We start from the raw sequence: 70,284 nt of genomic DNA, 5'->3' as shown, positions 1-70,284 counted from the left end.
TTGATGGAAACAGTGCCAGATGAAAGAAAAGAGGTAACGTCTTTTTGTGCTAAAGTCAGGGTGTTCTTAAAGTCGACATTTACTGCAAATTACTCGTGCATTCATGATGAATTTATGCAAAAAAAGCTGTTTGTTCAGCCCCCACCTCGGAGTTGGGATAAGGGTCAAACAGTTTTAACCATTCTTACTTATCTTCACTAAAAGAAGCATAACAAAATACAAACAAAGTATGCTTAGTACATAGCAAGGAACGCAGAAAGCCCCTCGATGAATTATCAACAAGATCATAGATAATATCAAACACAATAGTTACTTATGGACCTTATTCCATCGTTCCATTTTTATATTGTTCTTCCATTAATTGTGTGTTACTTGCTGATTACTTGGCACTTAAATAATTGTTGTGGTTCAATTTTACCCTCGGTATAATCTGGTATTTTCCTTTGATTTATAGCCATTATTATTATGTTACCATACACCAGAACAAAAGAGTGGTGGGGGGACAGGGGGTGGGAGCCCCGGAGAAAAGGGGTGGGAAGCGGGAGAAGGGAGGGCAGGAAGGGGGATTCCTAAGGTGGCAGGAACCGGGAGTAAACGAGTAAAATTTTGCAACATTTTGTTATATTTTGCAATAGATATCGGATAAATAGAAGAGAACGGCTGCGGAAATAGGTGGGATGCAGGAGTAAAAGGCATGGGAGTAGGGAGATTCAGACCCCCCTGTCCCCCTCCACAAAGGAAAATACCAAACTGTACCAAGGGTAAAATTAAACCACAACATAACCTTATAGAATGTTACTGTTGCTGATATACTTACAAAGAGCCTAAGAACATACAAACACAGAAGGTTGAATTGTAAAATTTAATCTTCTATGTTTGATGACGGATTGATCATCATCATCATCGCCATTGTCATCATTTGTTAGGAAAGTCATGACAATGGCGTCAACTATGAACCCTTAAAACAGACTCTGCTTTACTTCAAAATTCCACAAACAATACAATGTGGTCAAAGATTTTGTGAACTCAAGTTGTTGTAGTTTGAAACAAATTTCAGGTCAAAATGATTTTGACTAACTAGTGTGTTTTATATTTTCCCTTGTTTCAGATTTATTACAATAATCCTTAAACAAAGAAAAATACAAACCAAACTAGATAAATATCATTTTGACCTAAAATGCATTTTAAACTACAGCATAGGTCAGGGGCATCCAACGAGAAAATTTTACTGGAGCTGTCAGAACACCATTTTTACGTTATAAGTACCTTTTTGTGCAATTTAAAGCCTAATTTTAAACATTAACAAAAATGTATGTTTTCGGAAACGCTAGCTTTCAAACTTCAGAAAATTTAAGGGAACGAAATATTTATATATCCCGGAGTTTACGAGCCGCTGTTGCCTTCTCGAAAAAATCGCAGCTGGCCTTTTTTTGTACCCAAAACAAAAGGCCTTATTAATTTCTCCATGTTACGAAAGTCTGAGCTGAAGAAATCTCCTATTTTTTTATCACACTTTTATCCAAAAATCGTAGGCAATGAAAGGTCTTCTGAACAGATATTCAGCGAAACGGTTGATTGGGTGCCCCTGATAGGTACAAAAGACTTATGGAGGACTTATAAGGCATTTTAAGTTGGCAAGGTTCTACTGTATCTTTTATTCCCGCAAATTCCTTGGTTTTAAGTTTTCTACTTCATGTATAGTGATAACATTTATGCTTTATTTTGGTTCAGGAAGCATTGAAGAATGTGAAAGGTTTCAAAGAGTTATTTGGTAGGTTTCTTGAAGAAACAGGTCCATCCGTACATTGGGACAAAATCAAACCTCCTCCTGAAGGATCTGTAAGTAATGTATACATGAAGTACTTAGTGTAGTTTACTCTGTTGCTTCTTTTTAAGTTGTCCAGTTGTTTCTTTTTGTCTTCTTAACATTTCTTTCATTTTTAACAGTTTTTCATTATGCTAGTTTATGTAATTTCAGACAAGTGGAGTCCAATTCAGTCTGTAGTCATACATTCATTATAGACAAGTAACTGACAAAATCAGACAACTGTAAAGACTGAAAAGGTCTGATTGGTTAATGACAAATTTGATTACAGATGACATGGCAGATTTTGGGGGCCATATGGGTGCCACCCCCTTTCGCTCAGATTTGTCTGGGTAATTTAACTGTCGTTTGAAGTCTTAACCTTGACTTGTTTGTCACATGACAAATGCTTACAGAATGCTTCTAATAGGATCTCAAAGATTCCAGATTTTTAAATTATATGCACTGGTAGAGAGGTGGGGGAGAGGAGGGGTAACCTGAATTGTCACCGGCGGCCACTCTCCTGTCCACCCCTGAGAGCATAAAAAGAACTTTAAATTATATGAAATATATAGAGAAAAGGGAGTCACCATTGGACGAAAGTCGGGATGACGAGATAAACCCATTCAGGTGGCTGTCCTATAGCTAAAGATTTAGGGGCTGTTCAACATACAATCAGGGTAATGCTGTCTCTGGGATACTTTTCCCAACCCTGGGCCTAGTTTTTCAAGTGTATCATACCCACTGGATAATCGCTATCTAGTGGATAACTGTCACACAAACCTACTTCACTTCCACCAGGTTATAGTGAACGGGTGGATAGCATTATCCACCCTTTGAACAACTGGGACCTGGATTTCAATTTATGCTATTTTGTTGCCTTCATTACTCTATTGTTGTCTTTAGATTGTTATGTACAATGACATACCTGAAGTCTCACCTAGCAGTATCAAGGATGTTCTCAATAAAGTTGTGGTGATTAAGCTAAATGGGGGTCTGGGGACAAGCATGGGTTGCACTGGACCCAAGAGTCTAATCTCATTACGTCGCGACATGACCTTCCTGGACATGAATGTTCAGCAAATTGAGGTGAGACTGATTAAGTTTCAAGTTAGAGTGATCAACCAATTATCTCTTATTTCAATGCATTGTATACAGCCATTTCAATTAACGATGTCAATTAAAGATGGCTCCACTAGGCAGGTCACGTGATCACACGTAGTTTTAAGCTCTAAGAGCTTCTTGTTTGAAGATGTGCGGAAACAACTTGAAAACGTTAGCCTCACTTTTTCAGGTTGCAATCCATTTCCGTCTGAGCCATCCCCAGCCAAACGCACTTGTAAACAGTTTCAATGCTCTGATACTCGCTACATTTATAAAAATGAACCATTATTTTTAGGTTTTCCTTTGGCTGTTCAAAAATCTGTGACATAGCCCTTCAAGTTTGTTAACCTCTCTAACTTTTTACACTTTTTCTTCACAGCATTTGAACAACAAGTATGGATGCAAGGTGCCTCTTGTCCTTATGAACTCCTTCAACACACATGAAGAGACTCTGAAGACACTGCGAAAGTACAAAGCATATAACGTTGAGATTGAATGTTTCAATCAGAGCTGTCATCCACGTATTGTAAAGGAATCTTTGCTTCCTTTGCCCAGGGTTATGGGTATGAAAAAAGATGAATTTAATGTTGAATGGTAAGTGATCTGAGAAGCTGAAGGAACAGAGACAGAAAGGTAGCCTTCCTCCCACCCACCCTCATTTCCTGTTACCTGCAGTTGTACTTACCATTACTTGACAGTAGCTTCTCAAACTCATTAATAACTCATCAACTTTACACAAAACCATATAACAAAACAAAACTTTAAACAGTTTGACATTATTAGTAGAGCTAGTTTGACAATTGTACCAAGTTAATTATGTAGTAAACTGACAGCAACGTTGATTAATCATAACAAATTATATAGAAGGTATTAAAGTTCACGTCGTTATTTTTTGCAAGAACCTTTTTGAGGTCTTTAATTTTGGGACTTTTGGAAAATTGTGAAAATCGTGAAAATTAAGTCCCGTGAAAATATGTAACAATAAGGTACTAGAAAGATAAATATATTCATCACGTCGTGAGTGTGGGACAAAAAATCATCGTCCTTTTGTAAGGCAGTCCATGGACATGGAAGCCTTCAGTCTTGATATTTTACAGTACATGTTTTTCTATTATTTTTCTAGTTTCAATCCGCCAGGCCATGGCGATATTTACCGTTCTTTCTACAATTCTGGTCTTCTTCAAAAGTTCATTGATGATGGTAAAGAGTATGTTTTTGTGTCCAACATCGACAACCTGGGAGCCACTGTTGATGTAAATATCCTTTTATGCTGCCAAAAATTTGCAGTAAAACATTTCCCTGTTGGCATATTAAGTATGTGATCTGTAAGTTGTTTTTTAGACCATACTGTGAGAATATTGGCCACGCTTAGTAGTGACAGTAAAGTTCAAGCACAGTTTTGTTTTGAATCTGTTTCCCTGTCTTGCTCAGAAAACAGAAATTATTGCGGTTTTCAGTGAAATGCGAACTCTGATATTCAAAATCCAACTAACGATTGCGTTTTTCGCTGCCATCAATCATAATTATGGCGACAGCCAACAAACCATGAAAAACGGAAACAAACAAAATGGATCGAAATCTACCAATCACAACTGACAGACGTGACCTTTTGACCTGGTTTAAGTGAGCTCCTCTTTCCTGAGAGGTCCGCTAAGATGATTGACCGTAGCAAAAAGCGTAAACCGTTGTCAAGGATTGAATTTCAGAGTTCGCATTTCACTGAAAACGGCAATAAAAATAATCTACGAGGTGTGTAGAAAAATAGACTAGATTCCTTAACCAAGTTCAGATATTTTGAATTACCTGGAAAATCCTGCAAGATCCCCAGCACCAGAATTCCTCATGGAAGTCACAGATAAAACAAGGGCTGATGTAAAGGTACTGAAAAATATAAAATTTGTATCATTTACTAGTTAATTTTGCATTTTAGTTTTGCTATAAGTTGTGCCATACTGTCCACTGTTGGGTAAAAATCTAGGCGACGCAAGTGCCTTGTTTGCCTCTTGGTAGTTAAGGCCCTGCACTAGAATTGATGACAATTTTTTTTTCTCACAGGGAGGAACACTCATAGAATATGAAGGAAAACAAAGACTGCTGGAGATTGCACAAGTTCCTAAAGAACATGTAAGTTGTGAAATTGAAAAGACTTTTTGATGATGTGTTTGTCATGATAATATTATATCATTGTACTGCATTTATTTAATTAAGTGACACTCTTTCCAAAAGTGTTTCTTGCAAGTGACTTTGTTATTATGACAGATTGTGATCTTAGACTTTCCTGCTTATTCACTTCATAATATTTGTACTAGAAATTGAAAGTTTGGAAATCTTAACCTTGGTATAAAATTTCAATTCTCTTGCAGGTTGATGAGTTTAAGTCAGTTAATAAGTTTAGGTAAGGTATAACTGCAAGGTAGTACTTAGTATTGGTCGTGTGTTTTGATTAAGTCAGGCATGTTTCTATATCAGAAAACTATTATTTTGAGGTTTCATTCAGTTTGAAAATAATCTGACAAGGTGTGACGAGTTGCTGCAGGAACCTGACCGGCAAGATTCTGTGGTGATGGGGGAGGGGGGGAATGGACTAGCAATCCATCCAAGGGGAGTAGCCCCGGGGGGGGGGGACTCCCATATTAAAGGGGCGGGGATGCTCGTCGGAAATTTTGAAAAGAACCCCTAAAAGAGACCAATCTGGGCGTGGCTCAACTATTTTAGCCCCCTAAAAGATACCAAAATTCTAAAAAGAGGATTTATATTTGTATATTTCTTCTTGTGTAACCCTAAACGAGACCATTATGGCTAAAAATATTGGCGTTTTGCCAGGAACACAGACCAAAAATCTGAAATTTATACCCCTAAGCGAGATGACGAGCATCCCCGTCACTTTCAAAAATGAGTACCCCCCTGGGGGAGTAGCAATGTTTCAAGTTACTTCAGGTTATGTGAGAGACTGCTAGTGCCATCAGAGTGGGCAATATGAACTTTGCCACAGAGCATATTTCCCCCCTTCCTCCCAATACTCAGTTGGGGCTATCTGTAATCTGTAACACTATTTAATATATATTAATCAATTTTACGTGTTCAGGATCTTCAACACAAACAACTTGTGGATGAAGTTGACTGCAATTAAGAGGCTAGTTGAAGAGAAAAAGATGCACATGGAAGTTATTGTTAACAATAAGGTGAGCTGACCTCTAGCAGATCATACCATGTGAACAAAGAATAAATTAAAACAGCTGATATGTTAATGGGATAGCTTGTAGTGGTAGAAGAAATAAAATCGAAGGACGTGAACATCACTTTCAAAACACTGCAGTTTTGTTCATAATTACTCTGAAAAACCACATTTTTTTTTTTTCAAACACTTAACTGACAGAATACAAGAACTAAAAGGTAAAGCCTGCTCAGTGAAGACACAATGTATCTCCATTTCTTATCTTACAATCTCTTTGGTTATTGACAGTGCAACTTTTAAATCTTTTCAAAAGATTCTTTCCATAGTGCATGGTGATTCTTTTGATTCTCCAGATCCTTCACCCATGAAGAGTTTTTTGAAGATGTTTTACAACTAAATAAAAATTTCTTTATTTGTTTTCACATTTTTTGTGCTTTTTTAGACTCTTGATAATGGCATGCGCATCATTCAACTGGAGACAGCTGTAGGTGCCGCCATGAAGAACTTTGAAGGAGCACATGGTAAGAAACAAGCTTTCAGTCCAAAGATCGAAAAAGGAATTCTCCTTACTGTTTTCCATACAGGTCATTTAATGCCGGTTATGAGAATTTCTAGGTAAATCAACACGATATATCTAGTCTCCTTAGGAGCCGTTTATTTTGGTTGTCATGCAATGCTTCTCCCCACTGTAGCTCTAGAGTGTTGTGTGACTAACTAAAGTCCAGGAAGGGAAATGCACTAGATGATATCTCCTAGTTGATAATTTTCTTTATTTCCATTACCAATAAAAACTGTTATCTTTGAAAAATATTCCCCAAGTAAGCCCCTACCCCTCTCCATGAAATTAATCCAATTATACCCCCTTACCCCAATGAAGACTTTATATGTTCATTTGATGACTGGAACTAAATTTGTGTTTCCATTTGATCTCTAACTATATTTCAGGGGATTAATATGCACCTGCACCTGAGGTGCAAATTAAATGCATTTAAAATACAAAATTCCTAAAAATAAACGTGCACCCTCTCTCCTCCCCTCCATTGCTCTATGCTTCCCCTCCTTACCAAATAAGCAGATATAATCCCATTGGTTTATTGACAGAATTGTACCACTTTCTTCCTTACCCTACCCATGTAGGTATAAATGTGCCTCGCAGACGCTTCCTTCCAGTCAAGACTTGTTCAGATCTGCTACTGGTCATGTCAAACCTATATGACATGCATCATGGTCGGCTTGAGATGAGTCCACTGAGACAATTTCCGGCGGTGCCCATAGTACAGCTCAGCGGTGGATGTTTTAAAAAGGTGCGTGAAAAGAGCTTCTTGACATTCATTTAAAACCAAAGTAATCACTCTGGCCAATCACAAAGGACACAGAAAATCCAGTGAACCAATCAAAACTCGCAGCAAATACATGTAGCTGGTGCAAAGCGCGGGAAAACGTGTGTGAACGAATCATGATTAGTTTTGGTTTTACTTCTGGTTGGTCGAAAAACGTACTATTGCGAAACCAAAGTAAACGCGAACTACTTCTCGGCAATCAAGTAAAATTGCTACTATGATCGACTCCGAGCGTTATTTGACCATTTCCCTTCATTGTATTGGTCAACAGGTAAAAGACTTCTTGAACCGTTTTGAGACCATCCCAGATCTGTTAGAACTGGATCATTTGACAGTGTCTGGTGACGTCACGTTTGGCAAAGGAGTGTCTTTGAAGGTACGTCTGCTATTATAAATTTTGTAGGAGAAGCGCTAGGCACAGAAATTTATCACAAGTCGTTTCTTGTGAGAAAATTGCTTGCCGCAAGACCGGTCGAGCAGCAATTCTCGCAAGGTCTCACACGAATGGCTCGCTTCCCTTCGAGAGAACAATAGAACAAACAACAGAAACAATACCCCTAGCCCCAGAAACAATAACAACTGCTACACTAGAGGACCAGTAGAATTACACTACAGCTATACTTCTGCGCAAGACGCGTCTAAAGCCCTGGCCAAACGGTAACGCAAGTGGACGCAAGTAATCGCAAGTTTCTTGCGTACAGACTTGCGTTGGCTGGCCAAACGGACTCGCAAGTTTACTCCCAAGCGCACGCAAGTTGTCAAAAAAGCCATGCAATGGTACTGCGCGCGCTGCAATTCAGTGTTTGAAGTAAACAGCAAGACTTACGCTGACTTCCGTTGGGTGGCCAAACGGTGAAAAACTTAGGTTCACTTGCGTGCAAATTTGATCTCGACCCCGACCAAAGTGAACGCAAGTCATCGCAAGTGCACGCAAGTTGAAAACTTGCGTCTCCGTTTGTACTTGTCACTCGTACCTTTCCGTGAAAACGTTCCTTTTGTGATTTTGTTTCTCTGTTCTTACAGGGCACTGTCATAATAATTGCCAACCACGGTGACAGGATCGACATCCCTTCAGGGGCTATTCTTGAAAACAAGATCGTTTCTGGAAATCTCAGAATCCTACAACACTAAAAGAAACGCACGACGAGTGATTCTGTTACCGATAATCCCCCTTTGTCCTGTCTGTGAAACGTGCGCGATTACCGTGCGTGACGTGCGTGATTGGGTGTTAATGTTTTATAAGATATTACCCTGTGCGTAGAGCGTCCTTTACTCTAAACTCTTCTGTGTGCCAAACAGTGAAGACGGCATTACTCACAGGGTATTAGGGTAATAAGTTAAGTATTTGTTATTAAGGGAAAAATTAGCGATAGTTTTATAATACCTATAAAAATATTTTAAGGGCAATCAGATTTTTCAATATTGTTAGTTCTTGTTTCTCTGGTCAAAATCAAAAGCTAAGGATAACTTGCCTTATTAAGCTGTTTACTTTTAATTTTTAAGGATATATTGAGAATTTAACGTCAAGGATTTGGTCATGTAGACCTGAAGAAAATAACTTGTCTTATGACAAAATTTCTAACAATGCTCTTCTCTTTATATCAGCATATAAGTTGTGAGAATTTACGAAATTGTGATACTAAATATATCCTCCTTGCTAATGCTACAAGAAATGTATGTAGGCCAGTAAAGAGAATTCGTGTTTTGACAGTTGAGATTTATTATTTATAGGTTAACAAACTCTATGGAAATTTACTATGACTTCCAGTTGTGTCAAAAATATAATTCAACCAATTCCTTTAAAAGTTTCTTATGATTTTTACTCCTTTAAGCATAACATAAAAAATAATGATGTAGTATGGGTATTTAAAGAATCATAAAGGGATTGTAAAGCTCTGTTATTCATTTACTTTTGAATGAGAAGCTATAAGGATATAGTTAGCTCTGTATATCGCAAATCAAATAAAGTTCATATATGTTTATGTATGTATGTGTGCCGTTTATAACATGAATGCGATTCTCACACTTGACCAGGACCCATTCTGTCCTTTCCCAGTGTCTCATGTCTAACCGCCGACCGGTTAGCTCAGTTGGTAGAGCGCCGAACTACCGTGCGGGAGGTCTCGGGTTCGAGTCCCAGACCGGACCAACACTCAGGGTCTTAAAATAACTGAAGAGAATAATAATAATAATAATAATAATACATAATATTTTAAGAGGAGGCCTCCAATCACCTAGGGGTGGTTTTCAGGAGGGTCCTCTGAAAAAATAAATGTTTAACCTTAAAATACATTAAAATCTAAAATATAATAAAAAGATGAAACCTATGCGGTACGCTAACTAAGATTAAAAATTAGAGCAAGAATTAAAATACTACTAACTAAGGTTAAAAATGATTTAATAAAAACTGTTTCAGTTTGTATTTAAAAATAGTTTTCGGCATCAGTTTCTTTAAAACACTAGGTAGTGTGGCCCAGTCATTAATGGCTTTATAAAATGTTTTGCATTTTCCCCATTCCGTTCTTGGCCTACTGACTTTGGGCATGTAGCCATTTCGGGTATTATAACCGTGTTGTTGGTTCATGGTGGATCTGAAAACACCGAAATGTTCGGGGATGCTACCTTTCATTGCATCTTGCACAACACAACACCGATGACCGAACCGCCTCGCATTTAAAGACACCCACCGCAACGACGTCAGGGCCTCTGCTGATGACATTTTCGACTTAACGATCTTCTTCGCAAAACGATTTTGAAAAGACTGTAATTGTGTCATCTGTGTTGCAAGACCAGGCTGGTCACCCCAGACAATATCTGCGTAATCTAGGTGTGGTAGGACAAGGCCATTAAAATATGCCATGAGACTTTTCTGATCCAGCATATGATAGATTCGATTAAAGACTGACAGGCGATGTCCTAATTTTTGTAAGAGGCTATTGACGTGCATTTTCCATTTCCATCTCTCATCCAATAATACGCCTAGATACTTGAAAGACGAAACACGATTTATTTGCCCTTCATCAGTAGAAAACTGGAAGTCGTTAAACCGAGACAACATTGTCTTGCTACCCGAAAGCATCAGTTTAGTCTTCTTCACGTTAAGCGTTAACTTGTTGTTGGTGTACCAGTCGGAGATTAGGGTGAAGTCATGTCGAAGGGCATCATTAAGCTCTTGGGGTGTCGACGCAGCAGCTATTAAAACAGCATCATCCGCATACAGTAGGAGTTCACTCTTCGTTACAGCAGCTGACAAGCTGTTAATGTAAACATTAAATAGAAGCGGGCCTAGGATACTTCCTTGTGGCACACCTAGGTCAATAGGGCAAGTCTCTGATACCTCCCCGTTTATACACACGCATTGCCATCTGTCTGCAAGATACGATTTAAACCATCTCAGACTCCTTGCTGCTAGTCCTATGTGTTCAAGCTTTCCCAGGAGTATCTTGTGATTTATAGAGTCGAATGCCTTGGATATATCGAGAAATAGCATACCAGCGACTTTTCCTCCATCCATGGCATCAAGCACAGAGTTGTTCAGTTGACCCACAGCTTGTGTCGTACTACGCCCGCGTCTAAATCCATACTGATGTTTGTATAACCAGCCCAGGTGATCTAGATAAGCACTCATTTGTGTGTGTATCACTCTTTCCAAAACTTTACTTAGAACCGGCAGCACAGAAATAGGCCTATAGTTTTCAACCAAAAGTTTGTCTTCAGCTTTATACAGAGGGGTTACACGTGCGACCTTCCATAAGGCAGGAACAGTTGCGTCTGTGATCGATTTATTAATGAGATATGTTATTGAGGGAGCAAGCTCCTCTTCGGCATCTCTCACCAATCTTGCCGGTATTTTGTCTAGTCCAGCTGCCTTGTTGACCTTCAATGAGTGCAAAATCTTAGAAACAACTTTAGAACTGACACAATGAAGTTCGCATAGATTTTCATCATCAGTTTGGACAGCAGATTCGTATTTCTTCCAGGCATCCTTTGATACGAAGAACAATTTTTTGGCAATGCGACATCCAATGGTTGCAAAGAACTTGTTGAATTTAGAGGCGACAGCTTTAGGTTCTGATATAATACGTACACCTTCCTGCAGTTGAAATGTCAAATTTTCAACTTTCTTTTTTCCCAAAGCTGAATTCAATGTGCGCCACATCTCTTTAGGGCCTTGGGCGGATTCAATTAATTTTTTGTAATACAAAGCCTCAGCCGCCTTCATTTTCCTGTTAGTTAAGTTCTTTAACTTGCGATAATTGTCCCACAGTTCTTGTTTACCTCCCATTCTCCGAGAATGTACTGCCTTCGCAATGACATCTGCAAATATCGGATAAGGACGATAAACCGTAGGCCTCGTCTCCTGCATCTTCAGTGTTGTGGTCAGCAGGGGACATAAAAGAACCCACACACTTATCGTAAAGAGTAGGGCATGGAGTTCCCGGTGTTGTGGTCTGGTCTTTGCCCGCCGTGCTGTGTACTGTTGAAATGCTCGGAGATGGTAAAAAAAATCATCAAATCAAATCATGTCACGAACTTAGAGGTTTTTTGCAATGGGGTTTTCAAACCTCGTTAAAATATTTCGCTTATTTGTCTGATAAAGCTCAAGTAGGGCTTGCTAATCAAAAAAAATCGTCTTCGAGAATTTCGCTATAGTTACGATTAATAACAAAAACCTGTAACAGGACCGAGTGGAGTAGCGCGTTTCTAACCTATTTATAGAGCTCAAATCAGGCCCGCTGATAGCCAATCAGATTATTAAAAAGAAATCTGTCGGCGATACAATACAAACTGATTTGTTTATTTCCGTAAACTCAATGTGTTTTTCAATGGTCGACGGTCAAGTATCACTTCTTATCTACAAATCTGAAACTTGCAAATTGAAAATAAAACTCGAGTTTCAGTCACTTTGTCTTCTTTTAGTATATCTGCAATTCAATTCGCACTGGAAGAACGGGGTCAGTGCTCGTGCCCGGCATCACGCATAATTTATATCTCGTGCATGCCCCGCATCACACATTGCACCAAAAAAACAACAGAACCGTGACAAAGTGTGGACTACGCGTTTTATCTCGTTTCATCCACTTAGCCTTCTTCCGTCCTGTGTCCTAAGTATGTTATTTTTTAAAAAATAACACACCTAAAAACTGTTGAAGTAGACTGTTCACAGCCCTCTATTTTGTCGCATTTCTTTTTCGTTGAAGGGGAACGCGGGAAAAAATCGCGAGAGAAAAACTGGTAGGCGCAAAGGAGTGGAGAAATACCTCCACCCCCACCCCCTCGTGCTTTGTGCTCGCTCCGCTGATTGTTTCTTGAACTTTCTTACGCGTTCTTTTGCGTTGAAACTAGAGAGGCTATGAACAGTCTACAGTTGGAGAGGCCTGAGATCAAAAAACGCCAAAAAAGGGAATAATTTTGCCTGAACAAATGAATCAAGAACTTGAAAACAAATCAGACTGGAAGGAAGTCAAAATCCTCCCAGTTTTATATGGACTTCCCAGAAAGGGGCATTACGTCATGGCCTCAAAGTGACCAATGAAAACGCTCCTTCTATTGTATATAACCGGACGCCATCTTGAAAATAATGCGGACAGGTGAAATAATGGCGAAATTTTGACAACTGAGAATAATCAGAAAACATTTGATGGGAGATGAGCTTCGGCGAAATCATTACCCTCAATGTTGGTGGAAGAAAGTAAGTACCATTCAACATAATTCTCATAATTCTGCACTTTAGCGAGAAAGCCTTTCGCAAGGCTGTAGAAATCTGGCAGAAAGTGTTTTCGTTCTAGCTGGATATCTAGCTGTTGCATGATGCTATACGTCAAATGTAAACTCAAGCTTATACTACAGTAGTAAAGTTGCTCTTTTTTCTCAAGAAAGGAAAACCATTATTTTCTCCGATTTCTTGCAATCGAAAACTAAACTTGTAGTTACGTTACTTTTAATATTCCAACTTACAAGAATGCCGAAGTGAACACTGAGTTGGAACTTGTAAGCTCTAATCACGTTTATAAGCTTACAATTTCTTAGTTTTAGGGTTTTTTTTAATGAGGACGAATTGAAAGTAGGAAATTTTAAGTGTTATCACTTGGGTCACTTGCTACATGTATGGTGACAGACAATCAAAATGCTGGTCAAACAATGTAATCAGTTGTACGGTAATAAGTATTCAGTGAAAGCTGAAATAGCTAGTGTGTACATCTAAACAAAAATTTATAAAATTTTAATTTTGGAGAAGAATTGTTCAACATGACACAAGAGTGGGACAAAGAAAAATTCTGAGTCCCTGAAGGAAATACAACCCCATGGCCTCCCAGATACCGCAGCTGAGCTACGAGAGACTTGTGGTGAGCTGGGCCATTTGCTAGGTTGATATGTGACACACGTCCTGTATACTGCTAGGATCAGCAATTACGAAATCATCAAGTGTGTAGTAAATAATAAAGATGATAAATTTTAAACTCAGTAATAAACATTTTATACAGTGTGACTTGTTGAATGTTTGCAGGTTTTCAACCTCCAAGCAGACTCTAACATGGATTCCAGACTCATTTTTTTCAAGGTAAGTTATTAAAGCCTGCTTTCAAGCCTAGCTAATGGCTCATCAGGCCAGAGCTTATCCCGGTTTCTGTCGCATAAAGCAGCTAGGAGTATTTCTACCCCTCCCCTGGATGAGATGCTAGTCCATCACAAGGTTACCCGTAGCAGTAAATTCACCGGTACCCTTTTATACACCTGGGTAGAGAGAGACACTATAAGAGTAAAGTGTCTTGCCCAAAAACAAACAGTGCCCCACCCCCCTCCCACCAAAAAACACAGTGCCCCCCCTGGCCAGGGCTCAAACCTGGACCACTTGATCCAGAGTCCAGCGCACTAATCGTTAGGCCACCACGCTTTCCAATTTTTCAAAGTAAACACACAGGCAGCCCAGGCTCTGGCTTCGTTAATAATTTGCAACATCGCTGTCGGTTCGACTCAGCGATCGAAAAATATGCTCATAAATCGATAAATTTGAGATCTTTCGTTCCTTAATTTCAATAAACTGTAAGCCAGATAAATAAGATACTTACCTATTGTCGATTGTGTGTTATTGTGTGATTTTGTGGGGTTTTGGGACGATTAATTCCTCACTTGCCGCTGACGCCCCCTACTAATACCAAAGAAAGAGACAAGGCATGCAGCTTCCAACGCCGCCAAATCCAGACACGGCCCCGAATTTTTCCAATTTCTCATATTTCCACGCGTCGCTTCGCCATCCAGCTTTGGGCAATTATAGTTCGATAAATTACCAAGCTTTCGGCCAAAAACCGTTGCAATCGCTCGGTTCTAACAACCCAAACAGCCACCGCAAAATTTTCACATTCGACAAGAATACGCCATCGTCAGAGGATGTGGCGCAACGTCGGCGATCATATAAGCGTGCAAGCGACAAATAAACATTCTACCCCTCCCCACAGCGCGGCGTGTGCGGGAAAGAACTTCCAATGTGGACTCCCATTCAACGTTGCCAGTCCCAGCTTGGTATTTATCGATTATTTGCCGATGTTGCAATGGGAGTCAGATAGAAATTCTTTTTATCGCACCGCTCCGTGGAGGGGGGGTTTATTTTCGTTCCTGGTCTGACCTTGATATGATCGGCGACGTTGCGCCACTCCTTTGACGATGGCGTATTCTTGTCTGTGAATCGCGGCGGCTGTTTGGGTCGTTACGGAGCGATTGCTGGTTTTCGCCGAACTGTTCTATTCCCGCTGGTGGCGTGCGTGGAAATATGAGAAATTGGAGAAATTTGGGGCTGTGTCGGGATTTGGCGGCGTTGGAGCTGTATGCCTTGTCTTTTTCTTTGGTATTAGTAGGGGGCGTCAGCGGCAAGTGAGGAATTAATCGTCCCAAAACCCCACAAATTCACACAATAACACACAATCGACAATAGGTAAGTGATCTTTATTTATCTGGCTTACAGTTTATTGAAATTAAGGAACGAAAGATCTCAAATTCATCGATTTATGAAGCATATTTTTCGATTGCTTGAGTCGAACCGACAACGACCGTTGCAAATTATTAACAAAGCCAGAGCCTGGGCTGCCTGTGGTAAACATGGCAGTAATTACAAGCATTCTCTTTTTCCAACAAAGTGGCTGTCACAGTAATTGTTAGCCTTATGGCTGCAACAGATAAGTTTGCACTACTTTATATGACTGTCTTTAATGTTGGAGAAAAGTTTGTAACTGGTATAGTGGCTTGTTTGATTCCACATTGAGAGATCTGGTATTTTGACAACTAATTAGTCGGGAGAACAAGTGCCAGTTTTGGCAAATCTTTATTCAAGCGCTCAAAAGTTTTCCAATTTTTTTCATGTTATCAAAAACTAGGGTGACCCGGACTCGAAAGTAATCGTGTGAGCAAACATGTCATGTTGCATAGCAACTTCAGGGACAAGCACCGCAGATGTATGCCTGTTGCGGAGGCAGGATTGTGTCACCAACTGGAACATTTTTCTCCAACTTGGACGCTTGTTAACTTGAACCTTCTGCTAACTCAAACCTTTTTTGATTCCCCTCCAGTTTATTTTCTTACTAATTTAATCCTTGATAACTCAATCCCCCCCCCTTGAAGATTCAAGTTAACAGGACCCAACTTGTAGCAGTACTACAGACATGTACATGTGATAAATATTTATTGTAAAGTATAAAATATGTGACTTTACATTTATTTCTTGTTTTCTCTTCTAGTTTACTAAGTGGAAGAATTTCATCTCTTAGAGATGAGACAGGAGCGGTAAGTTAACCATTGTATTTAATTATGAGAATTTGTGCCTAGTAGGTTAAAAAGTATCAAAAATGCTCCTGCTGTACATAACTGGTCTTTCTTTCTGATTTTGAACGTCAAATATGCATCAATATTTTTGTTTAATCCAGTTCTTTTTATTTCGCTATTCTTAACATAGTTTGTATGATGTGATCGTCAGGGTGAAGGTGGTCACTGACATTAGACAACCTGAGCAGAGGCTACTGATACTCCTGGGCTCAAACCATTTACTGTCCTTTTTTTTTTTTTTTTTTAATTTAAAATCAAAATTATTCCAAAACTAACCCAAACCCAGCCCAAAAACGACTTATACTGTAGAAGCTTGGTATGCTAATTTAATGAGTTTACTTTCTGAGGCCTAGGGCTAATTATTATTATTATTATTTTTCAAAATAGATATTTATTGACAGAGATCCTGAAGCTTTCGTACCCATATTGAATTTTCTTAGAACTAAGGAGCTTGATGCAAGGTAGGGATGCTCTTTTACAATAAATCGTTCTATGTTGTGGTTTAAATTTGTCTTTGGTCTAAATTTTTTCAAACCAGTTTGATTTTTATTTCCCTTTTTCTCAGATTATGATAATGACTTGAGACAATGGAAAACAAAAATCAAACTGGTTCAAAAAATTTTAAACCAAAGATAAATTTAAACCATTACATTATTTAGGTTAATGTACTTGGTTCAGTGCAAAGCGAATCATCAACATTTGTCCATTATCTCCTCTGAATGGAGAATTGGACTGTGTACCCCCTGTTTCCAGGCTGTTCTAGCTTCTGCTGCTGCTGCAGGCACCTCTGTTCCAGTTTTTACACCCCTTGCAAAGAATTCCCTCTTGAAAGTGTGTCAGAGGCATTTAAAAAGTAAGATTAATGGGAAAAAGTTTTTCTGTGTGTGTTGGTATTACATGTGTGTCCTTAATGCCCCTGAGCTGCTGGCACAAAGACGACAATAATGAATACATGTAAGTAGTTTCAAACAGTTTTCCTTCTTTCTGTATGGTGCTCTCAGAGTATCTGCTTATTCCAAACACTTACCAAGGCAGTCACAGAACTGTTTTAATGTGCATTTTAAATGTTACATGGGCCTGCTAAAAACCTTAGTATAAAATTTGTAATGTCTTATCTACGTAACATAATTTAAATTGCAGAGGGTTGGACTTAAGGGTTATAAAGCATGAAGCTGAGTATTATGGCATCACGCCTCTAGGTATGATAAATTTAACTATTTGATGACTAATATTATTGGTGTAGATATTTTTTAAAGTGGCCAGCATATATTTTGTTAGTAAAATTAACCATTTGATAACAAACAGGGTTTTAATAAACCTGCTAGCCAGCAAAATTTTATTCAAGAACTACAAATGCATGTATAACAAGCTACATGAAATTATTTTTTTCCCGTTTTTTTTTTTTTTTTAAAAAAAATAAAAAAATTTTAATTTTAAAAATTTTTTAATTTTTTAAATAATTTTTTTTTGCCCAAATAAAAAAAAAAACCAAAAAATATCTTGCAAAACACGAAATAAGTACTAATAAAGATGATTAAATTTTTATTATTTTATTAATAAATATGTATTTATTTACTTTGTAAAAGTGTTGATTTGCTTTGTCTGTGCAGCTAAGCGCCTAGCTTTGTGTGAAGAGGTCTCTCATTCCAAATGTGGTGATGTACTTTTTCATGGATACCTTAACACTCCAGGTATTAAAAGGATATTAAATAAATCCTTGTGATAAACACTGAATGTATTTTTCACATCTTTGGGCAGAACTTACTGCAGAAGGAGTGGGGGATTTATTGTAGTAAGACTAAACAAAATATAGTTTAGGGCGAATTGCTCTTACTAATAAAAATCCTATTTAGAGTTCTCCAATGTAAGTGAGATTGGTTACAACTTGAGTTGACAGTCTTGTGTGCATGTATCTTGCTGTCTGGAGTAATGTAACTGTAACACTAAGCCGACTTGTCAACAAGCCCAGCTGGCTTTTCAAGGCCTTGTCAGCTCTAAAAGTTTACCTAAGTCTCCGTGTTCATGCAAAATTTTAGCCAGATTTATTTACCGGTAAGTTCTCTTTCAGCCAGTGAAAGCAGCCGGCAGCTGGCCCTTAGTGACATCCCTGAAGCTACATAGTGGGTTTGGTGGGCCTGGGTGGATCTTATAAAAGAGACGGATGAATAAAGAAAGGGAGAGATTGAATAGGGAGTGGGTCTGAAGGGGGAGTAGGCTCAAGAACTGGCAAGCTTTCATTGTATTAGAATGGAGAATATTTATTTCAGAGAGTTTATTGTGAGCTGAATTATTTTATAATTTATGTTTGTGTTTACATGACTTGTTTTCCTCAGAGTTTCCACTTCCTTCCATATCAAGACACTCCTCATCAGCTGCTCTCACAAGAAGAAGCTCTGCGTCAACAGTAATCAGTGCATCACGGTATGAAACTAATGCCCCTGCTTACCGAGACTTTGGCATCAAAGAAATTCCTGATGATGATGACGCTGTAGCTATAGGTGAGTTTCTGGTTAGTTGGAAAGAGAAGTTTTTTGTAAGTCATCTTATTGAATGTCAATTTATGAGCTCTTCTAAATTTACTTTTCCCCATTCACCGATAATATGTCAGTAGTGCATACTACAGGTACAAAAACAGTAATGATGATGATGATGGGGGCAACAGCAATGGCGATGCTGACAATGACGATGATGATGTCCATCGCAGGCTCCCCCTTAACATATTTGCCAGTTTTCACTACAAGTTTGCTGGAACCATTTATGCAACTGGTAGTGTCGAGGGACAATGTTAGGAAAGTAATCAAGTATTTTGCCCAAGGTTACAAATTGAGCAAGGGGTCACATTAGGCCTACTAGCCCCCCAGGTGAATATTGACACAAGATTTATATTTTTCAGAAAATATCTATACTCACCCATGGGAGGACAGTGGAACATATGACAGGGTGGGGGTCTAAAAAGCTTAAATTTTGTTGGTATTTTTTTTTTGGTTCATTCACACCTCCCTGTCTCCATTATTAAATACAGCTGTACCTTCAGCTCTACTAATTGGCACTATGACTATGAACTGTTAAAAAGTGAATCACAAAGTTTGTTCTTTTCTTCAGATGTAGACCCCAGAAGAGTATTGATGGTCATAGGACATCACAGTTTTGTAGCTGTTGCTTTTGCTCATTGTGTGTTCTGCTACAGGTAAGTAGCAATAATTCCTGCTGCAGTTAAACTGTTTTGTTTGCTAAATGTGCCACTATTTGTGTTTTAAGATCGAAGGATTCAGTTGGTTGGGAGTTGATATTTTCCACTCCTTATCTGGAACACTGTGTGGAAAAAATGGCATTGAATGCCAAGGTGACCTCCAGTTCTCTTGGTGATAAGATGCTGGCAGTTTCATCTGGTGAGTTACTGAATTAAATTCAATGATGCAATCATGTTGATGGCTTATTATGCTGTTTGTTGTCTTCCATATTCTATCAAAGTGATAAATAAGCATAGCTATTATGACTAGTTATAGCTACACTGTACAAGTGGAGTCCAATTCAATCTGTAATCATAGAAGTGATTAACGAGAGTCTGATTTGTTTAATCATGAGTATGATTACAGACAGATTCAACAACATGAAGTCTTATTGTCAATTAATCATAAGTATAACAAAATCTCAGGAAAATAGGGCAAATCTATTGGGATTTATCCTCACTATGACAAAATTGGACACTTTGTTATTCGGACACTTAAGCTGCACACGCTCCAATTTGGTAAATAAATAGGGCGTGCTAAGAACAATTTGATTCAAGAATTTTGTTTTAGTTTAATGTATTAAATGGGAAATCATCTTTCTTTTTCAGATGGTAAAATTCGTTTATGGAGCTTCACTACAACTGACCATATTCAAGGTGTTGTGAAATTTGAAATTGGTGAGTTATATGATTGTCACTTTTTTATTGTAAATTATTAAATATTTAATCACATATGTGGCGTGATAATGTTTTTTGGGGATCTAATAATGAGAAGGGAAAAAGTATAACACAATGATCAGTAGAATCCTGATTTCTCAAACGCTCAGTTTCTTGAAACTCCCGATTTTATCGAACCAATTTTCATTTCCCTTGGATAGTACTTCTCTGTAATTTTACCCCCGGTTTCTTGATCTCCCACCGCGATTTTCATTTGCCCTTGAGGTTCGAGAAATCAGGATTCTACTGTACCTGCATTGAGCCTAAATTAAGGTAAAAAAAAGGTAGTAAAGTCTGTGTCCGAGCCAAGTGGCCCATATAGCCGGAGCTTTCCCGGTCTGTAGCATTAAGTGACTGAAAGTATGCTACTCCCCCTGGGGGATGCCAGTCCATCGCAGGGATTACCCCCCAGCAGTAAATTTGCCAGTACCCATTTATACACCTGGGTGGAGAGAGGCACTGTGAGAGTAAAATGTCTTGCCCAAGAACACAACGCAACGCCCCGGCCAGGACTCGAACCCGGGCCGTTCAACTCGGAGTCGGCGCGCTAACCAAGGCCACCGCGCCTCCCAGTAAATTAAGGAGTTGGTCAATTTCAATAATGATCACTAGTGGTGCCTTGCCTGGGCTTTTGTTTGGGCCAAGGAAAGTAGTAATAATAACAAGACAGTCTTTTTTATGTCAAGGTTCCATCATATCATTGCTTTGAATGTTCCTACTGAACTTTTCTTTGATGTTCTGGTTGCAGGAACATTTGACCTGAGTGTTGCTGTAGATGCTCTGTTTTTCATTGGAAGCCAACTTGTGGCCACAAGTCACACAGGCAAGATTGGAGTGTGGAATTCTATGACGCAGCATTGGCAGGTATAAAAAGCTGTCATGTAAACCCAGGAAAAACCCGCTGAGTAAGGCAAGAGAACCAACGACAAAATTAATTCAACTTGTATAGGAATTGAACCTGGGCCACGTTTGACTTTGGTTGTAGTGAAGTGCCTATTCAACTTTGTCAGCTTTCTTTTTCCCCACAGTTTTTTTTTTAATTAAAAGTTGGTTGTAGATTGAAGTTTGATTATAATAATAAAATCTAGCGAGTTGTTTATCTTGGCAGCAATTGAGCCTCAAAAGAAATTTACTGAGTAACTTTAACCTCGGTGGCATGTGTGCCAGGTGCCCAGTAAATCTATCCAATTGTTTTCAGTCTCGGTGGCTATTTTGCCATTCCATCATGTGTGATTTTTACACATGCCAAGTGAATTGTGTAGGTCAATTGCGTAAGCGGGCGGATTTAAGGCACACAAAATTGACCCGAATGCACTCCGCTAACCTGATTATTACTAGTGATTATAGTAATGTGAATCAAAGACGTTGAAGCTTTCTTTGTTTGTTCAGATCCAAGATGTAATGCCAATCTCCAGTTATGACACTGCAGGTTCTTTTCTTCTTCTTGGATGTACAAATGGTTCTATTTATTACATTGGTACGTACACAAGTTTCCTGGGCGTGTTTGGCCTTACATTGAAACCCAGCGGTTTGCATATGTTAACCTAATGCCAGGGTCCAGTTGTTCAAAGGGTGGATAACCCTAACCATCGGATAAATTAATATCCAGTGGATAACTGTCATACAAAACCTATTTCACTATCCACTCAGATAGTGATTTATCCAGTGGGTAGCATTATCCACCCTTTGAACAACTGGGTCCAGCCTGAGTTTAGTTTTCACAACTCTATCATCTAAGCGCCCATTTTCTTTTTAACTTTCCTCCCATTTTGAAGATTTTGTTTACATGTTAAATCTTCAGTCTTTCCACCAACTCTGATTTTCATAGCAAGAAGTGGCTAGGAGTACTGCTTCCCCCCCCCCCCCCCCCCCCCCGGATTCTACCTCCATCGCAGGTTATCCCAGTATTTTTAGCAGTTAAAAATAGTGGCTTTAACAGATCGCTTTTTCTTACTCCATATTTTCTTTGTGACAAGGACCTAGGCCTGACTCAAACTCATACTGCTACCTCTTAATGCACTAGCTATTAGGGGGTCATGTCTTCACGCCGTCCAGAATGGCCGTCTTAAACTTTATTTAGCCCAGAAATACTGGTCAAATTCAATGAGCTCTTAATCGTATTACTGAGGTATTATTTTCTTCATAGATATGCAGAAGTTCCCACTGAGAATGAAGGATAATGATCTTCTGGTGACCGAGCTTTACAAAGATCCCAATGAAGACATGGTCACGGCACTCAGTGTATACTTAACACCAAAGACGTGTAAGTAAACATTCTTTGCGTGTTGATAAACAACACATACGTGTAAGTAAACACATAAGACATACTAAAACCAAATCCATCACGAAGTCAGTCTCTACGCTCAAAAGTGCGGGAAAACATGTCACCGTTGAAAAGCGCGGGAAACCACGTGGTAAGCGCGGAAAAAGACGCAGATCACGGTTTTGATTTGGCAGCTGATTGCAGCTGGCATCTTTGATCTTATTGGTTGAGGAACTTTGCACGTGTTTTCAGAATCAATCACCAACGCCTTAAACCATGTTCTAATCATCGGAAAACATCACATTTCCACTGGTTGGATACAGCCCCCCAAGCTTTAAAATTTTTCATCTCGTTCTCAAGACAATCCTTGTGAGTTGATCGCTTTTAAAAACAACACGTTGTCGAATTTAGATCAAAATGGACAACATTATGCGCTCACCGCCTCAAAATGTTTCCAAGGGCCACCCGCCTTTTTTCCTTGTTTTCGCTAAAAATTGTAATTAAAACAATCTTTGCAAACAAACTTTGTACTTGTACTTATATTGTGAAATTGTGTATTTTTTCTTTTTATCATTTGTGTCTTTTGTACGTCTTTTTTCATTCAATTTTGTCTATTCTCTTCAATAAAAAAAAAAGAGTTAAATGCCCTCCAAAAAATAAACAATTTAGTACATTTCAAAGGTAACTGGAGAACAACGACTTAGCCTGTGTACAGCTGTCCCGCTCCGCGAAGCGGGAAGGCTGTACACAGGCTACAAGGAGTCTACTCAAATAATTTTGACTGATAGACCTTTGTTTACCAACAATAAAATTATTTCAAGCAACAACGGGATTTGAACCCATGACCTCCGTGATACCAGTACATTACTCTACCAACTGTGCTACGAAGCCTTGATACGTCGAGAGCAGGTCATTTTATAAAAAAAAAAAAGCGACGAACCGTTTAAAAAGAAGAAAAGGGTAACTCGAAATGCTATTGTGGGTCCTGATGTCCCGCATGTTGAGTTGGTAGAGCAACGCACCGGTATCGCGAAGGTCATGGGTTCAAATCCCGTTGAAGCCTTGAAAATTTTTTCAGACTTAAAATGTAATTGCATAAAATTATTTTGCCTTTCCCCATCAGGTTTAAGTGGCAATTGGATTGAGATCGCGTACGGTACAAGCTCAGGGACAGTGAGAGTGATCGTCCAGCACCCAGAGACAGTAGGCCATGGACCACAGCTCTTCCAAACATTCATGGTTCATCGAAATCCTGTGGTAAAAGTCATGCTAAGCGAGAAAAATCTCGTGTCCATTTGCTCAGAGTACAATCACGTGCGCACGTGGAACGTGACACGCTTTCGAGGCATGATCTCCACGCAGCCTGGTTCCACGCCCCTCGCGTCTTTCAATGTTGTTTCTCTTGAGGCACAGGACGCCCATCCTAGCTCGTTAGCTGGTAATGTCATCGGTGAGTAACTTGGAGCTTTTCCGTTTTTCTTTCGATAAAGTAGAATCTCGATTTCTCGAGCCTCCAGGGGAAACGAAAATTGCTTCGAAAAATCAGGGATAAAATGAGAGAGAAGTACTCTTCAAGGGAAACGAAAATTGGTTTGAGAAATCAGGAGTTGCGAGAAACTGAGGGTTCGAAAAAACCGGGATTCTCCTGTAATTTGATAAAAGCATCAAATAAGTTTAAAACGAAAAATTATTATTGTAATTAGACGGTTTTCCAATAAAATGTTTTGATCAGAAATAACACTTAATTGTTTTTCCCCCCCATTAAAAAACTTTTTTTTACAAAAAAAAAAAAAAAACAAAAAAAAAAAAAAAAAAAAAAAAAAAAAAAAAAAAAAACCCAACCAGACACGGAAATCACTAAGGCTCTTTGAGAAAACGTCACGTGAGCTGACGTCATTAGAGAACGACATGTTACTAAGCAACAACCTTACCGAAAGCCGCGGGCTCAATTTTCTGCAGAAGATCGATAGGATTCTTACTTCCGCTGACCTGTTTATTTGTTTGTCGGTCCCAGGTCCATTTGGCGAACGTGATGATCAACAGGTGTTCATTCAGAAGCTTGTACCAGACACCGATCATGTGATCGTACGGTTTTCATCCACAGGAAAAAGGTAATAAAGATCGGTTATGGCTTGCACTATTCTGAAGTGTGACATTGTTGTAACGCTATTCGTAGAGGACTTTGCATGTGGTGAATCTCGCTATATACCATTAGCACTCGACACTTTCTTTGGCTAAATTTTATGGTAACGTTATATTCATTCTGGGTTTTTATTCCATGACCATTTATTTTTTTAAAACTCTTGCATTCAACTTGTAAAACTCGGTTACTGATAGTTTGATTAAAGTAGAAGTTTTTACTGTTTGTGTGCCCGTGTATTTGAAACAAATATTCTTAATCATCACAACATAGTTACGAATCCCAACTGGCAGAAAGTCTGCAAGAGGTTAACCAGTTGGCCATTTACATGTCGTGACTGAGTAGTTGACGATCTTGTATTTCAGGGTCTGTACTATACGGTCAGTGGACGGCAGTAACATCACTTCATATTGCGTGCACGAATGTGACGCCTCCAGCAGAATGGGTTCCAGACCCCGGCGCTTCCTGATAACAGGGCATTCAAACGGATGTTTACAAGTAAGAAACTGAGTAAAAATCGCTGTAAGAAAATCATTCAATAACAACCACTAAACATAAGTCAGTTTGCCCGCTGCAAGTCGTGTTTTTTTTATGTAAAACGCATTGTGTTAGATTGAACCCTGAATTTTCTTACTGTCCCAAACATTGAGCTTAAAAAAAGTGGGGTGGCTAGAACCCTATCCTTTGAAAGCAACTGGTATCTTCGTCTGAAAACGGGTTCTTCATGGAAAGCAAATTGATATATTTTCATGTTGTGTGGCGTTTCAGATGTGGGACCTGACAACAGCACTGGAGATTGCGTCCAAACAGTCTGGCGAAAACACAGGTGAGATAGATACTACCCTGATGAGTAATAACAGACATCTAAAAGAAGCGATATTTGGTAAAAGTTTCAATTTGTTTTGTAAAGGAAAATTGCCACGCCAGAGAGTCAACTCCAGAGCTACCATGTTCTCTTAGTTGGAAAGGCTTTGGCGATAAAGAAAATTTTGAGCGGCGTCAAGAATGATGTACTGCTTTGCAAAATCCAAACGGAAACAGTCATTCATAGTAGAAAAGTTCGGTCGAAGTAGAGTTTGAAAATGTTTCACATACCAGTGACTTCATTAGCTGCTTGAGAAACAACAGAATCGTGCTAACACTGCTGTTATATTTTAAGCAGTTAAACAAATCTGTAATACCACACTGTATAAACCTTGCACTTAGGTTATCATGGTTGTCTTTTATGTTCTAAACGCCTTCTGTTACACTTCTTTTTTAACCACAGAGCGTGACGATATTGGTAATGTCACACAAGGAGAATTGTTACGAACACTGGAGCAATGTGATCTTAGCGCGTCACGCTGTACAACACCTTCTATGTCACCAGCCACGTCACTGCTGCATACAAATCTCACGGGCTCACGTCTGAAGCTCTCATACTCATGCCCAAGCTTGGGCGAAGATGACCGCGAGGAGGCTGGCGCTAGTGGTGGAAAGTCCAAATATGGCATTCTTATATCGCAGTGTTAAAGTGTGGAGGGGAGTTTAATGATTTTTTAGCCATAGCAGGCTTTAAACATCAAATGCGAAATATTTAAACCTAACCACGTTGGTTTAGAAAGTTAAGAAATTCCGCACTTTGTTAAGGACAGCAGGGCTAGCTAGAAAGTTTGTTTCGTTTTAAATTCAATTTGCCCATGATTTGTGAAGTCTAGATTGCAAAAATGGTCGCTTACGTCACTCAATTTTTCGAGTTCGCGTTTCATACCCCGGGCTGTAATAGAACTCCTCTGATCATTTCTGAACTAAGTCTTGACTTTGGAAACGTTATTTTCGGAAGGAGATTCGTACGCAATGAATGAGGTTGTTGCCGACAGTTGGACTCATAAGGGTTAGACATCACTTGCGTCACCATGCATACCGTGTCTGTGGAGTAACATGAGTAAAATGTTTTCAACATTGTTTTATTTTGTAGAAAGTGGGAAATTCTTTTCCTATAATAGTAAGTCTAGGGGTTGACCCAATTTTTTGGTTTCTTTGCGAAATTGAATTTTCCATAGAAGGTTAATACGGGTGAGATTTTTATTAAAATTTCATAACGTCGTCGTAGACATTTAATTTATATGATAATTAATTTATACGAGATAACAATATTTCAGTTGCATGTCATAGATGGGCCCAATTATCGTTTCTTAAAGATGGCTTTGAAAAGCAAACCGTCGAACTCTTGCCAAAATTATACAGTTATTGAGCATAAATTATACGACACGGGTTTGGCTATACTGTGGTGGCTTTATATGAAGTCTACCAAAGTCGGGACTTTATTTCCGCGTGTGTAGGCGAGTTATTGGGAAACGTTTTTGGACAAAATTAGTTCAATCGTAGGATAATTCTTTATTTAATTTTGCATACAATGGTTTGTTTTCCCTGTAGACAAATTGTAAATTTATTTAAGGAGTGGAAATAAAGATTTTGGATTAATTTTTTGTCTTAAAGATAAATGAGATAATATGGAGCCTGGATGTAAGAACAGGCGGTTTAGCGGAGCAGAGCGCGATATACGAGCACGAAGAGCGAGAAAACTCCCTCTAGTGTGTCACGCTGCGCGCGCGCCCCGCCTCGTGCGGCTTCTTCTTGCCAGCAGCAAGTTTCCAGGCAGCGAGGCGTCGCTCGATTTTAACATCAGGCACTGCTGCTAATATTCACGGATAAAAATGGCTAAGCCCTGGCCAGTCCAAGGGTCGGAGGCGGCAGATGCTTGCTGATGCCGGGGCTTAAATAATCCTGGTTTCTGTAGCATGAAGCCACCATCTGCTAGACAATAACAGGTTACTGACCAGTAGCATTTCGTCAGATTACCTTTACAAGAGGTTGTTCTGGGTGAAAGAGGCAGTGCGAAATTGACTTTTATGGGCGCGAAAATTTAGCACAAACAAACAGAAATACAAACGGGGGAATCTCTTGACTGGTCCCCTAGTCAGCTAGCGCGAAGAGAGACGCCTGTTTCTTCAGAATAGATCAAAGCTTCATAAAACAGCCGCAGCTAACGAATTTGCCAAAAAAAAGCCACAAAAATATTTTTTTGCGGGTTTTTATTTCCCCGTTTTTTAAAAAAAAAAAAAAAAAAAGAGGGGGGGGGGGGGGGGGGGGGTTTTTTTTTTTTTTTTTTTGGACTTTTTAATTTTTTTTTTTTTTTTAAAAAAAAAATCCAAATAAAAATATCCAGTTTATTTTGTAAAATTTTTTGACATATAAAATCACAATAATTCGAAATTAAACTTTTCGTGTGCAAAATTATTTCCCGTGTGAACAAAATAAATAGCATGGTGAAAGAACGTCCTCTCTCCATGGCTTCTGTTATGTTTAAAAATGCATTTTGTTTGATTCACAAGCAAATGATGGGCCGCGACATAAAACGAGTAATTTACACAAAACAGTGGAGTATAGAGAGGAACACTGCTGTCACAGAGAATCGTCGTTTGGAAGGTCTGTCATGCCAGTGATGACGTCAAACACTGGCGGGGGATTGGATGCAGCCAACCTGTTTAAAATGAACGGAACAGAAAAAACATGTCAAAACTAAAGAGGCAAAAAATAAACCAATGGTAAATTAACAGCTAATTTGGCGTCTCGAATTTTTTTTTACACGAAAAAAAAGAAAAAAAAAAAAAAAAAAAAACACAAAAAAACCCTGAGTCGTCCCGAGTAGTCTCTTATGCGCAAATTGCAAGACACTCTGTGTTCATTCTCGTTCCTAACAGAGCCTCCGTTTCTTTTGGTCACGTGGTCGGCGAAACGGAGTCATGTCATTTAAAAAATACGCGTGGCCCTGGGGAAGAGGATGCTCCGTGTTCAGCTTCAAGGACTCAAGAGTCCACTCAAAGACGGACTTAAAAGACGACTGGGGACGAGTCAGACATGAAGTCGACTTGTCGAGGGAACGTTTTCTCGGGACCTGTAGTTCGTGTACAGACTCTTCACCCCTTGGCGTTCAATCTCCCCCAATTTAACTTAACCATCCTTGTCCCTCTTGTGGTTTTTCGGCCTTAGCTAACTTTTATTTCGAGGTCGAAGGTAGTTATATATATTACCCCAAGACCTCGGGCACAGTTTTTCCCTATACGGACTTCCCGGCCGGCAAGTAACATATATATATTGCAAACATTGCCACATTGCTCCCTTAAAATTCATCCACGATCTTTTTATGGTATTTGCAAGGAGATAGACTTCAAATGTTACAGAGCTAAGTGCCCCAGAGATAAGAGGGCAATGACTGGAATTTTCAAGCACGTTAAGTTATGACAGTTCATATTACCTTATCATTCTATTGTGGCTAACAACCTTCCTGGCGCCCGGGCTCGGCCGAGCAGGAGGTGGGCGTGGCAGGCACGGATACTGCTGTAACTGTTTCTGCAGGCGAACCTTCTCTTCAGACAGCTTCTGACTTATGAGTTTCATGTGTCTGTTGTACTCCTCCCGTGAGACAGTTGGACTTTTAACTGTTTCTACAACTGCCTTTTTCTCTTCTCTTTGTATTTCCTGTGCTCCGCTGTACTCCTTTTTCAAATCAATATGAATCGATTTTTCCTCCGCAGGAGCGCCCACAGTACTAACACGACCTCGGTCAGTGTTACTATCAAACCAACCCACGTGACCATGACTGCCGCCCGGGCGTTGGTCATGATTCACAAATGTTTCAAACGTGGCGTTTGCGCTTGCGTGTCGGTCATGTAACTTATAAGCTGACCGCGGAGCTTTTCCAGTTACACTCGACCATGGATCCGTGAATGCGTCTCCAACGCTAATTAATTCGTCGTCGTTGTGAGTAACAGCAGCATCTTTGTCGCGATTAAAGTCCATCTTTTTAAACAGCTCATCCCAGTTATGTCCCTGATGACCGCTGGTGTTGAAAGCAGAGTACTGCCGCGCAGCCTGTCGTTTGGCTAACCGCTGAAGAGCAGCGGCGACTGCATGCTCATCAGCCAAGCTGTGACCTGTCGGCGTGAAATTAAGACATTTTCATTATGGATGTTTCACAAAGTTCCAAAAAACACAAAAAAAAAAAAAAAAAAAACCAACACTCAAACCATCAATTTAAACCAAAAATTGGATTGAATTTAGAAAGTCTTATCAGATTTAGTTGGGTGAATTACCATTTTTTTGTTTGATTACCAAAAACTTAATTAGTTCCTCTGACAAGAGCAATAGAATATATTCCCAAAGAGTTCAAACTTAAACAAGGCCATGAATAGGGAAAAAAACCCATCCTCGATGAAAGAAAGAAAAGAAAAGGGATCTGCTCTGGAAACAATGTTTGCTTTTTTGTCTAATTTCGTAGGCTAGATTTTAAACTTTGCTTTATGTTACTGTTTTTGTCAGCTGGTCCTACATTTACGTCACTTGCATAATGTCATTACTTATCTCACCTTTGAACTCATTGTCTGCGCCTCGGCTGTCACGACGGACTGGGGCCGATGACACACGACTCCGCTGACCACTATGAGCTGCAAAGAGATAAAATACGTCAGTTTACAGCAAGGCGCCCAAAAGTGTGACCACTTTTAATTTATTCACATTCTTTCGTGCAGATTTAATCCAATCAGAAGTCAACTGCAAGCTATCCACGGCTTTTGATTGGATTAGATCTGCACGAAAGAATGTGAATAAATTAAAAGTGGTCACACTTTTGGGCGCCTTGCTGTAAGACTGGATTTCGCAAATAGCTCATTTCTTAAAGCGTTGAACAGTTTATGTCACAGTATCACTTGCCTCCATCCACGCTCCTGGTATCCCCGGTGTCTTCAACTGTTCTCATCATATCACGTGAGTGTGGCTTGGCCGATACTGGGCGACCAACGCGGTGCATCCTGTCAGTTCCTACAAATAAATTGTTAAATACATTCGCCTGTCAAAGCGTGTAAAACTTTGCTAAACAGACCATTTTCTTCGCGGGCTCAATTCTTCCTAGACTAATAATGGGACGTCTTAGACTCGACACGAAAAATTCCATACTGATGACGTAACTGCACAGAGATCCGTGAAGTGTCTCTGATTGGTTGCTGCTTGGTTTTGAAAATTTTCGCGCGCAAGTAACAACCAATCAGAGACACTACATGGATCTCTGTAGAGCTACGTCATCAGTATGGAATTTTCGGTTCAAATTTCAGACCTGCCTAGCGCAAGGCAACAGCTGACCGAGAGAATTGTTTTTCCAGAGTAACAGCATGCAAGTATGTACTTCGCAGGAACACTGATTTTCCTGTGTATTGGGCTACTACCATTTGCGTACATCCTTAAAGCGTGACGAATTTAACGCGTAGTTTTACTTTTAAAACCTCAACGGTATGTCTGTTTACGTGTCACTTTTGACCAATGAAACGTTTGCGGTCAGGTCACGAAATTGACAACGTTTTGGCGCCATACGATCATGTTTTCTTCACGAGCTATCAATATTTTCAAGATTTGACCGCAAATGGTAGTATGTATCGCCTTCATCTCACCTTGTGAACTTGCTACCTTAGCCGACACCGGCCGCTGCCGGGTTTTGTTGAGGGCCACTGAGGCGCCATATGCAGAGACAGCTGTCAGCGATCGTGCGTGTCGATCTGTCACCGTAGGGCCTGTGCTACTAAGGTCCTCGGTGGACCTCATCTGTTCCTCGTCTGGAATGGGATTCGAGCTGTCAAAACAAGTAAAGAAACACTCATTACTTCTGTATAACGAGTGAGAGAGTTTATCTTTGAGGTTACATCAGTAGACAATATGTTTTAGCGAAGATTCGAAAAGATTGGTCTCATGTGCGCGCGCTCTTGATACTAGTCAAAGGACCGCGAATCGTCATATTTACCTGCGGGGGTACCTGTCCCCTTCTTTTCTTCTAGACAGGACCGTGTCGTGAGGCGCTTTGGTGGTGCTCTCCTCAGAGCTCTTCTCCGGTCTCCCTCCTAAGAACACGCTCGCGTTCTTGTTCAGTTTGGTGTAGGTAGTTAACAGGTCTTCCAACTCTGTCTCGCTGCAAATGTGAAGCAATATTTTTTGTGTGTTGTAAATTAGAAACTCTTAAAACGAAATTCACAGGAAGCTACCCATAGAAACATATGAATCAGTGGACAGGGTACCTTGCAATGGCCATAAAGACCTTGAACTCCTCGTCCGGGATTTCACCCGTGAACGAATTGCTCCTTGAAAGCCCGTATGTACGGTTAATTTCCTGTCGCTTCTGGATTTGCATGGTTTCCTGTTGAACAAAATATAAAAAGAAATGCAACAGCTTCCTCAGAAGAACAAAAAGAAACGACTAAGCCTTAACAAGACTGAAATATTAATTCTCATTACTGATCCTCATACATTTCTTTCAATGTAAGTTCTGAGAATTTGGTTGAATATCAAGACAGTGTTCCCTAGATGATGATTTTCTTCTTAAATTCCCCTTAAAAATTTTTTTTAAAAACAGTTATGTTGCCACAAAAAACCTTAGGCTGAAACACTTGATGTTGAACATTTTCTAAATTTAAGGTTTAAATTTAGAAAATTGCGCTGTTTCCTATATTTTACCTTTCCATAAACGCGAACGAAGTCTCCCAGTTGTTTGGCCAGAATTCGTCGCCTGAAAGAAAAAGAAATCACTGAAATTCGTTTCTTCGTGTAATCATCACTGTCTGCTAAGACTTGTTTCTGTGGGGTAGTGTAGCAGCTCACCGCGCAAGTTCTCACATGAATGCATCTCCACCCTTCAAGAGAACAATACAACAAACAAAAGGAACAATGCCTTTAGGTCCGAAAACAATGGAAACGGCTATACTAGAGAATAAGTTGAATTACAGGCTTACGAGAGCTGCTACACTACTGTGCGGCTTATGTGCATAAAAGTTCATAGTTCATACCTGTCATGTAATGGCAGCTTGACGCTTGGTACAACAACTTTGAATGGCTGTTGTAAATTACTCGCCGCTTTCTTCAGAAAACGAATCACCAGGTTCTGAACAATAAAACGAAACATCAAATATCATTCCGCGATCAAATAGGTATCATTAATATTATTAGAGCATTCGACCCGTATTGCGGAAGGTGATGGGTTCGACACCCGTCGGGGACTACTTTCATCCCTTCCTAAACCCTCTCTTGGTGAGTGATCGGCGCGCTGGGGAGGGGGGAGGGAGGTCACTGGGCTTTTAAAAATCTAAAATACAGAACGACTGCTAGACACAGTAGGGATATTAAGCGGGAATCAAAATTAAACCGTTCAACCAACCATTTGATCGTCTTGTTTGGAGTCCGTGCTATCTCTCGAGTCCTCTGAATCATAACTAAAAATGATAAAGAAAACGCAGATGTCAATAAAAATGTAATTAGTGTGAATCATTGAAACTTGGGAAGTGTTAAAAATTTTTCTGTTGCTTTTTCAAACTCCTAAGTTCATGACACGTGACTACTCAGTTTGATGTCTCCACCCATCCCCTCCTTCAGCCTTCCCCCCCCCCTCCCCCACCCACCCCCCTTTGACTAGCTTGGTTTTTGATTTATCAGGGCATGAGAAAAAAACAACAACAAAAAGACGTAAAAAATAATCAGCAATTGCAATGGTTACCGTGTCACGCTCACCGTGCATTTTGAGGGATCAAATCTTACCTTGTCTCGTGAACTAGTCTTTGTTGTACTCGCTGTAGATACATTGCGAATGCCTGCCTGGCTTGGAGTTTCCTACACGTTAAAAGACAATTCTTGATGAAACGCATCTTACATACATTAGTTAAAAGGGGCAGTGTCACCACGATTTAGTGCTACTTGAAAATCCAATGAAGGTGTTGGTATTAATTGGAAATCCACTGATAGTGGCCTGGCCTTGCTAAAATGTACTGTACTAGTGAAAATTGTTAAAAGGTGGTATGGCTACGGACGGACAGGACAGTAGTGGCCTAAAACTTGAAAAAGTCGGACCTTCGTTTCAAGTTCGACATTGTCGCTTGGAAAAAAACCCCTTAACGACCATTGATTATGTTTATTTACATCTTGGAGAATGAATTTGTGCCCTTCTTTGTTATTCAAAGGTTATGTTGTTGATCACTGAGTGCACCCTCATAATTATATCATAGTTTAGACAAAAACTTAGGAGACTTCTTATGATACTGCCCTCTTAAAGAGACGTACGCTTCGTAGCAAAACATATTCGTTCGACAGAAGGAGTTCATTTCTCGGCTCAGTGTGCATAGTTCCTACCTGATGAGGGAATAGAGCGGCCCTGGAAACGAGATTAAACTCAATACAGACTCGCTTACTTACGTGAGTGTGCCTGCCTTTGCCATGATGTCATCCACTCTGATTGGCTGGTATCGCGGCTGCGCAGACAGCACGCGCTTTGACACTGTTTCACCGCTGGTCGGTAGGGGTGGCTTCTGCGCCCGCGTGGCTTCCTGGAAAGGTCTGGGATGGGGGCCAGCTGAGGATACTCGATATGGTGCGTGTGTTTCTGAATCAAATGGGGGCTTTGGTCCTAAAGGAAACGTAATAAAATGTTAAATTCATGTGGTGTACTGGCCCGCTACTCGGTTTCTTGGGCGAAATACTGTTCTCTCGTATTGCCTCTCATAAGGTGCCCATTATAGATATAAATTAGCAAAGTTTCATCTGTACATGTACCGTAGAATAGATTGCACGAGTCAAACAAACCTCGTGAATGAGAGGCCGGTTTCTCCTCCACGTAATTCGACACCAATTGTCCATCGGGCGTCAAGCGGGAAGAAATGGAGTCGGCACGAGGTGCTTCTGATGTCTCTTGGCTTGCACTAGGAGTACCTTGAATAAGACGTGTGATGGACAATCAAAGCCGAACTAAGAGAGACTCTGTTTACAATGAAAACAGAAACATCAACGAATAACGCTTTCCTATGCAGGAGTACGAAAGACTCTAGCCAGCATATAGCCTACATAAATAGACGTTTCCATTCTCAATTCTCCCCCGCATGTTTGACGTCTAAAATTCGATCAGAAAAATTCCATACTGATGACATAGCTCTATAGAGATCTGTGTAGTTTTCCTGATTGGTTGTTACTCAAGCGCAAAGATTCAAAACTAACCAACAACAAATCAGGAACGCCACCTGGTCTCACCACCCCCATTCCCCTACGTAGACCCTGAGTAAGAGCATACTCGGGCTGGTTCTTTTCGCACATGCATATAAACATTCAACATTACCTGCGCTTGGAGTTGTGCTGCCCAGGGCTTTTTTCGTTCGGAGAAGAGAGGGACTCTGTTGAAAAATACAGAAAAAATGTCAGCGCTTATGTGGATTATGGTAGAGAGACCACTTGTCAATCAAATCTATAGTTATCATAATAAACAGAGCGGGACTGTTCTGCTAAACGTTTTCATGTAAATTTCACTTTTAAACCGTTTTACTCACCCAACTGTCAAGTTTCCTCTCGTAACAAACTAGCCTCTCCTTGATGCCGAGGCTGACATTATCAGATACCTGATAAACAGCGAATGGAAAACGAAGAATTATGGCGTTAAAAACTGTAATGCATAGCCGGTGGTGTCATGTTTAGACCTAGTTTATGTTGGGCATGGAGTGAATTTGTCTTAATCGTGCCTCTCATTATTCTGCGATGCAGAAATAATTTTAGTTTTAGACATTGTCTTGTCGATTCACGCAATCCACTGAATCGAGCTTCTGCGATCTCTAGGAATGATAGCGACATTACACGACATTGGACAATAGAAAGCGGAGGGGAGGTCATCTGTTGGTTAAATACACTAAAATATCAATATCTTCTAACCTCTGCCGATTCCACTATTAGATTGACTTTAGACTGCTGCGCTCCATGAGACGTGATACTTCTGAAAAAAACACAAGTGACAATAAGAAAATGTATAAGCATTTTATAAAAAGGCTCTTGAGAAATGTTTCACCAGTTTTATATTTGAGCAGCTTTCATTGATAAAACTAAAAACCACAAAATCACCAAAAGAAAAGTCAAGTGAATCAAATTTGCGTTGCAACTGATTGGCTGAGAGGAAAATTTTGTTCTGATTGGCTGAAACACTTTGCTGGAGTTTGCAAACAGATTGTAAAGTTAAGCAAACACATGCACATAGTCCACGGTGAACGTAAAACTTCTCTGCTGACTTACCTCGCTCGTGCACCTGCTGAGGAAAAGCTCGCTGTACTGGGCCTTTGAAAAGAGGATTTTCTGTGAAATAATCCGTAAACAGATGGGTTACAACTTACATTTTTAGCGCGTTTTTCATTTTTCTTCATAAGTAAAAAAAGCAACATTTTACCTTCCTGGAAACAGCTTAGAATGCAACATGTGATTGTGAGTTGTTCGATGCTCCAGAAATGATCTAAACAGAAAAAAACGAAAAAGAATTGGGAGCTCGAAGAAACGACAGCCGGAATCATATTTCTTTTTCAGACGAGCTACCATGCAGATCCAGAAGACTACATTTATAACTGTAGATTATATAAAAAAGATCAATTATGGCCAAAGTTTCGCAAAGGAGACCTCAATAAACTATACTTCTGTTGAATTTTAAAGCAACCTTCAACTTTCCCCATACGCTGTCGTAGAATCTTATTTCTTTTGAGTTTTTAGACCAATAATTACATTCATTTTATGTTTTGTCTTACCATTATTATAGGGTTTCTTTTGATTTTTACAACGAACCACTTTCAAAAAGCATGAAATAAAGAAAATCATCAACTAGGGGATATTATCTTGATATATTGCTAAATTCTCAGAACGAACATTAAAAGAAATAAAAGAAAATCAGTAAGAAGAATTTATCCGTGGGACTTGTGACCAGTTTCCTACCCGTAGAGCTCCCAGGAGTCTGGGGAGGGGAAGACTCGTACAAACCCTCCCCTCCTGGAGAATTCTTCCCGTGTGTGACGTAATATCCTCGTCTCTTCTGCCGTCAAACCATTATCAGTTTTCTTTCTTGTCGTTGAAGACAATGGTCGCGAGTTTGGCGCTACAACTCCACCAGCTGTAGCCGATCGCTGCCTCTGTAACAAAAAAACAAGCGGTTTGTAAGGACGGAAGTCAGTCTGTTGTGAATTGAGTTATGGACTGATAAAATGCGTAAAAGTCAATATAGATCCCTTTGAAGAAAAAAAGGGAACCTCACGGCCGATTTTCTTGACTGATTTAACGCAGAGTTAATTTCCTAAACCAAGCAATGAACTTTCCTCTGTCCTGTCTTGTTTTCTTGACTTTTAATTTCCCCGACCCAGTTTGGGGAAAGATAAGGAAATAACCGCTAACTGAAGACCACAAAAAACAGTTAAAAAGAAGTAAAGAAAGTCAAGTCCGTGGCAATTGGTTACATTGTTACCTGATATCGATTTTTTTGTGGATAATCCACAAAGCGTCGGGTAGGAAGTTTACGAACCATCGGATCATGAGCAGCAAAACCTGCAAAGAAAAAAACGTCGTTGAAAAACAAGACAATAGTTTCTTTTGAATGATTGTCAAAGTTAGCGAAAAAACCGCTTTTAGACAATTAAATTTATATGTCTAGCACCAGAAAGAAATGGGATGGAGATTAGTACCCAATGTTACTCCATGTAGATGGATTTTCGCAAGTTAAAATGATTCACCGAGCATCACTTACCGATTAAATTAAACATGTCCGATACCAGATGGGACTTGATCTTGAGATCCAATGGCGAATCACTAAACAAATTAAGGAAAGCAATTCAGAACATTAAAAATGCTTCTTTTGGACAAAACAACATGATTATGTTTACATGCTAAGATCAGTACACCAAGCATCCCCAAACGGTCACTAGCAGCCTCTGTTAGAAATATGCAGACCTTGTTACTACACACACCAACGTTCAACAAAGTTACCTGAAGTAAGTTCTTAGGCAACTGAAAACTTACCAAGCGAGTGAAGGAGACAAATTGACTTCTAACAACCAAGGACGCAGGTTTTCATCAACAAGAATGTCAAACCCGTATATTTCTGTGAAAACGAGAACAAGTTAAACAATTCACCAACTGTGCCAACCAGGAGCACTTTAACTTTAATTAAACAATTCAGTACAGTTGAAAACATTGTTTTTTCCTTCCAACGATTCTTATTTTGACTGGTTATATTGGCGTTACATTGCAGTTGTCCATTTTATGTTTTTGAGACAACAAAGCACAGCTGAGGGAGGGAGGGGGAGGGAAGGGAAGGGGGGAGAGATGGCCAGAACATATTTACAGGGGGCAAGCTAAGAGAAGGCCTCAGTCACTTACCAAAGCAGTTTCCTGGAGAAGGCATGAACATTTTACAGGCAGACGCAATATGTAGTTCCCCAGCTAGGATTGTCTTTATCACAACATCTTCTATCCTCATCATCAGTGCTACAAGAATGTAAATAGGAAAAATATATAATCCTGAAATGATACAAAACTTAACTGTTTGTGGTACTCCAAGAACACTTTACAACAATTAGCAGCCATGGCAACCAATGCTAAGGTCTATGTTTTACAACGTGTGTCATTTCAACTTGATATAAGTCATATTTTATGTAATCATACCTGTCGTGTCCTTCCCAATCTGCTTGAGATATCTTAACATAGCACTCATGCTCCATTTGTTCCCAAAATCCTCCACTTCAGGGTCAGGACACCTGGAATACAAGAACATGAAGATGATACCAGCTCAAACATAAAAAATTCGACTTTCTTTTCTTTCCTTTTGTGCATTCTTGTTTGTTTGTTTGTTTGCTGACTGACTGAGAGTGAATGCTAGAGAAAAAATAAAAATTCAGAGCCATCGTGGTTCATGTCATAATTTACATGGATCATCTAGTTACGCCATACAAGTGGCCCTGTATTTGTAGCACAACTAACTGTTATTTTAATCTTCACATACCTAACAAAGTCGGCATTTTTCTTGTTGACGCTATAGTTTGTCAAATGCATACAAACATTCTTGATGTTTCTGCCAGTCTTGTCATATTTAACAGTAGCAAATCTACAAAAGAATAGGTGTAGTATTGTAGATTCGAATAATAAGTGTGAACAACAATGTGCAATGAATAAAGAGGGCAATGTAGCACTATAGTCCTTTGCACACATTGCAGGCCTATGGCACTAGGTAATTATTACCTTCAGAGTGAATAATGCCGGCAATGTACCTTGATTTTACTGGTCATAAAAGGTTTTCTCTGGTGTAAATGTACTTATTAATTACATTTCATTACCTCAGCTTAAAGAAAATCATTTGTGACCCACCTTGTCAAGCCTTCTTCATAGAGGTACACTCTGACTGGATCAAAACACGTCACACCAACATACAACCTGAGGTCAAACTTGAATCCTGTAATAAAATTAACAAGCATATAAAATCAATCAATCAGTCAATCAGATCAACTTTAGTTAGAATGTCATGACTCAATCTAGATAGATTAACAAAAGGCCTGGACCATTAATTGAGACGGGGCTGATCAAGTTGTTAGCCCCTCCAGGGCTCAAAATAACGGCCGGTCAACGGACAATGTCCGGCCAAGATGACAATTTGTCCGGACAAATGTTCGGTTTGCCAGTCATTTTGACTGGTCACTCCATGCACCAGACAGAACAAAATTTGTTATAACACCAGTTTAAAACCTTAATTCTAATAACGTTTTGAACATGTGTAACGATATTAATTTTTTGCTTATACAGTATCAGAGCAAACTCTACAACGCTCAAAATCACAGACAACTCCAAAGATATTTTGTAATCTGAAATACATGAAGTGTAAATGTCATTCCTATTTAGAAAACATGCTGATTTTTTTCGCTAGTTTTTGACCCATGTAGTTTTGTTCAATTTAGTCTTATACTTCAGTATTACGCAAAATGTCAACGAAAAGAACGGCACGGTCGGAACTAAGGCATTTTATTTGAGCGCCAAAGATGAAAAACAACGTGAGAGATGTCTGAATTCGGACTTGTCGCTGTTGCATCTTTCAAGGGTATTGAGAAAACCTAAAACATTGCAGGCAATACAGTGGAGAGATGGTGGGTTCTTTTCCACCACACGAACAAAGACGTTCATCAACGAACAGCAAAAGTGACTACTATTTTCAATATTTTGACCGGTCAGAAACGACATGTGACCGAGCTAAAATCGGTTTGGCAGGTCAACATGACCGGCAACTGTCCAAAAATTATTTTGAGCCCTGCCCTCTCACTTGAGATCTATGGGAGGTGTGGTGGTCCAATGGTTAGTGTGCCGGGCTTCGGATCGAGCAGTATGTGTTCCAGTCCTTGTCGGGGCACTGCGTTGTGTTCTTAGGCAAGACACTTTACTCTCATAGTGCCTCTCTCCACCCAGGTGTATAAAGGGGTACCGGCAAATTTACTGCAGGGGGGGGGGGTAAACCTGCGATGGACAAGCATCCCATCCAGAGGGGAGAAGCAATACTCCCAGCCACTTAATGCTTCAGAAACCGGGATAAGCTCTGGCCTGATAAGCCATTTGGCTTGACAGCAGGCTTTAACTTTACCATCACTTGAGTTCTGAAGGTTTTCAGTTCAAGCCATGTAGTTGCTTTAAGTGTTGTGCTTAGGCAAGACAGTTTGCTCCACAGTGGGTCTATCCGCCACAATTATATGTGGGTACAGGTGAACCATCAGGGTACCCTAACAAAATGCTGAGGGTATTCTGTGAGGGAGTGGAGTCTCCTACAAGGGAGTTGTAGACTGTTCACTAAGCTCTTGTTATCTTTCATTTTAAAGTCAACAGTAAATACTTACCATCAACAAGCAATGGATTACTGATGTACTTGCAGACTAAGAGATTGTCATCAAGAGGAACTTGGCTGGGCTGCAAAAAAGATTTACTGACATCAGTGGTCAACGAACTTACTGTTTAGTTATTGCGGTTTCCAGTGATACGCGAACTCCGAAATTCAAAATCCAACCAACGATAATTGCGTTTTTTGCTGCTGTGAATCATAATTATGGCGACAGCCAACAAACCATGAAAAACAGAAACAAACAAAATGGATCAAAATCTACCAATCACAATTGACAGACGTGACCTTTCTGTTAACCAAGAGGTCCAGTAAGATGATTGATGGCAGCCAAAAGCGAAACCTTTGGTTGAGGATTGAATTTCAGAGTTCGCATATAACAGAAAATTGCAATAAAGTCTCAAACAATTTGTTCAGCAAACAGGTGAGAAGAATAAAGACAATCATCAACTTGAGGATGTTAAGTTATCAGTTTGGTTAATATTGTATTATTATATGGTCTGTGGATTTAGGTTTCTCATTTCAGCTCAAGGAATTGATTACAGCTAAGGATGACAAAAACATAAGTCATGAAAATTAAAAATGTTAAATACTTACATGACTGACAAGATAAATTCCTCTACCACGTGAAGAAGCAACAGGTTTTACAATCCATGGTTTTCTGTCCTTAAGAAATGCAGCTAGGATAAAATTGACACAGCACGAACTTTAGCACCACAAAAGGAACCACGTGTTCAGGTAGATCATGCTGAATTGTCAAAACTGCTTACCATTAAACTCATTAAATTCCTCTGGTAAGACGTAGCTTTCAGGAATAAAATCAAAATGTTTCACACCCTTAAAAAGAAAATAATACATTAATTCTGTTATTAATAATGTTCTGACTAATCACGACTAATGGCTTCAAAACACAATAAAAATTCACTTATTATATATAAATGTACCTTAGAATGCTGCATTCGCTGGATATTCTTGTACAATTTGTCCTTCCTGGTAAGTTCATAAGATCTGTTGCAAATGAAAAACAAATGTTAAAAATCTACAACTAACAAGGCTTTATTTTACAGTGAGAGGATTTAAAAGACGAGAGGAACTAAATAAACAAATAAAAGGTAGTGAATGACAAAAAAAGAGAAAGTCACTTTACAAGTATAAATTCCAAGAAAGTCCAACTAAACAGGAAAATATTAAATTCAGGCCTCAACAGAGAATTTCTTTTTAAAGTGTTCTGAATCAGTTTAAATTTCAAATTTTTAATACCCCTAACTTGATAAAAGTGGTGAACTTCTTGAAGGCAAAACAATTTCCAACTTTGCTTGTGTGGGTAGCAGTCTTGTTTGTAGATGAAGTGTCAGTTGTGGGTTTAAAACAACCACAATTCCATTCGAAAGACAAGCTTGCAGAAGGCGTGCTTACCTTGGGAAATGATTAATTTTTTGGAAGTCCTGGAGGCCTCTCAGAGTATGGGGCTTGATGTGTGACCCGGTCCACATCAAATTAAAGTTTGAACTGTTGGGGTGAACCTATGAAGGGAAAAGGTAACATAATTAAGAATTTAAATATTAATTTTGTTTTCTTATTGCAAATGAATGAATTTGAGCAAACTAAAAACTCTACACGTACAAGCTTGTGTTTCTATAGGGATACAAGAGTGAAAGCTTAGCAGCTAAAATAAGTCTAAAATAAACTCTTTCTTCACCTCTCTAAAGCAGTGAACACTCAGGATGCTACGCACAAGTTTACATTCAGTCTTCACAAATTTGTAAGTCAGATGGTACTTTTCTGTCAAAAGAAGGAAACAAAATTTGTGCAGTTCTCATACATTTATTTAGTAGATGTCAATATTTGAAGTTCTAACAATAATTCCACACAAAAGGCTGCACTTTGTCCCTCAGTTAATTAAAAAACCCTGAATGTTAATCCCAAACTCTCACTTTGACCGCTGACCAGTCACGGTTAGCTCAGTTGGTACAGGGCCAGACTACCGTGCGGGAGGTCTTGGGTCCGACTCCCAGACCGGACCAACACTCAGGGTTCTAAAATAAGAGAGAATGAGAATGTGCTGCCTTTGCAATAACATCTGCGTGTGGTTAGATATTCTAGGCTTCTCAGATAAGGACGATAAACTGTAGGCCCCATCTCCTGCATCTTCAGTGTTATGGTCAGCAGGGGACATAAAAGAACCCACACACTTATCATAAAGAGTAGGGCATGGAGTTCCCGGTGATGTGGTCTGGTCTTTGTGCAATTGGTTGTACACTGTAAAATGCTTGGTTTCATTAGCATTACTTGCTAGAGGCCTTACATGCTTCATGATACCGAGGGTAAATAAAGTTTCAGTTTCAGGGTTTCAGATATGTTTTTAAGGCAGTATGACAACAAATAATTCCAAACAACCAAATTCCCACTGTTCCCACCAAATCATTAGCAGTTCTTTGTCAGGATTTTGACCTGAGACCCTCTCTTTTCTTAAACACTGCTCACTCTGCAGAATAACACCCAATCAACTGCACTAACCAGGCAGCACTATTGCCTTTACTTTTAGTCATTATCATTCACTTCAAAATAACCAATTAATATTTTTAGACTTTTTTTCTTACCTGCCTCAGATTTTGATTCTGGGGGCAAAGCCAGCAAAAGTACATGAGGAGAGAAATGAATCAAGGGAAATTTCTTATTGGGACCACTCCACTTGATGATGCTGAAAAAGAAGATTCACTGATGTGATTTAAAGGTGTTTTTAGAAGTCGTATTGCTACTTTATAACTGAGTACAATCTATCACAAGTTACTATTGTGAACCACACACAGGAGGGGGCTACTCTCATAACTAAGCTATTAAAATGGGTACATGTGCTGCTGTGAAGGGTACGGTTTTCAAGCAGTTTAGACTGGGATAGTTGTTGTTGTTGTTGTTGGAATAGGGTATAGAAGTCAGAGAGTTTTGGTCTAGAATAGGGTATCATTTCCCCTGAATCTGATCAGTGGTATGAAGAATTAAGTCCAGAATAGGAATAAACACTAGGAAGAGAAAGAGGCTTTCCTAGACATAAATAAAATCATTGCATCAATGTTGTTGACAGATGTTTTTCCATTTCACTAATAGTGAGACAGTTCTAAAGAAAGCAATCTGGGATAGGATAGGGATTTTCAGTGTCTAGTCTAGTATATAGGGTTGCAAATTCAGCTGAACATGGTCTGGTATAGGGCTATAAGGGTTTCAGAGTCCCAGTGGCACCCCTCCACTCAAAAATATAAAGAGAACCCCCACCCCTGGGGGAACTTCACAACATAATCATATTTTAGAAACACAACTACAAGGAGATGACAATGTTATGTCTATGTTGCTATGTCGTGTTATGTCATTGAGTTATTTAAGTCATGAGTATACTCTGCAAGTAAATTTTGGATGATAGATGTAAAAACAGTTTTGTTACCTAGTTTTTCCTTCTAACTCTTCACAAGGTTCCTCCACATGAGTAGCTATTGGTATTTCAGATTCCTCTCCACATTCATCATTTTCTGTTACTGCAGAATCAGTGTCTGAATATCCGTCACGAATCTGTGGTCTGGGCATAATTATAGTCTGATGAATAAGCTCAATATATCATAAGTCCCGATTGATAACAGTCCGTTGTCAACTTTGACCCTTGGATAAATACAATTCCTTGACAAAGTAAACTCAGATATCCGCAGAGGCAGTCGACCAAATTCTTTTTGGATCCATCAAAATCCTCGCAGCTGTAAATGCTCGTTCGTTGACGTGCATAAGATATACACAAGTGTGCATAACAGCTTAGTTGTCAGTCAATAAATTAAATCAATCAGTCAATAAATTAATCAATCCAAACTGGTCCAGTTCTTTCTAAATCCTTCAGAGTAATGGTCAGCTTTTCCACTCCACCGTTTGCATAAGTGAAAAATCCAGAAGAAAATAATAATGACAGAAATTCCGGTGATTACTGAAGCGAATAGGACTTGAATTTGAAATGAACCACTTTTTCCCGGAATTATCAAAGCAATTAACAGAAAACCATGACATCGGTCAAGCTTAACTTTTGATCGTATAATCCACTATCTACATCCGTTCTTATCTATGACCCAGTGTCGAAAAAACTCTCAGCGTCAAGTTGAAATTGAGGATGAGAATTTCCACCGGTTCAAAGTATCCGCCATTTTATGTACATTCCTGGTTGCCATCCAGGCAGGCAGGGATTTATGGGAAGGCAATCTATTGCGTGACGAGCCCATCGCGTGACTTGCTGTAAAACGATCGAGGTCGAGGTGTGAAATATTCAAAAGGAAAAATCACCGCGAGAAACGAAGACGTTGGAATTAAGACGTCTTGTTATGATGGAAGCAGAAAGGGAGAAGAACGAAGAATTTGTTGATCTACTCTCCTCGGATAAACAAATTAATGTCACTTCGCCTCGAAGCATGCCTTCCAGAAACCCATGCAGATATTTCTTCGAGAGAACAAAACACTTGTTTTGCTCCGGTGTGTTTTTAAAGGGAGCTGCCTACGCCGTCGGATTTTGGAACCCTAGCAAAGGATTCCGTGGTATAATGGCAGCGATCGTCTTATTACTGGATATATGTTTCCTCCTTGAAGCCGTTTATTATGCTTTTCTGTGTGGCCATTTTGACACGCCTCTCGATCATTGGATGTGTGTCAATGCCTCCGCTTCAAATTCATCACATAAAGGAAAGGTAACCTTACCTAAGGTTTTACATGGAGTTGATTTGGTCAGCATTTTATCTTTGGTTTCCTGCTTCGCTGTGCTCATGTCCAACGCCGCATTCTTTTGGTGTATGTGGAACCTGAAGCGAAGGACACTTCATTGCGTGACACTGGACAAGTCCCACTCCGCGGCGAGGCGTTCTCTGTGGGTCACGCTAAATTGTACTATGCTTATTTTTGGCTCCTGCCTTGTGTTAAAGGTCTTTTGGTTCAACTTGACGTTCACAGGGCTGCCTATTAATTATGTGTCCATTTCCCTAACCATCATTCCACGGTGGACCATCCTGACTAGCTGCTGGATATTTTCGCTGATCACCAACGCAATGAAAGATTGCGTGACATCATGTCATGCGGAGATTCGAAACGCAAACAACAGCAGCTTAGATGACGTCATTCGCATCCATAAACGCCTTTGCAAACAGATTTCTTGTACCTCCGAGTCTCTGAAGCCCTGGTTTGTGATTCATTGGTTCCTGTTGGCCATAACAGCTGTTATTTATGTTGCAGATATGGTGGACTTCTTTCAAAAAAATGCCAGCGAGTGGTATGATTTGTATCAGGTCACCCTTGTGAGTGCTATTTACTTGTATGTGTTTGTTTACCCAAGCTACTGTGCCGCATCAGTGTCAGCACGCTGTAATCAAATGCTCAAGGAACTAAACATGACATCTGATGAGGACTGGGACACAGGGCACCCATTTCATAGCCGGGCCCAGTTGGCTCTGTTTATTCAATATGCACAGTACACTGACTGTGGTTTCCGAGCCGGTAATGTCACATTTGGCTCCAACTTTGCGTGGTTTTCAACTCTCATTGCGATGTGTGGCCTGGGTGTGAAAGTGCTCTGATGAAACACCACTCGACGAAGGTTTCAAGTAATTCCAAGTCGTCTTGTCCAATGACAAGAAAGAAGAACATCATCTAATGATCGACAAAAGGCTGAGCTGGCGTGATTATAGTAAAAAAATGAGGGATATTAAATTTATTTTCTCATATTATATATTTCTATAATCAACACGAATGTAAAATGTTATTCGTCACGAACTATAAAATAGCTACTATTTTGTAAACCTCGATAACAGGAAAGGACTCCTCTCGCTAATAATTACGTTTTGTTTATACACCCCTTTGATTTATCATCACATCAACTGCAACACTGTTTGAAATGTACACGCAAAAAGTAACTAATGACGTTATCTGAAACTAGTCAGGAAGAAATTACATTGTTTTGTGACTGAGTAATGAACATAGGCTTAGCGGTTTTTGCTCTTAGCGAACCTTTTCTAAGTTGTCCTTGACGTTAGGGACAGATTTACATGAATGAAAAAGGCGCCAATGTACAAAGTGACCGATAAACCACATTTTGGGTCAATTTTGCACGAGTCATTTGGCTTACTTGTTGACTGTCCCTAACCTTCCGCGCACCTCGTACGCAATTTTCGCGCGTACTTTTTGAATTAAAGCAGGAATTATTTAGATTATTTTCACGACTATTGAGCTTGAATTGTATTTCCGACATTTGTGGGAAAAAAACGTGTATAAACTTAGTTCATTTTCCACGATTTGTTTCTCAATCTTTCTGCAAATGTGCTGCTATACCAAGTGCACTGTTCGCCAGACCATACATACATTTTCGCCATATAGGTGAAATGCATATGATCTAGGTGAGCAAGAGGAAAATTTCATTTTTTTTTTAATTAAGGGTACAGGATCGGCGCAAAACGTTGTAAAACAATGAGCGTTATTGCAGGACAAACGGAAACATGTTTATCCCTGAGATCAGGGTTTACTGATAACTCTAATTTAGAGGAAAAGGGAACAAGGGTGATTATTTCGGAGAACATTCCTCTCGGAGGATAAAAACAACTTAACCACTCATAATCAACACTCTCATTTCTTCAATTACCAATATATAATAATCATGAATCATAATACAAAATGTACAAAATAAATAGCACGTACGTATCTATGCGACTTCAAGATGATGTGTTAAGTTACATGCACATATACAAACAAATACTTTCCTTGATGCAAGTTATCTTTATAAATACAAAGAGCCAAATATATGATTTTTGCCTTGGCAAGCCAAACTGAATTTAAAGTAACAGTGCCGTTCTCAAATTAGCGATGTGATTATAAAGTTTTACAGCGGGTCCGAGCTTCAGGTTCATTCCTTTCATAAGCATCTCTGGGGAAAGTGAAACCAGAGCTTTACCGTCAATTTCCTGCAATATGAAAAGAAAAAAACAGGAAAAAAGGAAAATAAATGTTTAGTCATAAGAACGAAACATGCGCTTTTAAGATTGTCGTAACACTAAGGGACGGACCATTATTTTCTTTGACGGGGAGGGGAGGGGGATGAAAAATTTTCCTCAGCAAACTTTTTTTTTAGTTTATGCACCTCTGCAAACATGTTTTTTTTCGAAATGCAAACTATTTTTTGTTGGGAGAATCTGAATATTCGCGTTTTATTGTTATTTTAAATCATCGGCCTGCAGTTCGCGGGCTCAATTCTTTCCAAGCTCGAGAGAGGTCTGGAATTCGACCCCATGAATTCGATACTGATGACGTCGCTCTACAGAGATCTGATTGGTTGTTTCTCGGTTTTGAATTTCGAGCGCAAGTGATAACCAATCAGAGACACTGCACGGATCTCTGTACAGCTACGTCACCGGTGTGGAATTTTTCAAATTTTGCAAAGTTTGTTTCAATATATTCTAGTTTTTTTCTTTTTATCCACTCTGTTTATTTTTGACCGCTTTAGCCGTCAGGATCAGTTTGCCGTCTATATTTTACATTTTAACCAAGTTACTGATCCAGGTCTTCAATAGATCCGGCACCACTCATCGGTTTGTCGCTGTGATATTACAGTTTTTTATTATATTTGGAATTTTTCAGGTAAAGTCTCTGATAAAGATTTAATGAATTAGCATGGGAAAGGAGACTGAGGTTAGCCGATGAGTGTAAGATTTGATTATCTGATACAAACCTCTTCCAAAAATAGCTCCGCCTTATCCTTGCAGTCAGTTGCAGCGATGAAATCAGCCACGTTTTTTGCGTCCCATTTTGTCAACTCCTTATCACATATCGCGTCAGTCTTAATATACTCCACGAGTGGGGGACTGGTGGGTTCCGCTCCGTGATTCACCGTCACTACCTCCTTGGGAACCAATCTGGCCCTAACGTACAAGGACATTGGGTTGAAGATGGCTTCTTGAGTGTTTGCTGTTGGGTTTGGTACAATTTCCGGAGTGCGACACGCGGCTGGGTAGTGAAGTGTGTCTTGTGGGACTACTGAAGATTTGTTAGTTAAATCCGGTCTTGGAATTTGCGAGGTACCAATGTAAGCACTTGCTTTCAGCTGTTGTGAATGCGCTTGTGGTATATTAACAACGTGGGTCTTTCCATTTCCGCTTGCTGAGCTGCCATTGACATGAGCTGAATCAGCTCGTGACGGATTTGTTAGCGTGACAGTCACGCTGCCTGAGTCATAACTAGAATGTACTCTTGTATTGTGTGACGTGTTGTCTCTGTACAAGGAGGAATGTGGTTGCGTGTGCGGAACAGTCTTTACTTTGTCAGGAATGCTTGCAGTGTGCGTCTCATTTAAACCAGATGTCGAGTGGGGAAGTGAATGAGAATACGTACTTGTACTTGTAACTGGTGTATTGTAACTACTGCTTTTGCGATCTGGCGCGCGGGTATCCAACCCCGCTTTGTCCCCTGCACGATGAGGAAGCTGGGCGCCAGCTGGCAAAAATGCATACGCTGCCTCTCTCGTATCCGGCTTATAAACAGGCAAGAGGTATCCAGCCCTGGGATGCACATTGGCGCCAGGCGAGGGAGTTTGCGCCACAGGTTTTGAAATGTAAACAATACAGCCAGGATCCACGCCTACTGATGACGGTAACCTTTTGGCCTGGGAAGGCGCGGTTGTCATGGTAACTGGTGATGTCATGGCAACAGCAACTGAAGTGGACTTGCTTTGTGACCTTTTTACAAAGAGGACGTCGTCTTCTCGGCGGTCGAGTAAGGAGTAGCACTGCTTTATCTGCGGCATGGTTTCATCTCCTGTTAATAAGAATGACAGTTATTTTAGACCAGTCGACAGTCACACTGCTTGAAGTCGAAAACGCAAAATCACGCAAAATCCATCTTTTTATACACATGTTTAATTGAAGATAGAAACGGTAACTGAAAATAACAAGATTACAAACACAGAAATGAGCATAAAATAACTTACAACGAACAACATGAGGAAAACAGAAAAACGACAAAACGAAATAAACAAAAACCTTACAAAGACGAATGTGACCACTGAAAAAAACATACCATGACCATAGACTCGAAATAGACTCGAAATATAAACTTGACTCAAAATTCACAAACAAAACTGACTGAATAAATTACACGCAGCAGAATATATACCAATATGCAAATAAAAATAACATGTGCTGAAAACAAAGACAAAAAACAATGAGAACTAATTAACACGAAAACTAACACGAAGCTATGACACTAAAACTAAACAAAACGAAAAAAATTCTGGCGCCTACACTGCTATATAAAAAAATTTATTTAGGGTCTATTGCAAGTTGTAGAAATTTCAAACAAGCAAACAAAAAAGACAGTCAGCACAGAACTACTTCATGTAATTAATGTGAGGAGTCGCATAACTGTTGTAACTGACAGTGCGTGAAATCCTTGTGAAATTACGGTACACTACAGTGGACCCACTATAAGTGCGTAATTCAAAATTGTTGAAAATTAGTTAAATAACACTTCAACTATCTATTTTATCTTCTAGAATAATTTATCAACCCCCTCTCCCTATCTAGGGTTTGCGACATTGCCCAACCCCCCCCCCCCCTTTTTGGTTGTGCTCGGGGGAAGCGTCGTGGACGAATGCGCTAAAAAAATGTCTACCTCTGACGCTCTGATCCAGGCTTTCGCGACTGTGTCTCATCATTGTACTGGAATTTTTCGTGGAACTTGATGTCGTGACCGGCTAGAAAATAGGAAAAATATCAAAATAACTTAATTTAAAAAAGACAATACAAGATATTATTTAATGTTAAAACTATCAAGAAACCAAAGGTGGGACGGGAGGGGGCAGTGGGTGACTTTTGTCAAGTACCCTTTATGACTTTATATGTTCAGAATGAGTTATTTTCACTGGGGTTGAATTTCGCTCTCAACCCTTGAGAAACACGGAGGCGAGAGGTTACAAATTCGACGCGATGTGGAACATGAACAAGTACCAAGAAAATTAAGATCTATCTTCGAAATATTCTCAATTCTATCCACAAACATCATTCAAAGTAAGGACCGTAATTTGTTTTCTTTTATGGAAAACGTTTGCTTGGCTTTTAGGAGATATTTTACAGCGGATTTAATTAATTCTTCTTGCCGGGGTTAAACATCTTGTTTACCGGTTTTGCCACACGGGAAGTATCGTTTCCAACGTCAATTTTTGTTTCCAAGAAGAAAAACTTGTTCCCTCGTTTTGCCATGGTTCCATCATTCCATGCCGCGCGGAAAAACCAATTGTTTTCCGGTATAGCAGAAGCAAATTTTGCTTCCTGGAGACAAAATTGACGCTGGAAACAACGCGTCCGGTGTGGCAAAACTGGAAGACATAAGAGAAACATGCGCGCGCTACGAATGTTTCTGGAAACACGTTTCTTCGTTTTGCCAGGCCTCCTGAAAACACGTGAAATGACCAAGTAAAGGCTTAATATCCAGTTTATTTCAGCGACATTTTTTAACCATCCTGCTTCAGGATTGTAATAAAAACTGTGACCTACCGAAGAAGGAGGGAAGTAAAAAAACCACGGCGCAAGAATAAATTACATAACCTTGGAGAATTCTCGTTAACGAAAAAATGTAAGGTTGTAAAATTGTAAACGTTCTTGAACTAAAATTGTCGGATAACCACACCCAGGAAGAATTAAGCACAAAATGTGCCTTTCTTGCAAACTTTAAAAAATAAAGACATTTCTTACCCCGTTTTGTCTTTCAATACTCTCTAGGGTTGTTGGTTTATCGACGCACATAAGTTTGGGCTAAAAGAATAGAAAATAAAAATATTTTAATTTTGAATACATAAAAAAGTAAAACGCGCGTGGTTTGATTGGCTAGGAGTCGCGGTGTTGTTATAAATTTTAGTTATTTTCAAAAGAAAACAGCAGTTTGTCTCAAAATACACGCCAACGCTTGCTTATAAGTTAATGGATAGTTGAATACTAACTAATGCTAATAAAACAGTAAGCCTTGTCAAATTAAACTATTTTCTATGCCTTGCATCGCCTTTCGATGTGATAAAATACAAATAGGGAATGCATTAGGAGTTTTAAAGAGCTTTGGTGCAACCATTTAAATGGTAATTTTTGAAGGCGAGTTTTCATAAAGCGGTAAAGTCCCAAAATTCAGCCGGCTACTGCGTTCTCTCGTAGCACGAACATTTAGAGTGTTGCTTTTCTCCTGAAAATGATACTGATCCATCACGGGGTACCTTCAGCATTTTTCCAATATTTCGCTTGTCTCTCACATTAGTATACACCTGAGTGGAGAGATGGGTCGTGACAGTAAAGTTTATTTTTTATGAGCGAAACACAAGAACGCTTGCCGGGTTTAAATTTAAGAGACTCGAAACTAATGTTTCTGATCGCTGTATTTAAATATTTCAAAATTAACGCGTTCTTTGACTAATTTCAATAGCATTTGTCACTTTTGTGTATATACATGTGTTTACAACACACAAAATATCGTTCAACTAATTATGACTAGCTTCAAAATTCGACCCTTACGTAAAATCTAGAACAAATTGTGTTAAACAAACTTGCCTTTTGTCCTGCGTCGTCTTCTAATGTTACAACGTCCAATTTTCGCTTCCTCTCTTTAGCTCTAATCCCTTCAGTTGTCGATACATTTTGTGAAGGTAAAGAACCGCGCGCTTCTTTCCTTGGGCTGCGGACGGCTTTTCTTTCTGCAGATTTAGACAAGAGCTGTTTAATGTAGAACCTCATATTAGAAACGTTTTTTAAGAGCGCTTTTAGACCGTTCTTTAATGGATACAATCTGTTGTGATAGTTTATACATGAATATAACTTGACAGCGGACGTTCAAGCGCGCATGATTTATACTTGTGGTCGACACAGCAACGAAACGACCATTGTAGGAATGAATTCCTTAATTAGAAGATGATTTCACCCATTTTGACTTATAATAGCGAAGCCTGGGGTGTCTTTGCTAAATCAGATTTCAAGTCTTGGGACACTTAACCAATTGAAAAAAGTCACTTACAATTTTGCAAACGCTACTTACAAGTTAATAACAAGGCATCTAATATTGCATGCAGGGCTGAAATGGGTCGATTCCCTTTAACCTTTGATATAAATAAACGAATTCTTAAGTACATAAGTTATCTTCAAAATAAAGATCAAAACTCCCTCGACGTGCAATCACTGATAATGTCAATAGATCTTCATTGTAATGGTAAAAATAGTTTTTATTCCAATCTTATAAAGATCCTCAATTATTATGACATTTCCTTTAACTTTAATCATGATGGCACTTTAGATGACACTAAGATAAAGTACCTTGTAGATCAAATGAAAAAGAAATATATCGCTTATATATTGGAAACATTCCCTTTGTATTTCGCAAAAACTAGAATTTTATAATACTTTCAAAGACAGTTATACACCTTCACCCTATTTAGATTTGACTAGAAAAAATCCTAATCGAAAAACGCTTGTGAAACTCAGAATAAGTAATCACAAACTCCTGATTGAAACAGGAAGATATAACAATATCCCCAGAAGTGACAGACTTTGCACTATTTGTGGGCATAATGTTGAAGATGAAACCCATTTTCTATTTCATTGTCCAAGATATTCATAAATTAGAGACATCTTTTTCAATAAAATAGATCATATAATTTCGAATCCCCAGCAGTTATCAATTTCAACCTTGATTGTGCAATTAATGAACTCCACTGCTGACTATTATATTAATATGCAATTAGTGCAGTTTATATCGTCCTGTATTGAATTGAGAGACAAAGTATTATCAAATTCTTGATCAGTGATTAGTTTTGTTTAATGACTTTTTATTGTCAATAATTAGTAATTATTACTATTATATATTACCCTATGCTTTTGCAATACTGTAATGTTTTATGGTCATGCAAATAAAGCTCAAATGTTGTTGTTGTTGTTGTTAGAAGACAACTGACGGTAAGAACAGTACTATGTACCTGCGTCGGAGGCTGTTCTGCTCTCAAATTGTTGCCCATCATTTTTGTCGCGTCCTGTCGTAGACTGTAAAAAAAAAACAAAGTTACAAGTGCGACGTTAAATAGCATTAAATTTATCGATTATAATAAATTTGCTTTTGCGCATTTATAGATACACCCACTGTTACCCTACCCGTAGCCTGCGTTGCAGACGAACAAAACCCCGGTTATATCGGATATAACCGGGGTTTTGTTCGTCTGCAACGCAGGCTACCCTACCCGCAAATACATATTTCTCGTCGTCTCGCTTAGGGGTATAAATTTCGGACTTTGGGTCTCGCTTAGAATGTTCTGGGCAAAATGGCAATATTTTTAGCCGTCAGGGTCTCGTTTAGGGTTGCACACGATGAAATATACAAAAATAAATCCTCTTTTTAGAATTTTGGTATCTTTTAGGGGGCTAAAATAGTTGAGCCATGCCCAGATTGGTCTCTTTTAGGGGTTCTTTTCAAAATTTCCGACGAGCATCCCCGTCCGTTTAATATGGGAGTCCCCCCGGGTGGAAACCCCTATTGCCAAGTGCCCTGAAAAAAGGAAAAACACTGCAAAAACTGAGGTAACGCGGTTGTTATCGACTCTGTTAAGTTGTAAGTTCTGTAAGTTTTTAGTCCGGCTACTTCGTTTTCCAAACGAAGGACTCTTTTCAAAAAAGCTGTTTAGATTACTGGGCTGTACTCTCCCATGAAACTGAGAGGGAGCTTCAGAGCTGAATGAACATAACATCAAATTCTAAACCATAATTAAAAGCACATGGTTTTTGTAAGCCATAGTGATGTGGGTTATGAACTGGTAGCTGGGGTCTACTCGAGTCTATAGATCTCTATTAGCTATGCAAAGAAGGGTCTATACAAGGTTTATGTCACAAACGGGCAACAGCCCCAAATGACAACCCGTTAAGCAATATCACAAGTCAGACATCTAAAAAACAAAACCAACATGACATTTGCGAAATGGTTTAGCGATTTGCAAAATGGTTTTGTGATTAATTTGCAAAAGCGAGACCTTATCGTAGAGATATCATGACGAAATGATATCTTGCCTGATATCATGATATCATGTTATCAAGATATCAAGATATTATGATATCTCACAAATATCATGATATCAAGCAGTGATATCATGATATCTACTTTTGACCGCGATGGCCCGCCATACTCCTCTCGCTAATAGTTACGTTTTGTTTATACACTCCTTTGATTTATCATCACATCAACTGCAACACTGTTTGAAATGTACACGCAAAGCAACTAATGACGTTATCTGCAACTTGTTAGGAAGAAATTACATTGTTTTGTGACTGAGTAATGGAACATAAGCCTAGCTGCTTTCACTCTTAGCAAGCCTTGTCTAAGTTGTCTGTGACGTTAGGGACAGATTCACATGAATGAGAAAGACTCCAATGTACAAAGTGATCAATAAACCACGTTTTGGTTCAATTTTGTCCGCACCTCGTAGGCAATTTTCGCGCGTATACCGTAAAATTCCGGTTATAAGCCCTGGGCTTATACAACTTCGTAAGGGTTTTTGGATGGGCTTATAAGTGGAGGAGATTATTTCCGGGAGGGCTTATAAGCGGAATAAAAAAACGTATCGAAAAGAGCCACCGGGGTGTTGATCGAAATACGTTTTAAGTTAAAAACGTATAATAAAGCAACATTTAGCCCTGATCAGTACTGTCAACCGGCAGAGGGGGGCTTATAATCGGATGTATTTTTTTGTTTCCAGGTAGATGGGCCTATAACCGGGGGGGGGGGGGGCTTATAACCGGAATTTTACAGTATTTTAGTTAAAAAAAGCAGGTAGTATTTGCCCGATAATATGAATGAGCTTGAATTGTTTTTCCGCATTTGTGGTATAGAGAAAGCGTGCAACTTATTTCTTTTTCCACATTTTTTTTTCAATCTTTCTGCATACATGTATATGCTGCTATACCAAGTGCGTTGTTTGATTTTGTCTGATTTCGCAATACAGGTGAAATTCATATGACCTAGGTGAGCAAGGGGAAATTTTCATTTTTTTTAAGGGTATAGGATCAGAGCGAAACAGCTTTAAAACAAATTGCTTTATTGCGGAACAGAGGAAAGATGTTTATCCCTAGAATCAGGTTTTACCGATTAACTCTAATTCTGAGCCAAAGGGAACATTAAGGGTTATTATTTCGGAGAACAAAATCTAACAAAATTAAAACCACTTATAATCAACACTCTCATTTCTTTAATTACCAATATATAATAATCATGAATCATAATACAAAATGTACAAAATAAATAGCACGTACGTATCTATGCGACTTCAAGATGATGTGTTATGTTTCATGCACATATACAAACAAATACTTTCCTTGATGCAAGTAATCTTTATAAATACAAACAGCCAAATATATGATTCTCGCCTTGACAAACCAAACTGAATTTAAAGTAACAGTGCCGTTCTCAAATTAGCGATGTGATTATAAAGTTTTACAGCGGGTCCGAGCTTCAGGTTCATTCCTTTCATAAGCATCTCTGGGGAAAGTGAAAGCAGAGCTTTGCCGTCAATTTCCTGCAATTTAAAAAAAAAAAAACAGGAAAAAAGGACAACAGTTTAGTCATAAGAACGAAACATGCGCTTTTAAGATTGTCGTACCACTAAGGGACGGACCATTATTTTCTTTGAGGGAGAGGGGGGTACGAAAAATTTTCCTCAGCAAACTCTTTTTTTCGACTTTTTTTGCTTGTTTACAAGCAAAAAGAAGGAGAATAGCAGTTATGTGGGGTATAAATCTGGAACCGGAAGGAATCACATTCTTGTTAACTCTCAAGGGACTGTTTTAATTTCTCAAGGGAATACTTTCCGCTGTGGGTGATCAAAGCGCGTGACTTGTAAAGTGTTACTCTATAGTTGTGCTTCAGCACTTCCGTTCTTGTAGAAAAACGTGACTTGTCAAATTTACAAACGTTATATAACAATCAAAAACGTGAGTAGCCCAAATCTTACGTCACATAACCAATTAAGAATGTAAGGGGTTCAGCGCTCGAAGGTAGCGAAGTTTAAAACGATTAAGAACGCAATTTGTACTGGTACACGATTAACAACGCAAATTTGTACTGGAACAAGTCTTTCACACACTAAAACGTTGCTAATAGTTAACCAAAGGGAACTCATTTCGTGACAATTGATTATTTCTGCTGAGTTGCACAATTTAGAATTGCAACATCATTAAATGTGTTAAGTGATATTTACAAGTGTTTTTGTAGCCTGTTGTGAAATTACTTCCGGTGGAAGCAGTAAACGCTAAACCTTTTTGCTTCTGTTCAGAAGGTAATGCATCGCCATTAGAAAAATAAACAGCAACTGTTTTACTGGAAATGTAGTCGTTAGAAATGGCATGTGTAGCCGTAAGGTAAAGAATAACGCGAGGAGAAGCGGCTTTTGGTAATATCCAAACGAAAATTTACTTCTCAATGTGGGGTTAAGATTGCGTGACGAGACAAAAGATAACTCTGTCGTGCGTAACCTTTATCGGGAACCCTGCATTAAGCCGAGTAGAAATCTTTCTAACTCGAAAGGAAACAACTATTTCGATTAAAGGCAAACGTCAAAGTTTACCATTTTTAACCAAGCCAAAGTATATGAGTCGCAAAGCACCCAGCCGTCGCGACTGACAAATACAGCATTTCCTCCGCGAAAATAAAAAAAATGCTTGAACTGAAAGACGTTTGAATTCTTCCATGATATGTTCGAACAACAATGCCCAGGATAAGCCTTCTACTCATACTAACTTCATGCAAAAAAAATCTATATCTCGAAGAGATCTTTGATTTTAGTTTATGCACATCTGCAAAGATTTTTTTTCGAAATGCAAACTATTTTTTGTTAGGAGAATCTGAATACTCGCGTTTTATTGTTATTTTGGCCTGATAGAAGTTCGCGGGTTTAATTCTTTCCCTGGTCAAGAGACGTCTGGGATTCAGCCCTAAAATTCCACACTGATGACGTACCTCTACAGAGATCTGATTGGTTGTTGCTCGGTTTTGAATTTCGCGCGCAAGTAATGACCAATCAAAGACACTGTACTGATCTCTAAAGAGCTACATGATTAGTATAGACAGGAACCAATCACCCGGAACGTGCAACTTCCATACTGCGTCTGTGAAACGACGTTTTCACAAGTAAATTTATTTTTAGATAAGATTTTCTCGCGAATTGATTTGGGTTAGCCAATCACAAGCGATTTCGTATTGATACGTAACTACAGTACTCATCCACCTAGGAAGTTAACATAGCGGATACATGCGAGGAAACTTTTTCGGAGTGTTCTGACAGCATTTCAAGCGATGATTTCAGTATTTCTTCGTAAACTAGTAGCTGACTTTATCGGAAGCAGTAATTTCCGCGGGAGAGGCTTGAAAAATAACAGTAAATGTGAAAACGCCGTTACACAAATATACGGAAATTGCACGCTCCGGGTAATGGGTCCTGGCATTGAATGTTTCAGGAAGAGCCTCTCTGCTGATGATTTGATGAATTGGCGCGCAGGGAGACTTCTGTTCACTAAGGCTAGCCGATCAGTGTAAGATTTGATTATCTGATACAAACCTCTTCCAAAAATAGCTCTGCCTTATCCTTGCAGTCAGTTGCAGCGATGAAATCAGCCACGTTTTTTGCGTCCCATTTTGTCAACTCCTTATCACATATCGCATCAGTCTTAATATACTCCACGAGTGGAGGACTGGTGGGTTCCGCCCCGTGATTCACCGTCACTACCTCCTTGGGAACCAATCTGGCCCTAACGTACAAGGACATTGGGTTGAAGATGGCTTCTTGAGTGTTTGCCGTTGGGTTTGGTACGATTTCCGGCGTGCGGCACGCGGCTGGGTAGTGAAGTGTGTCATGTGGGGCTGCTGAAGATTTGTTAGTCAAATCCTGTCTTGGAATTTGCGGGGTACCAATGTAAGCACTTGCTTTCAGCTGTTGCGAATGCGCTTGTGATACATTAACAGCGTGGGTCTTTCCATTTCCGCTTGCTGAGCCGCCATTGACATGAGCTGAATCAGCTCGTGACGGATTTGTTAGCGTGACAGTCACGCTACTAGAGTCATAACTAGAATGTACTCTTGTATTGTGTGACGTGTTGTCTCTGTACAAGGAGGAGGGATAAGGTTGCGTGTGCGGAATAGTCTTTGCTTTTTCAGGAATACTTGCGGTGTGCGTCTCCTTTAAACCAGTTGTCATGTGGGGAAGTGGATGAGAATGCGTACTTGAACTTGTAACTGGTGTATTGTAACTATTGCTTTTGCGATCTGGCGCGCGGGTATCCAACCCCGCTTTGTCCCCCGTGCGGTGAGGAAGCTGGGCGCCAGCTGGCAAGAATGCATACGCCGCCTCTCTCGTGTCCGGCTTGTAAACAGGCAGGAGGTATCCAGCCCTGGGATGCACATTGGCGCCAGGCGAGGGGGTTTGCGCCACAGGTTTTGAAATGTAAACAATACAGCCTGGATCCACACCCACTGATGATGGTAACCCTTTAGCCTGGGAAGGCGCGGTTGTCATAGTTACTGGCGTTGTCATGGGAACAGCAACTGATGTGGACTTGCTTTGTGACCTTTTAACAAAGAGGACGTCATCTTCTCGGCGGTCGAGTAAGGAATAGCATTGCTTTATCTGCGGCATGGTTTCATCTCCTGTTAATAAGAATAAGAGTTATTTTAAACCAGTTCGATGGGCTCCTGACCAGTTACACTGCATGTAGTCGCTAACGCAAAATCACGCAAAATCCATCTTTTTATACACACGTTTTATCGAAGATAGATACGGTAACTGAAAATAACAAGATTACATACACAGAAATGAGCCAAAAATAACTTACAACGAACGACGTGAGGAAAACAGAAAAACGACAAAACGAAATAAACGAAAAACTTACAAAGACGAATGTGACCACTGAAAAAACATAAAAGACGAACAGTAAACTTGGAACTGACCATAGACTCGAAATAGAAACTTGACTCGAAATTCACAAACAAAACTGACTAAATTAAATTACACGCAACAAAATATATACCAATATGCAAATAAAAATAGCATGTACTAAAAACAAAGACTAAAAAACAAAGGGAACTAATTAACACGAAAACTAACACTAAGCTATGACACTAAAACTAAACTAAACGAAATGAAAAATTCTGGCGCCTAAACTGCTATTTTTTTTAAAAAAATGTTTATTTATTATGGTCTATCGCAAGTTGTAGAAATTTCAAACAAGCAAACAAAAAAGACAGTCAGCACAGAACTACGTCATGTAGTTAATGTGAAGAGTCAAATAACTGTTGTAACTGACGGCGCATGAAATCCTTGTGAAATGAAGATACACTACAGTCGACCCACCAAAAGTGCGTAATTCAACATTGTTGAAAATTAGTTAAATAACACTTAAACTATCTATTTTATTTTCTAGAATAATTTATCAACCCCCCTTTCCCTATCTAGGGTTTGCGACATTCTCCAACCCCCTCCCCCTTTTTGGTTGGGCTTTGGGGAAGGGTCGTGGACGAATGCGCCAAATTAAATGTCTACCTCTGACGCTCTGATCCAGGCTTTCGCGACTGTGTCTCATCATTGTACTGGAATTTTTCGTGGAACTTGATGTCGTGACCGGCTAGAAAATAGGAAAAATATCAAAATAACTTAATTTAAAAAAGACAATACAAGAGATTATTTAAGGTTAAAACTATCAAGCGCCCAAAGGTGGGACGGGAGGGGGCAGGGGTGACTTTTGTCAAGTACCCTTTGTATGCTCAGAATGAGTTATTTTCACTGGGATTGAATTTCGCTCTCAAACCTTGGGAAACACGGAGACGAGAGGTTGCAAATTCGACGCGATGTGGAACATGAACAAGTACCGAGAAAATTAAGATCTATTTTCGAAATATTCTCAGTTCTATCGACAAACATCATTCAAAGTAAGGACACCTTAATTTGTTTTCTTTTATGGAAAACGTTTGCTTGGCTTTTAGGAAATATACTACAGCGGATTAAATTAATTCTTCTTGCCGGGGTAAAACATCTTGGTACGTTTCTTAAGGCCTGGCAAAACGAGGAAACATCTTTCCATATTTAAGCGATTTTAACGAGTTTAATGTAACGTTTGTTATGTATTTTAATAAGCGAAATAAAGACATAAAAAAGAAAAGAAATACTCACAGCGTGCACATATTTCCCCAATGTTAACCGGTTTTGCCACACGGGAAGCATCGTTTCCAGCGTCAATTTTTGTTTCCATGAAGTAAAACTTGTTTTCTCGTTTTGCCATGGTTCCTTGCCGCGCGGAAATACGATTGTTTCTGCGGCGTAGCAGAAGCAAATTTTGCTTCCTGGAGACAAAATTGACGCTGGAAACAACGCGTCCGGTGTGGCAAAACTGGAAGACATAAGGGAAACATGCACGCGCTACGAATGTTTCTGGAAACATGTTTCCTCGTTTTGTTAGGGCTCCTGAAAACACGTGAAATGGTCAAGTAAAGGCGTAATATCCAGTTTATTTCAGCGACATTTTTTAACCATCCTTCTTCAGGAGTGTAGTAAAAACTGAGACTTACCGAAGAAGGAGGGAAGTTAAAAAAAAACACGGCGCTAGAATAAATTAGATAACCTTGGAGAATTCTCGTTAACGAAAAAATGTAAGGTTTTAAAATAGTAAACGTTCTTGAACTAAAATTGTCGGATAACCACAGTCAGGAAGAATTAAGCACAAAATGTGCCTTCTTGTAAACTTTGAAAAAAAAAGACATTTCTTACCCCGTTTTGTCTTTCAATACTCTCTAGGGTTGTTGGTTTATCGACGCACATAAGTTTGGGCTAAAATAATAGAAAATAAAAATATTTTAATTTTGAATACATAAAAAAGTAAAACGCACAAGGTTTGATTGGCTAGGAGTCGCGGTGTTGTTATGAATTTTAGTCATTTTCAAAAGAAAACAGCATTTTTTTGTCTCAAAAATATACGCCAACGCTTTTCTTTTTAAGTTGGTGGATAGTTGAATACTAACTAATGCTAATAAAACAGTAAGCCTTATCAAATTAAATTATTTTCTGTGCCTTGCATCGCCTTTCGATGTGATAAAATACAAATAGGGAATACATTAGGAGTTTTAAAGAGCTTTGGTGCAACCATTTAAATGGTAATTTTTGAAGACGAGTTTTCATGAAGCGGTAAAAGTTCGGAAATTCAACAGGCTATTCCGTTCTTCGAAGCGTTCAGAGTATTGCTTTTCACGTAAAAAGAATTAGATGCTAGTCCAGCACGGGGTACCCTCATCATTTTTCCAATATTTCGCTTGTCTTCCACATTAGTATACACTTGAGTGGGGAGATGGGTCTTGAGAGTCACGTTTATTTTTTATGAGCGCAACACAACAACGCTTGCCGTTTTTAAATTTAAGAGACTCGAAACAAATGTTTCTTATCGCTGAATTTAAATATTTCAAAATTAACGCGTTCTTTGACTAATTTCAATAGCATTTGTCACTTTTGTGTATATACATGTGTTTACAACACACAAAATATCGTTCAACTAATTATGACTAGCTTCAAAATTCGACCCTTACGTAAGATCTAGAACAAATTGTTTTAAACAAACTTGCCTTTTGTCCTGTGTCGTCTTCTAATGTTACAGCGTCCAATTTTCGCTTCCTGTCTTTAACTCTAACCCCTTCAGTTGTCGATACATTTTGGGAAGGTACAGAACCGCGCGCCTCTTTCCTTGGGCTGCGGACGGCTTTCCTTTCTGCAGATTTAGACAAGAGCTGTTTAATGTAGTACCTCATATCAGAAACGTTAACCCGTCGGAAAACGAGCATAGTTTTTTTAAGAGCGCTTTTAGTCCGTTCTTTAGTGGATACAATCCATTGTGATAGTTACATGAATATAACTTGACAGCGGACGTTCAAGCGCGCATGATTTATACTTGTGGTCGACACAGCAACGAAACGACCATTGTAGGAATGAATTCCTTAATTAGAAGACAAATGACGGTAAGAACAGTACTATGTACCTGCGTCGGAGGCTGTTCTGCTCTCAAATTGTTGCCCATCATTTTTGTCGCGTCCTGTCGAAGACTGTAAGAAAAGAACAAAGTTACAAGTGCGACGTTAAATAGCATTAAATTTATCGATTATAATAGATTTGCTTTTGCGCATTTATAGATACACCCACTGTTACCCTACCCGCAAATTCATATTTCTCCTTTTGGAAAAACGTCCAATTTGATATTTAATGACAATGAATTTTTCAACAAATATGACACGAGCATGGGACAAAGAAAAATTCTGAGTTCCCCACGGGGAATCGAACCCATGGCCTCCCAGATACCGGTTGGGCGCTCTAACCAACTGAGCTACGAGACACACGTGGAGAGCTAGGCCCTTTACTTGGTTGATATGTGACACGCGTCCTGCATACTGCTAGGATCAGCAATGTCGAAATCATCAAGTGTGTAGTAAATATTAAAGATGTTAAAATTTGAGCTCGGTGATAAATAACGAAGATGTATTTTTCAACAATGACACGAGCATGGGACAAAGAAAAATTCTGAGTCCCCGACGGGAATCGAACCCAAGGCCTCCTAGATACCGGTTAGGCGTTTCAACCAACTGAGCTATACGAGAGACTCGTGGAGAGCTGGGCTGTTTACTAGGTTCATATGTGACACGCATCATGCGGCATGTATACCGCTAGGATCAGCAATGTGGAAATCATCAAGTGTGTAGTAAATAATAACGATGGTAAATTTAAAGCTCGGTGATAAATAATGAAGATGAATTTTTCAACAATGACACGAGCATGGAACAAAGAAAACTTCTGAGTCCCTGACGGGAATCGAACCCATGGCCTCCCAGATACCGGTTGGGGGCTCTAACCAACTGAGCTACGAGAGACTCATGGCGAGCTGGGCTGTTTACTAGGTTGTTATGATATCAACCTAGTAAACAGCATTATGTGACACGCGTCCTGCATACCGCAAGGATCAGCAATGGGGAAATCATCAAGTGTGTAGTAAATAATAACGATGGTAAATTTTAAGCTCGGTGATAAATAATGAAGATGAATTTTTCAAAAATGACACGAGCATACGAGCATGGGACAAAGAAAAATTCTGAGTCCCCGACGGGAATCGAACCCAAGGCCTCCTAGATACCGGTTGGGGGCTCTAACCAACTGAGCTACGAGAGACTCATGGCGAGCTGGGCTGTTTACTAGGTTGTTATGATATCAACCTAGTAAACAGCATTATGTGACACGCGTCCTGCATACCGCAAGGATCAGCAATGTGGAAATCATCAAGTGTAGTAGATAATAACGATGGTAAATTTTAAGCTTGGTGATAAATAATGAAGATGAATTTTTCAAAAATGACACGAGCATACGAGCATGGGACAAAGAAAAATTCTGAGTCCCCGACGGGAATCGAACCCAAGGCCTCCTAGATACCGGTTGGGCGCTCTAACCAACTGAGCTATACGAGAGACTCATGGTGAGCTGGGCTGTTTACTAGGTTCATATGTGACACGCGTGTATACCGCTAAGATCAGCAATGTGGAAATCATCAAGTGTGTAGTAAATAATAACGATGGTAAATTTAAAGCTCGGTGATAAATAATGAAAATGAATTTTTCAACAATGACACGAGCATGGAACAAAGAAAACTTCTGAGTCCCCGACGGGAATCGAACCCATGGCCTCCCAGATACCGGTTGGACGCTGTAATCAACTGAGCTACGAGAGAGCTGGGTCATTAACTAGGTTCATATGTGACACGCGTCCTGCATACCGCTAAGATCATCGTCTTCATTATTTATCTATGGTCTGGATGAATGCAGCCTGGCCCTTATGCGCTCGTTCCTTCAAAATCGCAGGCAGCGCACGGTCATCCGCGGTAGTGCACAGTCTTCGTCCCAGGCTCTCACATATGGTGTACCACAGGGATCCGTACTCTCTCCACTACTCTTCCTGGTATTCATAAACGATCTTTCCGAGGGAGTGTCACAACCAACCACAGTCGACATCTTTGCGGATGATGCAACTATGAGCTCATCCTCGCCATACACTGATACTTCTGGTCTATGCTCCAGGCTCTGTGAGAGCACCCGTGAGCTTGAGGACTGGACTAGAAATAACCGTTTCAAACTAAATATCGAGAAGACGAAGTCTATGTTTGTAACTGGGAGTAGGCTACGCACTAAGATCGGTAGTACCGGTGTCGACGAGATGAAAGTCTGTACTAGCAGCGGGGAAGCCTTAGACAATACCACAAGCCACAAGCTTCTTGGAGTCCATGTTGATCAAGACCTAAGTTTCAATGAACATGTCGAACACTTATGTAAGAAACTAGCAAAGCGTTTAGGTGTTCTTAGGTCAATCAGACATTATCTTCCTCTAAACGAGCGCATACTCTTCTACAATGCAACTATTAAGCCTATATTTCTGTACGGCGGAGCAGTCTGGAGTTCAACATCTAAAAGTAACAAAAGAAGAATTTTTCGTCTCCAGAAAAGGGCTGCCCGTGTTATCCTAGGCGTTAAAACAAGAGATGAACGTACTGTAAGTTTATTTAAGAGACTAGACTGGTTGCCCTTTTATGATGAAATCACTGTTAATAAGCTATGCTTAATTTACAAATGCCTAAATGGACAATGCCCAGAGTATTTAAGGAACAGACTTGTAAGTGTCAATGACATGTCCACCAGAACCTCGCGCTATGGTGATATTACTTTACGCTGTCCTCGGTATAACCGTGAAACGGAAGGTGGAAGAACTTTTCTTGTTTCAGCCACTAAATGTTGGAACTCTTTGCCTATATATATTAGAACTAGCACTAGCATTAAGGCCTTTAAACATAATTATAGTAATTTTATTAAGGAAGGTTATGCCGACTTAGATAGCTTTCCCATGTCATAATTTTTAAATTTTTATACTGTCACACCCAAATTATTGTTTGTATTTTTATCTAGTTTTTATCTATTTTATCTGTTTTCTTTTTTTTATTGATAATATATTTGTAGTAGTATTAACTTTTATTCTAGGGGAGGGCCACAGGTTTTTCAGTTTTTAACTGTAATGTGTAACCCTCATTAAATAAAGTTGTTATTATTATTATTATTATTATCACCGAGCTTGAAATTTACCATCTTAATCATTTACTATACACTGATGATTTCCACATTGCTGATCCTTGCTGTATGCAGGGACGCATGTCACATATCAACCTAGTAAATGGCCCAGCTCTCCACGTCCACGAGTCTCTCGTAGTTCAGTTGGTTAGAGCGCCCAACCGGTATCTGGGAGGCCATGGGTTCGATTCCCGTCGAGTACTCAGAATTTTTCTTTGTCCCATGCTCGTGTCATTGTTGAAAAATTCATCTTCATTATTTATCACCTAGCTTAAAATTTATACCATCTTTGTTATTTACTTCACAATTTGATATTTGTTTCTGAACGCGAGATGTAAATATAAGGGAAGTCAGCCAATATCTCCCTATTTTTTTGATTATCCCAAAAAGAACATGACAAAGGATTTTAAGGACACAGAAATACATCTGTGGCAGAATTTTTTTTATTGAAGCTTCGAGAATGTTGCTTTTATCATGTCGCACTGGATGTAAGATCATGAATATATATTTATATACTAATGCGTTAGAAATAACACTTGATAACTGAATTTGGGAGTCGATTCGTTAAAATTTCACAGTGGTTCTGAAAGAACTCAGAATAATAAATTTGCATTTTATTGGACGAAATTTAAAGTTCACCTAAATTTCAATTCATTTTCGTCTAACGTCCACGCTGATATACGATCGAAAGCGCAGCGCATTCGAAAGCCTATGTTTTCGCCGTCTTGGTCGTCGTCCACATTACGCCGGATACGATTGGGTACCAGCCTCCTCAGGCGCTTCGCACCACTGACAACGGACAACAAGCATGAAGCGTGAGTCAGGCGTCTGGGAACGAGGGTGCCCGTTTTCAAATGTCTCCACTAGCACTGTGAACAGCCTTTTTTAATGTATGCGTTTCTGATAAAAGGATGAGCTTTTTCGATCGTATCAGTGTGGAAGATAGGCGAAAAAGCATTAGCGTGATTACATATTACAAGGGAATAGGGGTAATTGTGAATATACACGAGAAAGAAAATTGATCAATCAAAACGATTTACTACAAGGAATTAAAGACAAAGTTTTCGCATGTTTTATCCTCAACTGATAAAAAACTAAACTCGCAAGCGGGGACCATGGGGACCTCTCTAAAAATCATGCCACGTTGAACGGTCCAGGCACTGAAACTTTAATTTTCCATTTCATGGTGAACCTGTAAACTAGCTTTTAGCTAAGTGTTCTAACCATGTAAAATAAAGTTATCTATCTATCTATCTATCTATCTATCTATCTATCTATCTATCTATCTATCTATCTATCTATCTATCTATCTATCTATCTATCTATCTATCTATCTATCTATCTATCTATCTATCTATTTAAATTTTGGTGTGCGAAATACTCTGAATTAACAATTTTTCTACTCTGCCCATTCTTATAAGCCATTCTTGAGCAATTTTTCTTTTAGATATTGAAAGACGGTGAAAAGATTTTTGTTTCTCTCGGAGCTCTGTTTGAGAAACATGGAGCTGCACAAACAAACATTTTGACAAACAAAAGCCACTGCAAAGAAACAAAGAGTCTCAACAAGTTTAAATTTTCCCGCCAAATTTCAGGCTGAGCTCTTTGACGTCACGCATACATTACCAGGTTTGGGCTACTTCCGAAAAGGATTTCGTAGGGTTTTAGCACTCGTTGGAAGCTGAAATTTTGGTGAATAACAAATCTTTGTATAAACTTTTCATCAGCGTAAAGAAAATAAATGGCCATTCTGGAGTTAACTTCGCCATTAGCTTTGACAGCTTTGCAACGTCTATAACGCGGCTGTTCTCTAATAGTGATTATCTCATTCAAGTACCATGGCGCATGACCATAGATAGCTTTAAAAGTAAAAAGAAGTATTTTTAAATCTATACGACTATCAGCTATCAGTTAGCCCAACTATCAGTAAACGTTGCCGATCTCAGTTCTCAGCTATCACTTAAAAAATGCGTCATTTCTCAGCTGACAGCTAAAACTTTGGCCAATTCTAAGCGGCCTTCAAAACAGACTCCTCAGTCAGTGAGGTATGGGGTGCAAAAAAAAAAGCAAGCCGAGGGTGGCCACACTCTCCGAATTTTTTTTTTTTGCCCCCCTACTAAGACGTTTCCGTATACAAAAATAACGCACGAAACGAAAACAATCCTTTTTTCAGTGATTGCGACAGTGCAACTTTAAAAAATGTCGCCGTCTGATGTTTTGCTCAAAAGTTAAAGGGCTAAAACATTGGATTTTTAAATAAAATTGCGCCAGGGGCAATTTTCCGTAGTATACAGCTGCTCTTTAATATAAATCAAAACTTTTCATTAAGCTCAGATTGAAAACGTTTTTGCGCATAATTTTTAGCCTTGTTATCATCAGTTTTGGCAACAGGGAACTGGTATGCAAATATTAACAAGCTTGTATTGATCGCAGTGTCTACAGGCCGCACGCATGTGTAAATAAGCCTCGGAAACCTGTAGAAAATTTTAAAATTATCTTACCTTTGACGAGGTTTTAACTGTTGTGATCGTGACTTGCCCAGCGATCTGCGGCGCGGAAACATTTGATGTGTCTAATGTGTTGATGCTGTACTGTAAGGGCTGGTTTATTGTTCTGTGTTGTTCTGTTTTAATAAACTGTATCTCGTCCTCGTCAGAATTTCTCTTCTGGTTTGAGCCGTACCGATCTTGAATAAGTTCAGACAACCGCGCGCACTTAAGACGAAATGAATTGCTTTCCGCTGGCGGCACTACAACAGTTTGTTTCACTTTTACTTTTATTTCTTCCTCTTTTGTAATCCTAGCTTGGCTACCCTCATTTGAATTTTTGGTATGTTCCTTTTTGTTTACATGTTGATTGTCAGGTCGGCCGTGCAAAATCTCTTCTTCATTCGCTTGAACCCGAAGGTTACCAACGCGTTGCCAGATTGGTAGCTTCTGATTTCTTCGTTCTTCGACCCACTTCTGGCGATCCAAACGTCTTTGTTGCCTCCTCAAATCCCATTCCTGTGACATTTTCAAAATATGCAGCTCATTCTTATGTTTTTTGGAACGAATCTCGGTATCCTTTCCTCGTCCTTTGGTCGAACTTTTCACAAAAACTTTTTGGCTGTTTTCAGAAGACTTGTTCATTACGGAATGCTTGTCTCCACCAGCGCAAACTCACCCTTTCGAATCTGTTCGTAGAGAATGAAAAGTTAGCAAGATGAGAATAAATAATCAGACAAGGAATAATACTGTTTCTCTTTACGATTCAATTTTTCTAAAATATGCGCATATCAACTAGGTACGGAAGAGAATTTTGAATAATCGTCGCATCAAATGACGGCTTGAGCGAACACACTTTCAATAAGTAATATATTCTCTTCTCCCTAAAATATTCGTGTTATGGAGTAATCGTCTTAAAGCATGGATACGATAGAGTACAAGTTGAACAGTAATAAATGATAATCACATTGCCTGAAGCGGACGTTTACATGCCTTGTGGCGTAAATTTCGTCAAACATGCGTCTTGCAAATCCTTTTTTAGCTAGATTAAACAAAAACTTTTCAAGAAAATACTTACAATGTTTTACAGTTCTGAACTTTTACAATTGGCGCAAACTCTTAAAACGAAGCTTTTCTCTCCTGAAAAGTTCAATAATCTCAGTTATGAAAGAGCTTTTGTCAATTTGATTTCTCCAACATCCAATGCAATAACATAACGCAAAATGCAAATTTGGGTTACTTTGTACTGTTGAAATACGAGTGACACAATAGACGGCAGCTGCTTCAAATATGCTAATTTGATTCGCTGTCAGGTTTGGCACCTGCCCAGGTTTATAAGCAAATTATAATTCATGGAAAAAATATCGTTGCCTTTGTCAATGTTCTAAAACAACACAGCATTTGGAATAATCAAATAATTTCGGGGCTATTCAATAAGGTTGATTTGAAGATTGTATACAATGAAAAGAAAAAAAGTAGTATTAATATAATTCAAGTAATTTTATTGGATGTTTTCTAGATTTGTTGATTTAAATCAGGGCGCACTCCAATCACTTCGAAGCCAATTTTTTTAAAAACAATTATTATTTGAAACAACAATGAAACAAGAATCACCGCCCACATTTCACCTAATATGCATTTTCGAATGTGTTTTTCTTTTTCTAAGTCTGCGCGCAAAATGAAATATTTAAAAACTGACGCGGCGTAATTTTTATATGTTCTTGCGATCTGAAGATCGATCGACAGTAAAACAATCTTAAATAATAAATTTTAACGACAAATTAACCCATAATATTAGTATTTTCGACGTTGATCTTAAACTAGCTTGCACTGAATGAATATTTGTTCAGGGCAATATGATTGAAAACCTTCCTTCATTTGCATTTGAATTCGGTCAACTGTGACAGTATAAATTTCCGCGGCCGTTCCCTCGCTCACCTCTATGTCCTTAGACTAAGGCCCCGTCCACACTGACCCGGGTAAATTTGAAAACGGAGAAATTTGAAAACGCCGCGTAAAGTGTTTCCCGTCCACATTAACCCGAGAAAATTTAAAAACGATACGCTTCATTGGTGAGCGCTTTTCAAAAGCCCCGTTTACGTTGACCGAAAACGCCGTTTCAGTGTGGACGCTTGGCCCAACCGGGAAAAAAGAGATGCGTTTTCAAATTTACCCGGGTCAGTGTGGACGGGGCCTAACCTTTTTCAAAAGCTGCTCACTGCAAGTGTTCTAGTGTTAGCACAGTTTTCGCATTATAAGTGATCCATCCGGCTTTCCCAAATTTAGGGATTGTATAATTTTAAAAG

The 70,284-nt window shown here is 39.3% G+C and overlaps 6 protein-coding genes across 8 annotated transcripts in view; 3 read left to right on the top strand and 3 right to left on the bottom strand.

Annotated features, from left to right (window-relative positions):
• The window catches only part of LOC144635814 (UTP--glucose-1-phosphate uridylyltransferase-like), a 10,267-nt gene extending 1,261 nt beyond the window's left edge, over positions 1–9,006 (top strand). For both annotated transcript variants that reach the window (XM_078494927.1, XM_078494929.1), the window contains exons 2-14: positions 1–33; positions 1,732–1,839; positions 2,711–2,893; positions 3,288–3,502; positions 4,032–4,169; positions 4,702–4,786; positions 4,964–5,032; positions 5,272–5,303; positions 5,994–6,090; positions 6,526–6,604; positions 7,221–7,387; positions 7,695–7,799; positions 8,447–9,006. The exon at positions 1–33 is cut by the window's left edge and continues 90 nt beyond it. In XM_078494927.1, coding sequence (XP_078351053.1) covers positions 1–33; positions 1,732–1,839; positions 2,711–2,893; positions 3,288–3,502; positions 4,032–4,169; positions 4,702–4,786; positions 4,964–5,032; positions 5,272–5,303; positions 5,994–6,090; positions 6,526–6,604; positions 7,221–7,387; positions 7,695–7,799; positions 8,447–8,554 — 1,419 coding nt within the window. In that variant the 3' untranslated portion in view covers positions 8,555–9,006. The remainder of the gene's footprint in view (positions 34–1,731; positions 1,840–2,710; positions 2,894–3,287; positions 3,503–4,031; positions 4,170–4,701; positions 4,787–4,963; positions 5,033–5,271; positions 5,304–5,993; positions 6,091–6,525; positions 6,605–7,220; positions 7,388–7,694; positions 7,800–8,446) is intronic.
• Positions 9,007–12,979: 3,973 nt separating this feature from the next.
• Positions 12,980–27,049, top strand: LOC144635807 (BTB/POZ domain-containing protein KCTD3-like). Its single transcript, XM_078494917.1, has 18 exons — positions 12,980–13,115; positions 13,932–13,985; positions 16,153–16,198; positions 16,625–16,698; positions 17,378–17,436; positions 17,848–17,928; positions 18,571–18,735; positions 19,340–19,424; positions 19,496–19,626; positions 20,076–20,144; positions 20,932–21,047; positions 21,573–21,660; positions 22,330–22,446; positions 23,570–23,896; positions 24,461–24,557; positions 24,952–25,084; positions 25,355–25,412; positions 25,854–27,049. Exons 1-18 carry the CDS (start codon positions 13,072–13,074, stop codon positions 26,096–26,098), a joined length of 1,989 nt encoding a protein of 662 aa, XP_078351043.1. The 5' UTR covers positions 12,980–13,071; the 3' UTR covers positions 26,099–27,049.
• A 738-nt stretch (positions 27,050–27,787) lies between these two features.
• LOC144635857 (tubulin polyglutamylase TTLL5-like) lies at positions 27,788–43,906 on the bottom strand. Its single transcript, XM_078494979.1, is given in 34 exon segments — positions 27,788–28,109; positions 28,884–29,562; positions 29,995–30,072; positions 30,326–30,445; positions 31,069–31,247; positions 31,416–31,580; positions 31,687–31,805; positions 32,123–32,174; positions 32,452–32,546; positions 32,820–32,874; positions 33,197–33,268; positions 33,848–34,058; positions 34,235–34,360; positions 34,761–34,815; positions 34,969–35,037; positions 35,345–35,405; positions 35,699–35,758; positions 35,850–35,912; positions 36,383–36,576; positions 36,906–36,985; positions 37,185–37,246; positions 37,457–37,538; positions 37,817–37,924; positions 38,102–38,193; positions 38,439–38,540; positions 38,801–38,885; positions 40,309–40,378; positions 40,905–40,987; positions 41,078–41,144; positions 41,252–41,315; positions 41,724–41,830; positions 42,007–42,089; positions 42,908–43,008; positions 43,744–43,906. Coding segments are annotated over 34 exon segments (3,858 nt in total). The 5' UTR covers positions 43,884–43,906; the 3' UTR covers positions 27,788–28,030.
• A 709-nt stretch (positions 43,907–44,615) lies between these two features.
• LOC144635825 (uncharacterized) lies at positions 44,616–46,019 on the top strand. The gene has a single exon (XM_078494943.1). It carries the CDS (start codon positions 44,657–44,659, stop codon positions 45,893–45,895), a length of 1,239 nt encoding a protein of 412 aa, XP_078351069.1. The 5' UTR covers positions 44,616–44,656; the 3' UTR covers positions 45,896–46,019.
• Positions 46,020–46,934: 915 nt separating this feature from the next.
• Positions 46,935–51,185, bottom strand: LOC144635820 (uncharacterized). Its single transcript, XM_078494939.1, has 4 exons — positions 51,053–51,185; positions 49,974–50,055; positions 48,037–49,118; positions 46,935–47,272 (listed from the first exon to the last, which is right to left on the bottom strand). The coding sequence occupies exons 1-4, from the start codon at positions 51,101–51,103 to the stop codon at positions 47,144–47,146; spliced, it is 1,344 nt and encodes a 447-aa protein (XP_078351065.1). The 5' UTR covers positions 51,104–51,185; the 3' UTR covers positions 46,935–47,143.
• A 4,352-nt stretch (positions 51,186–55,537) lies between these two features.
• Positions 55,538–69,188, bottom strand: LOC144635801 (uncharacterized). 2 transcript variants are annotated; one of them, XM_078494910.1, is made up of 8 exons: positions 69,057–69,188; positions 67,994–68,667; positions 62,378–62,441; positions 61,968–62,110; positions 61,123–61,182; positions 59,902–59,983; positions 57,925–59,009; positions 55,538–55,887 (listed from the first exon to the last, which is right to left on the bottom strand). In XM_078494910.1, the coding sequence occupies exons 2-8, from the start codon at positions 68,621–68,623 to the stop codon at positions 55,759–55,761; spliced, it is 2,193 nt and encodes a 730-aa protein (XP_078351036.1). In that variant the 5' UTR covers positions 68,624–68,667; positions 69,057–69,188; the 3' UTR covers positions 55,538–55,758. The 2 variants fall into 2 exon arrangements, with proteins under 2 accessions (XP_078351036.1, XP_078351035.1); XM_078494909.1 differs by lacking the exon at positions 69,057–69,188 and having other exon boundaries at positions 67,994–68,985.
• Positions 69,189–70,284: the final 1,096 nt, after the last annotated feature.

Source organism: Oculina patagonica, chromosome 13, assembly GCF_052425735.1.
Source record: "Oculina patagonica isolate OP01 chromosome 13, crgOcupat, whole genome shotgun sequence".
NCBI classification, from domain to species: domain Eukaryota; kingdom Metazoa; phylum Cnidaria; class Anthozoa; order Scleractinia; family Oculinidae; genus Oculina; species Oculina patagonica.
This window is presented reverse-complemented; position numbering and strand designations above follow the sequence as displayed.

Excerpts from the sequence above, each read along its gene's own strand:
- LOC144635801 (XM_078494910.1), bottom strand. The coding sequence starts at position 68,623 with ATGAACAAGTCTTCTGAAAACAGCCAAAAAGTTTTTGTGAAAAGTTCG. Across the intron at positions 59,984-61,122 it reads GTATTGAAAGACAAAACGGG|CCGGTCACGACATCAAGTTC; the intron begins GTAAGAAATGTC and ends CCTATTTTCTAG. Across the intron at positions 55,888-57,924 it reads CAGAGCTATTTTTGGAAGAG|GAAATTGACGGCAAAGCTCT; the intron begins GTTTGTATCAGA and ends TTTAAATTGCAG.
- LOC144635820 (XM_078494939.1), bottom strand. The coding sequence starts at position 51,103 with ATGTGCGTCGATAAACCAACAACCCTAGAGAGTATTGAAAGACAAAAC. Across the intron at positions 50,056-51,052 it reads GTATTGAAAGACAAAACGGG|CCGGTCACGACATCAAGTTC; the intron begins GTAAGAAATGTC and ends CCTATTTTCTAG. Across the intron at positions 47,273-48,036 it reads CGGAGCTATTTTTGGAAGAG|GAAATTGACGGTAAAGCTCT; the intron begins GTTTGTATCAGA and ends TTCATATTGCAG.
- LOC144635807 (XM_078494917.1), top strand. The coding sequence starts at position 13,072 with ATGAGCTTCGGCGAAATCATTACCCTCAATGTTGGTGGAAGAAA. Across the intron at positions 13,986-16,152 it reads CCAGACTCATTTTTTTCAAG|TTTACTAAGTGGAAGAATTT; the intron begins GTAAGTTATTAA and ends TTTCTCTTCTAG. Across the intron at positions 16,199-16,624 it reads TTAGAGATGAGACAGGAGCG|ATATTTATTGACAGAGATCC; the intron begins GTAAGTTAACCA and ends TTTTCAAAATAG.
- LOC144635825 (XM_078494943.1), top strand. The coding sequence starts at position 44,657 with ATGATGGAAGCAGAAAGGGAGAAGAACGAAGAATTTGTTGATCTACTC.